Source organism: Apodemus sylvaticus, chromosome 10 (assembly GCF_947179515.1).
Source record: "Apodemus sylvaticus chromosome 10, mApoSyl1.1, whole genome shotgun sequence".
In the NCBI taxonomy this organism is placed as follows: Eukaryota; Metazoa; Chordata; class Mammalia; order Rodentia; family Muridae; genus Apodemus; species Apodemus sylvaticus.
In genome coordinates this window covers 110,651,918-110,724,006 of record NC_067481.1, presented here as the reverse complement: position 1 = coordinate 110,724,006, position 72,089 = coordinate 110,651,918, and positions in this window count along the sequence as shown.

Here is a 72,089-nt window from a genome sequence, read left to right as displayed (position 1 = left end):
CCTGTGCATTCTCTTTTGAGGCCACACACTTGCACATACACCCAACACCAAAGCTTTTAGAGTTACAATGTTTTGTTTTTGAAAAACAAGATAATTGCGCACAATGCGGGATTTCCTTAAAACGTGGATTTCTGACAAATTCTGATGAAAGAAAATTCTCCTGTGGGTTCTCTTTTGAGGCTATATGTTTAGACGTACACGCCACAACAAATCTTTTCGAGTTTCAACGTGTTGTGTAGGAGATACAAGCTCATTTTGTACGATGCTTTATTTCATCTCGTAAAGTTTATGGGTTTCCAATACATACGTATTTGTCTTTATTCTGCAACACTGTATTTCCTTATAACGTGGTATCCTTACAAATTCTATCGAGAAAAAACTCTCCTGTGCATTCTCTTTTGAGGCTACACGCTTAGGCATACACGCAACACCAAAGCTTTCGAGTTACAACGTGTTGTTTAGGAAAAACAAGATAATTTCGCACGATACGGGATTTACTTAAAACGTGGTTTCTGAAAAATTTTGACGAAAGAAAATTCTCCTGTGGGTTCTCTTTTGAGGCTACACTTTTAGACGTACACGCCACACCAAATCTTTTCGAGTTACAACGTGTTGTTTAGGAGATACAAGCTAATTTTGTACGATGCGTTATTTCTTCTAGTAAAGTGTTTCCAATACGTACGTATTTGGCTTTAGTCTGCAACACTGTATTTCCTTATAACGTGGTATTCTTACATATTCTTTCGAGAAAAAACTCTCCTGTGCATCCTCTTTTGAGGCTACACGCTTAGACATACACGCAACACCAAAGCTTTTCGCGTTACAACGTGTTGTTTAGGAAGAACTAGATAATTTCTCACGATGCGTGATTTCCTTAAAAGGTGGTTTTCTGACATATTTTGACCAAAGAAAATTCTCCTATGGGTTCTCTTTTGAGACTGCACGTTTAGACGTACAGGCCACTCCAAATCTTTTTTAAGTTACAACGTGTTGTTTAGGCGATACAAGCTAATTTTGTACGATGCGTTATTTCTTCTTGTAAAGATTTTCCAATAAATAAGTATTTGTCTTTACTCTGCAACACTGTATTTCCTTATAACGTGTCATTCTTACATATTCTTTCGAGAGAAAACTCTCCTCTGCCTTCTCTTTTGGGGCTACACGCTTAGACATACACCCAACACCAAAGCTTTTCGAGTTAAAACGTGTTGTTTAGGAAGAACTAGATAATTTCTCACGATGCGTGATTTCCTTAAAACGTGGTTTTCTGACAAAATTTGATGAAAGAAAATTGTCCAGTGGGTTCTCTTTTGAGGCTACACGTTTAGACGTACATGCCACACCAAATCTTTTCGAGTTACAACGTGTTGTTTAGGAGATACAAGCTAATTTTTTACGATGCTTTATTTCATCTCGTAAAGTTTATGGGTTTCCAATACATACGTATTTGTCTTTACTCTGCAACACTGTATTCCCTTATAACGTGGTATTCTTACATATTCTTTCGAGAGAAAACTCTCCTGTGTGTTCTCTTTTGAGGCTACACGCTTAGACATACACGCAACACCAAAGCTTTTCGAGTTACAATGTGTTGTTTAGGAAAAACAAGATAATTTCGCAGGATGCGGGATTTCCTTAAAACGTGGATTTCTGAAAATTTTTGACGAAAGAAAATTGTCCTGTGGGTTCTCTTTTGAGGCTACACGTTTAGACGTACACGCCACACCAAATCCTTTCGAGTTACAACGTGTTGTTTAGGAGATACAAGCTAATTTTCTAAGAAGCATTATTTCTTCTCGTAAAGTGTTTCCAATACTTACGTATTTGCCTTTACTCTGCAACACTGTATTTCCTTATAACATGGTATTCTTACATATTCTTTCGAGAGAAAACTCTCCTGTGTGTTCCCCTTTGAGGCTACATGCTTAGACATACAGGCAACACCAAAGCTTTTCGCGTTACAACGTGTTGATTAGGAAAAACAATATAATTTCGCGCGATGCGGGATTTCCTTAATAAGTGGTTTTCTGACAAATTTTGACCAAGGAAAATTCTCCTATGGGTTCTCTTTTGAGGCTACACGTTTAGACGTACAGGCCACACCTAATCTTTTTAAGGTACAACGTGTTGTTTAGGAGATACAAGCTAATTTTTTACGATAGGTTATTTCTTCTCGTAAAGTTTTTCTAATAAGTAAGAATATGTCTTTACTCTGCAACACTGTATTTCCTCATAACGTGGTATTCTTACATATTCTTTCGAGAGAAAACTCTCCTGTGCGTTCTCATTTGAGGCTACATGCTTAGACATACACGCAACACCAAAGCTTTTCGAGTTACAATGTGTTGTTTAGGAAGAACAAGATAATTTCCCACGATGCGGGATTTCCTTAAAACGTGGTTTTCTGACAAATTTTGATGAAAGAAAATTCTCCTGTGGGTTCTCTATTGAGGCTACACGTTTAGACGTACACACCACACCAAATCTTTTTGAGTTACAACGTGTTGTTTAGGAGATACAAGCTAATTTTTGTATGATGCCTTATTACTTCTCGTAAAGTTTAAGTGTTTCCAATACGTATGTATTTGCCTTTACTCTGCAACACTGTATTTCCTTATTATGTGGTATTCTTACATATTCTTTCGACAGTAAACTCTCCTGTGCGTTCTCTTTGGAGGCTACACGCCTAGACATACACGCAACAGCAAAGCTTTTCGAGTTACAACGTGTTGTTTAGGAAAAACAAGATAATTTCGCATGATGCGGGATTTTCTTAAAACGTGGTTTTCTGACAAATTTTGAAGAAAGAAAATTCTCCTGTGGGTTCTCTTTTGAGGGTACACGTTTAGACGTACACGCCACACCAAATCCTTTCGAGTTATAACGTGTTGTTTAGGAGATACAAACTAATTTTTTACTATGTGTTATTTCTTCTCGTAAAGTTTAAGTGTTTCCAATAAGTATGTATTTGTCTTTATTCTGCAACACTGTATTTCCTTATAACGTGGTATTCTTACATATTCTTTCGGGAGAAAACTGTCCTGTGCGTTCTCTTTTGAGGCTACACGCTTAGACATACACGCAACACCAAAGCTTTTCGAGTTACAATGTGTTGTTTAGGAAAAACAAGATATTTTCGCACGATGCGGGATTTCCGTAAAACGTGGTTTTTGACAAATTTTGACCAAAGAAAACTCTCCTGTTGGTTCTCTTTTGAGGCTACACGTTTAGACGTACACACCACACCAAATCTTTTCCAGTTACAACGTGTTGTTTAGGAGATACAAGCTAATTTTGCATGATGCTTTATTTCTTCTCATAAAGTGTTTCCAATAAGTATGTATTTGTCTATACTCTGCAACACTGTTTTTCCTTATAACGTGGTATTCTTACATATTCTTTTGAGAGAAAACTCTCCTGGGCATTCCCCTTTGAGGCTACGCACTTAGACATATGCGCAACACCAAAGCTTTTCGAGTTACAACGTGTTGTTTAGGAAAAACAAGATAATTACGCACGATGCGGGATTTCATTAATAAGTGGTTTTCTGACAAATTTTGACCAAGGAAAATTCCTCTATGGGTTCTCTTTTGAGGGTACACGTTTAGACGTACAGGCCACACCAAATCTTTTTAAGGTACAACGTGTTGTTTAGGAGATACAAGCTAATTTTGTACGATGCGTTATTTCTTCTCCTAAAGTTTTTCCAATAAGTAAGTATATGTCTTTATTCTGCAACACTGTATTTCCTTATAACGTGGTATTCTTACATATTCTTTCAAGAGAAAACTCTCCTGTGCGTTCTCATTTGAGGCTACACGCTTAGACATATACGCAACACCAACGCTTTTCGAGTTACAACGTGTTGTTTAGGAAGAACAAGATAATTTCGCATGATGCGGGATTTCCTAAAAACGTGGTTATCTGTCAAATTTTGACGAAAGAAAATTCTCCTGTGGGTTCTCTTTTGAGGGTACACGTTTAGACGTACAAGCCACACCAAATCCTTTCGAGTTATAACGTGTTGTTTAGGAGATACAAGCTAATTTTGTACTATGTGTTATTTCTACTCGTAAAGTTTAAGTGTTTCCAATAAGTATGTATTTGTCTTTACTCTGCAACACTGTATTTCCTTATAACGTGGTATTCCTACATATTCTTTCGGGAAAAAAACTCTCCTGTGCGTTCTCTTTTAAGGCTACACGCTTAGACATACACGCAACACCAAAGCTTTTCGAGTTACAACATGTTGTTTAGGAAAAACAAGATAATTACGCACGATGCGGGATTTCCTTAAAACGTGGTTTTTGACAAATTTTGACGAAAGAAAATACTCCTGTGGGTTCTCTTTGAGACTACACGTTTAGACGTACACGCCACACCAAATCTTTTCGAGTTACAGCATGTTGTTTAGGAGATACAGGCTAATTTTGCATGATGCGTCATTTCTTCTCGTAAAGTGTTTCCAATAAGTACGTATTTGTCTTTACTCTGCAACACTGTATTTCCTTATCACGTGGTATTCTTACATATTCTTTCGAGAAAAAACTATCCTGTGCATTCTCTTTGGAGGCTACACGGTTAGACATATACGCAACACCAAAGCTTTTCGAGTTACAACGTGTTGATTAAGAAAAACAAGATAATTTCGCCCGATGCGGGATTTCCTTAAAACGTAGTTTTCTGACAAATTTTGACGTAAGAAAATTCTCCTGTGGGTTCTCTTTTGAGGCTACACGTTCAGACGTACACACCACAGCAAATCTTTTTGAGTTACCACGTGTTGTTTTGGAGATACAAGCTAATTTTGTACCATGCGTTATTTCTTCTCATAATGTGTTTCCAATAAGTACGTATATGTCTTTACTCTGCAGCAATATATTTCCTTCTAACGTGGTATTCTTACATATTCTTTCGAGAGAAAACTCTCCTGTGCTTTCTCTTTTGAGGCTGCACGCTTAGATATACACGCAACGCCAACGCTTTTCTAGTTACAATGTGTTGTTTAGGAAAAACAAGATAATTTCGCACGATGCGGGATTTCCATAAAACGTGGTTTTCTGACAAATTTTGACGAAAGAAAACTCTCCTGTGGGTTATCTTTTGAGGCTACACGTTTAGACGTACATGCCACACCAAATCCTTTTGAGTTACAACGTGTTGTTTAGGACATACAAGCTAATTTTGCAAGATGCGTTATTTCTCTCATAAAGTGCTTCCAATATGGACGTATTTGTCTTTACTCTGCCACACTGTATTTCCTTATAACGTGGTATTCTTACATATTCTTTCGAGAGAAAATTCTCCTGTGCGTTCTCTTTTGGGGCTACACGCTTAGACATACACCCTACACCAAAGATTTTCGAGTTAAAACATGTTGTTTAGGAAGAACAAGATAATTTCTCACGATGCGGAATTTCCTTAAAACATGGTTTTCTGAAAAATTTTGACGAAAGAAAATTGTCCTGTGGGTTCTCCTTTGAGGCTACACGTTTAGACGTACACGCCACACCAAATCTTTTCGAGTTACAACGTGTTTTTTAGGAGATACAAGCTAATTTTGTACGATGCTTTATTTCATCTCGTAAAGTTTATGGGTTTCCAATACATACGTATTTGTCTTTATTCTGCAACACTGTATTTCCTTATAACGTGGTATGCTTACAAATTCTATCGAGAAAAAACTCTCCTGTGCGTTCTCTTTTGAGGCTACACGCTTAAACATACACGCAACACCAAAGCTTTTCAAGTTACAACGTGTTGTTTAGGAAAAACAAGATAATTTCGCACGATGCAGGATTTCCTTAAAACGTGGTTTTCTGAAAAATTTTGACGAAAGAAAATTCTCCTGTGGGTTCTCTTTTGAGGCTACACGTTTAGACGTACACGCCACACCAAATCTTTTCGAGTTACAACGTGTTGTTTAGGAGATACAAGCTAATTTTGTACGATGCGTTATTTCTTCTAGTAAAGTGTTTCCAATACATACGTATTTGGCTTTAGTCTGCAACACTGTATTTCCTTATAACGTGGTATTCTTACATATTCTTTCGAGAAAAAACTCTCCTGTGCATCCTCTTTTGAGGCTACACGCTTAGACATACACGCAACACCAAAGCTTTTCGAGTTAAAACGTGTTGTTTAGGAAAAAGAAGATAATTGCGCACGATGCGGGATTTCCTTAAAACGTGGTTTTCTGAAAAATTTTGACGAAAGAAAATTCTCCTGTGGGTTCTCTTTTGAGGGTACACGTTTAGACGTACAAGCCACACCAAATCCTTTCGAGTTATAACGTGTGGTTTAGGAGATACAAGCTAATTTTGTACTATGTGTTATTTCTACTCGTAAAGTTTAAGTGTTTCCAATAAGTATGTATTTGTCTTTATTCTGCAACACTGTATTTTGAAGAAAATTCTCCTGTGTGTTCTCTTTTGAGGCTACACGTTTAGACGTACATGCCACACCAAATCTTTTCGAGTTATAACGTGTTGTTTAGGAGATACAAACTAATTTTGTACAATGACTTATTTCTTCTCGTAAAGTTTAAGTGTTTCCAATAAGTACGTATTTGTCTTTACTCTGCAACACTGTATTTCCTTATAACGTGGTATTCTTACATATTCTTTCGAGAGAAAACTCTCCTGTGTGTTCTCTTTTGAGGCTACACACTTTGACATACACGTAACACCAAAGCTTTTCGAGTTACAATGTGTTGTTTAGGAAAAACAAGATAATTTAGCATGATGCGGGATTTCCTTAAAACGTGGTTTTCTGACAAATTTTGACGAAAGAAAATACTCATGGCGGTTCTCTTTTGAGGCTACACGTTTAGACTTACACGCCACACCAAATCCTTTCGAGTTACAACGTGTTGGTTAGGAGATACAAGCTAATTTTTTAAGATGCGTTATTTCTTCTTGTAAAGTTTAAATGTTTCCAATATGTACGTATTTGCCTTTACTCTGCAACACTGTATTTCCTTATAACGTTGTAATCTTGCATATTCTTTCGAGAGAAAAACTCTCCTGTGCGTTCTCTTTAGAGGCTACATGCTTAGACATACACGCAACACCAAAGCTTTTCGAATTACAACCTGTTGTTTAGGAAAAACAAGATAATTTCGGGTGATGCGGGATTTCCTTAAAACGTGGTTTTCTGAAAAATTTTGACGAAAGAAAACTCTCCTGTGGGTTCTCTTTTTAGGCTACATGTTTAGTTGTAAACGCCACACCAAATCTTTTCGAGTTACAACGTGTTGTTTAGGAGATACAAGCTAATTTTGTACGACGCGTTATTTCTTCTCCTAAAGTGTTTCCAATAAGTACTTATTTGTCTTTACTCTGCAACACTGTATTTCCTTATAACGTGGTATTCTTACATATTCTTTCAAGAGAAAACTCTCCTGTGTGTTCTCTTTTGAGGCTACACGCTTAGACATACACGCAACACCAAAGCTTTTTGAGTTACAACGTGTTGTTTAGGAAGAACAAGATAATTTCTCACGATGTGGGATTTCCTTAAAACGTGGTTTTCTGACAAATTTTGACGAAAGAAAATTGTCCTGTGGTTCTCTTTTGAGGCTACACGTTTAGACGTACACGCCACACCAAATCTTTTCGAGTTACAACATGTTGTTTAGGAGATACAAGCTAATATTGTATGATGCTTTATTTCATCTCGCTAATTTTAAGGGTTTCCAATACGTAAGTATTTGTCTTTATTCTGCAACACTGTACTTCCTTATAACGTGGTATTCTTACTCGAAAAGCTTTGGTGTTGCGTGTATGTCTAAGCGTGTAGCCTCAAAAGAGAACGCACAGGAGAGATTTCTCTCGAAAGAATATGTAAGAATACAACGCTATTTGGAAATACAGTGTTGCAGAGTAAAGACCAATATGTATATATTGGAAACACTTTATGAAAAGAAATAACGTATGGAAAAAATTTGCTTGTATCTCCTAAAAAACACGTTGTAACTCGAAAAGGTTTGGTGTGGTGTTTACATCTAAACGTGTAGCCTCAAAAGAGAACCCACAGGAGAATTTTCTTTCGTCAAAATTTTTCAGAAAACCACGTTTTAAGGAAATCCCACATCGTGCAAAATTATCTTGTTTTTCCGAAACAACACGTTGTAACTCGAAAAGGTTTGGTATTAGGTGTATGTCTAAGATTGTAGCCTCAAAAGAGAACACACAGGATTGTTTTCTCTCGAAAGAATATGTAAGAATACCACGTTATATGGAAAAACAGTGTTGCAGAGTAAAGACAAATATGTACGTATTGGAAACACTTTACGAGAAGAAATAACGCATGGTAAAAAATTAGCTTGTATCTCCTAAACAACATGTTGTAACTCGAAAGCATTTGGTGTGGTGTTTACATCTAAAGGTGTAGCCTCAAAAGAGAACCCACAGGAGAATTTTCGTTCGTCAAAATTTTTTCAGAAAACCACGTTTTATGGAAATCCCGCATCATGCGAAATTATCTTGTTTTTCCTAAACAACACGTTGTAACTCGAAAAGCTTTGGTTTTGCATGTATGTCTAAGCGTGTAGCCTCAAAAGAGAACGCACAGGAGAGTATTCTCTCGAAAGAATATGTAAGAATACCACGTTATAAGGACATACAGTGTTGCAGAGTAAAGACAGATACATACATATTGGAAACACTTTACGAGAAGGAATAATACATCATACAAAATTAGCTTGTATTTCCTAAACAACACGTTGTAACGCGAAAAGATTTAGTGTGGCGTGTACGTTGAAACGTGTAGCCTCAAAAGAGAACCCACAGGAGAATTTTCTTTCGTCAAAATATGTCGGAAAACCACGTTTTAATCCCGCATCGTGCGAAATTATCTTGTTTTTCCTAAACAACACGTTGTAACTCGAAAAGCTTTGGTGTAAACAACACGTTGTAACTCGAAAATATTTGGTGTGGTGTTTACATCTAAATGCGTAGCCTCAAAAGAGAACCCGCAGGAGAATTTTCTTTGGTCAAAATTTTTTCAGAAAACCACGTTTTAAGGAAGTCCTGCATCGTGCGAAATTATCTTGTTTTTCCTAAACAACACGTTGTAACTCGAAAAACTTTGGTGTTGCGTGTTTGTCTAAGCATGTAGCCTCAAAAGAGAATGCACAGTAGAGTATTCTCTAGAAAGAATATGTAAGAATACCAGGTTATAAAGAAATACAGTGTTGCAGAGTAAAGAAAGATACTTACTTATTGGAAACACTTTACGAGAAGGAATAATACATCGTACAAAATTAGCTTGTATTTCCTAAACAACACGTTGTAACTCGAAGGATTTGGTGTGACGTGTAAGTTGAAACGTGTAGACTCAAAAGAGAACCCACAGGAGAAGTTTCTTTCGTCAAAATTTGTCAGAAAACCACGTTTTAAGGAAATCCCGCATTGTGCGAAATTATCTTGTTTTTCCTAAACAACACATTGTAACTCGAAAAGCTTTGGTGTTGCGTGTATGTCTAAACGTGTGGCCTCAAAAGAGAACGCACAGGAGAGTTTTCTCTCGAAAGAATATATAAGAATACCACGTTATAAGGAAATACAGTGTTGCAGAGTAAAGACAAATACGTATGTATTGGAAACACTTTACGAGAAGAAATAACGCATCTTACAAAATTAGCTTGTATCTCCTAAACAACACTATGTAACTCGAAAAGATTTGGTGTGGCGTGTAATTACAGGAGTATTTTCTTTCGTCAAAATTTGTCAGAAAACCACGTTTTATGGAAATCCCTCATAGTGGAAATTATCTTGTTTTTCCTAAACAACACGTTGTAACTCGAAAAGCTTTGGTGCTGCGTGTATGTCTAAGCGTGTAGCCTCAAAAGAGAACGCACAGGAGAGTTTTCTCTCGAAAGAATATGTAAGAATACCGCGTTATAAGGAAATACAGTGTTGCAGAGTAAAGACAAATAAGTAAGTATTGGACACACTTTATGAGAAGAAATAACGCATCGTAAAAAATTAGCTTGTATCTCCTAAACAACACGTTGTAACTCGAAAAGATTTGGTGTGACATGTACGTCTAAACGTGTAGCCTCAAAAGAGAACTCACAGGAGAATTTTCTTTCATCAAAATTTGTCAGAAAACACGTTTTAAGGAAATCTCGCATCGTGCAAAATTATCTTGTTTTTACTAAACAACACGGTGTAACTCGAAAAGCTTTGGTGTTGAGTGTTTGTCTAAGCGTGTAGCCTCAAAAGACAACGCACAGGAGAGTTTTCTCTCGAAAGAATATGTAAGAATACCACATCATAAGGAAATACAGTGTTGCAGAGTAAAGACAAATAAGTACATATTGGAAACACTTTAGGAGAAGAAATAACGCATCGTAAAATATTTGCTTGTATATCGTAAACAACACGTTGTAACTCGAAAAGATTTGGTGTGGCTCATACGTCTAAATGTGTAGCCTCAAAAGAGAACCCACAGGAGAACTTTCTTTCGTCAAAATTTGTCAGAAAACCACGTTTTAAGGATATCCCGCATCGTGCAAAATTATCTTGTTTTTCCTAAACAAGACGTTGTAACTCGAAAAGCTTTGGTGCTGCATGAATGTCTATGCGTGTAGCCACTTAAGAGAACGCACAGGAGATTTTTCTCTCGAAAGAACATGTAAGAATACAACGTTATAAGGAAATACAGTGTTGCAGAGTAAAGACAAATACGTACTTATTGGAAACACTTTACGAGAAGAAATAACGCATCGTAAAAAATTAGCTTGTATCTCCTAAACAACACGTGGTAACTCGAAAAGATTTGGTGTGGCGTGCACGTCTAAACGTGTAGCCTCAAAAGAGAACCAACAGGAGAATTTTCTTTCGTCAAAATTTGTCAGAACACCACGTTTTAAGGAAATCCCGCATCGTGCGAACTTATCTTGTTTTTCAAAAACAACACGTTGTAACTCGAAAGGTTTTGGTGTTGCCTGTATATCTAAGTGTGTAGCCTCAAAAGGGAACGCACAGGATAGTTTTCTCTCGACAGAATATGTAAGAATACCACGTTATAAGGAAATACAGTGTTGCAGAGTAAAGACAAATACGTACGTATTGGAAACACGTTATGAGAAGAAATAACGCATCGTACAAAATTAGCTTGTATCTCCTAAACAACACGTGGTAACTCGAAAGGATTTGGTGTGGCGTGCACGTGTAAACGTGAAGCCTCAAAAGAGAACCCACAGGAGAATTTTCTTTCGTCAAAATTTGTCAGAAAACCACGTTTTAAGGAAATCCCGCATAGTGCGAAATTATCTTGTTTTTCATAAACAACACGTTGTAACTCGAAAAGCTTTGTTGTTGCCTGTATGTCTAAGTGTGTAGCCTCAAAAGGGAATGCACAGGATAGTTTTCTCTTGAAAGAATATGTAAGAAAACCACGTTTTAAGAAATAAAATGTTGCAGAGTAAAGACAAATATATACGTATTGGAAACACTTTACGAGAAGAATGAACTCATTGTACAAAATTAGCTTGTATCTCCTAAACAACACGTTGTAATTCGAAAAGATTTGGTGTGGCGTGTACGTCTAAATATGTAGCCTCAAAAGAGAACACACAGGAGAATTTTCTTTCGTCAAAATTTGTCAGAATCCACGTATTAAGGAAATCCCGCATCGTGCGAAATTATCTTGTTTTCCTACACAACACTTCGTAACTCGAAAAGCTTTGGTGTTGTGTGTATGTCTAAACGTGTGGCCTCAAAAGAGAACGCACAGGAGAGATTTCTCTCGAAAGAATATATAAGAATACCACGTTATAAGGAAATACAGTGTTGCAGATTAAAGACAAATACGTATGTATTGGAAACACTTTACGAGAAGAAATAACGCATCGTACAAAATTAGCTTGTATCTCCTAAACAACACGATGTAACTCGAAAAGATTTGGTGTGGCGTGTACGTCTAAACGTGTAGCCTCAAAAGAGAACTCACAGGAGAATTTTCTTTCGTCAAAATTTGTCAGAAAACCACGTTTTATGGAAATCCCGCATCGTGGAAATTATCTTGTTTTTCCTAAACAACATGTTGTAACTCAGAAAGCTTTGGTGCTGCGTGTATGTCTAAGCATGTAGCCTCAAAAGAGAACGCACAGGAGAGTTTTCTCTCAAAAGAATATGTGAGAATACCACGTTATAAGGAAATACAGTGTTGCAGAGTAAAGACAAATAAGTACGTATTGGACACATTTTACGAGAAGAAATAACGCATCGTAAAAAATTAGCTTGTATCTCCTAAACAACACGTTGTAACTCGAAAAGATTTGGTGTGACGTGTACGTCTAAACGTGTAGCCTCAAAAGGGAACTCACAGGAGAATTTTCTTTCATCAAAATTTGTCAGAAAACACGTTTTAAGGAAATCTCGCATCGTGCAAAATTATCTTGTTTTTCCTAAACAACACGGTGTAACTCGAAAAGCTTTGGTGTTGAGTGTTTGTCTAAGCGTGTAGCCTCAAAAGAGAATGCACAGGAGAGTTTTCTCTCGAAAGAATATGTAAGAATACCACGTTATAAGGAAATACAGTGTTGCAGAGTAAAGACAAATAAGTACATATTGGAAACACTTTAGGAGAAGAAATAACGCATCGTAAAAAATTTGCTTGTATCTCCTAAACAACACGTTATAACTCGAAAAGATTTGGTGTGGCGTGTACGTCTAAACCTGTAGCCTCAAAAGACAACGCACAGGAGAACTTTCTTTCGTTAAAATTTGTCAGAAAACGACGTTTTAAGGATATCCCGCATCATGATAATTATCTTTTTTTTTCATAAACAACATGTTGTAACTGGGAAAGCTTTGGTATTGCGTGTATGTCTATGCGTGTAGCCACTTAAGAGAACACACAGGAAATTTTTCTCTCGAAAGAACATGTAAGAATACAACGTTATAAGGAAATACAGTGTTGCAGAGTAAAGACAAATACATACTTTTTGGAAACACTTTACTAGAAGAAATAATGCTTCGTAAAAAATTAGCTTGTATCTCCTAAACAACACGTGGTAACTGGAAAAGATTTGGTGTGGCGTGCACGTCTAAACGTGTAGCCTCAAAAGAGAACCAACAGGAGAATTTTCTTTCGTCAAAATTTGTCAGAACACCACTTTTTACGGAAATCCCGCATCGTGCGTAATTATCTTGTTTTTCATAAACAACACGTTGTAACTCGAAAAGTTTTGGTGTTGCCTGTATGTCTAAGTGTGTAGCCTCAAAAGGGAATGCACAGGATAGTTTTCTCGCGACAGAATATGTAAGAATACCACGTTATAAGGAAATACAGTGTTGCAGAGTAAAGACAAATACGTACGTATTGGAAACACTTTATGAGAAGAAATAACGCATCGTACAAAATTAGCTTGTATCTCCTAAACAACACGTGGTAACTCGAAAGGATTTGGTGTGGTGTGCACGTCTAAACGTGAAGCCTCAAAAGAGAACCCACAGGAGAATTTTCTTTCGTCAAAATTTGTCAGAAAACCACGTTTTAAGGAAATCCCGCATCGTGCGAAATTATCTTGTTTTTCATAAACAACACGTTGTAACTCGAAAAGCTTTGTTGTTGCCTGTATGTCTAAGTGTGTAGCCTCAAAAGGGAACGCACAGGATAGTTTTCTCTCCGAAGAATATGTAAGAAAACCACGTTTTAAGGAAATACAGTGTTGCAGAGTAAAGACAAATACATACGTATTGGAAACACTTTACGAGAAGAATTAACGCATTGTACAAAATTAGCTTGTATCTCCTAAACAACACGGTGTAATTCGAAAAGATTTGGTGTGGCATGTACGTCTAAATATGTAGCCTCAAAAGAGAAAGCACAGGAGAATTTTCTTTCGTCAAAATTTGTCAGAAAACCACGTTTTAAGTAAATCGCGCATCGTGGGAAATCATCTTCTTTTTCCTAAACAACATGTTGTAACTCGAAAAGCTTTGGTGTTGCGTGTATGTGTAAGGATGGAGCCTCAAAAGAGAAGGCACAGGAGAGTTTTCCCTCGAAAGAATATGTAATAATACCATGTTATAAGGAAATACAATTTTGCAGAGTAAAGACAAATAAGTACATATTGGAAACACTTTACGAGAAGTAATAACGCATCGTACAAAATTAACTTGTGTCTCCTAAACAACACGTTGTAACTCGAAAAGATTTGGAGTCAAGTGTATGTCTAAACGTGTAGCCTCAAAAGTGAACCCACAGGAGAATTTTCTTTCATTAAAATTTGTCAGAAACCACGTTTTAAGGAAATCTCGCATCGTGCGAAATTATCATGTTTTTCCTAAACAACACGTTGTAACTTGAAAAACTTTGGTGTTGCGTGTATGTCTAAGCTTGTAGCCTCAAATGAGATTGCACAGGAGAGTTTTCTCTCGAAAAAATATGTAAGAATACCACGTTATAAGCAAATATAGTGTTGCAGAGTAAAGACAAATAAGTACTTATTGGAAACACTTTAAGTGAAGAAATACCGCATCGTACTAAATTAGCTTGTATCTACTAAACAACAAGTTGTAACTCGAAAGGATTTGGTGTGGCGTGTACGTCTAAACCTGTAGCCTCAAAAGACAACGCAAAGGAGAACTTTCTTTCATTAAAATTTGTCAGAAAACCACGTTTTAAGGATATCCCGCATCCTGCAAAATTATCTTGTTTTTCCTAAACAACACGTTGTAACTCGAAAAGCTTTGGTGTTGCGTGTATATCTAAGCGTGTAGCCTCTAAAGAGAACGCACAAGAGAGTTTTCTCTCGAAAGAACATGTAAGAATACAATGTTATAAGGAAATACAGTGTTGCAGAGTAAAGACAAATACGTACATATTGGAAACACTTTACAAGAAGAAATAACGCATCGTACAAAATTAGCTTGTATCTCCTAAACAACACGTAAGAATTCGAAAGGATTTCATGTGGCGTGCACGTCTAAACATGTAGCCTCAAAAGAGAAGCCACAGGAGAATTTTCTTTCGTCAAAATTTGTCAGAACACCAAGTTTTAAGGAAATCCCGCATCGAGCGAAATTATCTTGTTTTTCATAAACAACACGTTGTAACTTGAAAAGCTTTGGTGTTGCCTGTATGTCTAAGTGTGTAGCCTCAAAAGGGAACGCACAAGATAGTTTTCTCTCGAAAGAATGTGTAAGAATACCACGTTATAAGGAAATACAGTGTTGCAGAGTAAAGACAAATACGTACGTATTGGACACACTTTACGAGAAGAAATAAAGAATCGTACAAAATTAGCTTGTATCTCCTAAACAACACGTGGTAACTCGAAAGGATTAGGTGTGGCGTGCACGTCTAAACGTGAAGCTTCAAAAGAGAACCAACAGAATAATTTTCTTTCGTCAAAATTTGTCAGAAAACCATGTTGTAAGGAAATCCAGCATCGTGCGAAATTATCTTGTTTTTTAAAAACAACACGTTGTAACTCAAAAAGCTTTGGTGTTGCCTCTTTGTCTAAGTGTTTAGCCTCAAATGGCAATGCACAGAATAGTTTTCTCATGAAAGAATATGTAAGAATACCACGTTATAAGGAAATACAGTGTTGCAGAGTAAAGACAAATACGTACGTATTGGAAACACTTTAGGAGAATTAACGCATTATAAAAAATTAGCTTGTATCTCCTAAACAACACGTTGTAACTCGAAAAGATTTGGTGTGACGTGTACGTCTAAATATGTAGCCTCAAAAGAGAACCCAAAGGAGAATTTTCTTTTGTCAAAAATTTTCAGAAAACCAGGTTTTTAGGAAATCCCTCATCATTCGAAATCATCTTCTTTTTCCTAAACAACATGTTGTAACTCGAAAAGCTTTGGTGTTGCGTGCTTGTCTAATCGTGTAGCCTCAAAAGAGAATGCACAGGAGAGTTTTCCCTCGAAAGAATATGTAAGAATACCATGTTATAAAGAAATACAGTGTTGCAGAGTAAAGACAAATATGTACGTATTGGAAACACTTTAGGAGAAGAAATAGCGCATCGTACAATATTTGCTTGTATCTCCTAAACAACACGTTGTAACTCAAAAATATTTGGTGTGGCTCGTACGGCTACACGTGTAGCCTCAAAGGAGAACCCACAGGAGAACTTTCTTTCGTCAAAATTTGTCAGAAAACCACGTTTTAAGGAAATCCCGCATCGTGCAAAATTATCTTGTTTTTCCTAAACAACACGTGGTAACTCGAAAAGCTTTGGTGTTGCATGTATGTCTGAGCATGTAGCCTCTAAAGAGAATGCACAGGAGAGTTTTCTCTCGAAAGAACATGTAAGAATACAACGTTATAAGGAAATACAGTGTTGCAGAGTAAAGACAAATACATACGTATTGGAACCACTTTACGAAAAGAAATAACGCATCATACAAAATTAGCTTGTATCTCTTAAACAACACGTGGTAACTCGAAAGGATTTGGTGTGGCGTGCAAGTCTAAACGTGTAGCCTCAAAAGAGAAGCCACAGGAGAATTTTCTTTAGTCAAAATTTGTCAGAAAACCACGTTTTAAGGAAATCCCGAATCGTGCAAAATTATCTTGTTTTCCATAAACAACACGTTGTAACTCGAAAAGCTTTGGTGTTGCCTGTATGTCTAAGCGTGGAGCCTCAAAAGAGAAGGCACAGGAGAGTTTTCTCTCGAAAGAATATGAAAGAATACCACGTTATAAGGAAATATAATGTTGCAGAGTACAGACAAATACTATTGGAAACACTTTAAGAGAAGAAATAATGCATCGTACAAAATTAGCTTGTATCTCCTAAACAACACGTTGTAACTCGAAAAGATTTTGTGTGGCTCGTACCTCTACACGTGTAGCCTCAAAAGAGAACCCACAGGAGAACTTTCTTTCGTCAAAATTTTTCAGACAACCACGTTTTATGGAAATTTCGCATCGTGCGAAATTATCTTGTTTTTCCTAAACGACACATTGTAACTCAAAAAGCTTTGGCATTGCGTGTATGTCTAAGCGTGTAGCCTGTAAAGAGAACGCACAGGAGAGTTTTCTCTCGAAAGAATATGTAAGAATACAACGTTATAAGGAAATACAGTGTTGCAGAGTAAAGACAAATAAGTACGTATTGGAAAACTTTACGAGCAGAAGTAACGCATCTTACAAAATTAGCTTGTATCTCCGAAACAACACGTTGTAACTCGAAAAGATTTGGTGTGCCCTGTACGTCTAAACGTGTAGCCTCAAAAGAGAACCCACAGGAGAATTTTCTTTCTTCAAAATTTTTCAGAAAACCACGTTTTAAGGAAATGCTGCATCGAGCGAAATCATCTTCTTTTTCCTAAGCAACATGTTGTAACTCGAAAAGCTTTGGTGTTGCGTGTATGTGTAAGCGTGGAGCCTCAAAAGAGAAGGCATAGGAGAGTTTTCTCTCGAAAGAATATGTAAGAATACCACGTTATAAGGAAATACAATTTAGCAGAGTAAAGACAAATAAGTACTTATTGGAAACACTTTATGAGAAGAAATAACGCATCGTAAAATATTAGCTTGTATCTCCTAAACAACACGTTGTAACTCAAAAAGATTTGGTGTGACGTGTACGTCTAAACATGTAGCCTCAAAAGAGAACCCACAGGAGAACTTTCTTTCGTCAAAATTTTTCAGACAACCACGTTTTATGGAAATCTCGCATCATGCGAAATTATCTTGTTTTTCCTAAACGACACATTGTAACTCAAAAAGCTTTGGCGTTGCGTGTATGTCTAAGCGTGTAGCCTGTAAAGAGAACGCACAGGAGAGTTTTCTCTCAAAAGAATATGTAAGAATACAAGGTTATAAGGAAATACAGTGTTGCAGAGTAAAGACAAATAAGTACGTATTGGAAAACTTTACGAGCAGAAGTAACGCATCTTACAAAATTAGCTTGTATCTCCGAAACAACACGTTGTAACTCGAAAAGATTTGGTGTGCCGTGTACGTCTAAACGTGTAGCCTCAAAAGAGAACCCACAGGAGAATTTTCTTTCTTCAAAATTTTTCAGAAAACCACGTTTTAAGGAAATGCTGCATCGAGCGAAATCATCTTCTTTTTCCTAAGCAACATGTTGTAACTCGAAAAGCTTTGGTGTTGCGTGTATGTGTAAGCGTGGAGCCTCAAAAGAGAAGGCATAGGAGAGTTTTCTCTCGAAAGAATATGTAAGAATACCACGTTATAAGGAAATACAATTTAGCAGAGTAAAGACAAATAAGTACTTATTGGAAACACTTTATGAGAAGAAATAACGCATCGTAAAATATTAGCTTGTATCTCCTAAACAACACGTTGTAACTCAAAAAGATTTGGTGTGACGTGTACGTCTAAACATGTAGCCTCAAAAGAGAACCCACAGGAGAACTTTCTTTCGTCAAAATTTTTCAGAAAACCACGTTTTATGGAAATCTCGCATCATGCGAAATTATCTTGTTTTTCCTAAACAACACGTTGTAACTCGAAAAGCTTTGGCGTTGCGTGTATGTCTAAGCGTGTAGCCCAAAAGAGAACGCACAGGAGACGTTTCCCTCGAAAAAATATGTAAGAATACCACGTTATAAGGAAATACAGTGTTGCAGAGTAAAGACAATTAAGTAGGTATTGGACACACTTTACAAGAAGAAATAACGCATCGAACAAAATTTGCTTGTATCTCCTAAACAACAAGTTATAACTCGAAAAGATTTGGTGTGGCGTGTACGTCTAAACCTGTAGCCTCAAAAGACAACGCACAGGAGAACTTTCTTTCGAAAATATTTGTCAGAAAACCACGTTTTAAGGATATCCCGCATCGTGCAAAATTATCTTGTTTTTCCTAAACAACACGTTGTAACTCGAAAAGCTTTGGTGTTGCGTGTATATCTAAGCGTGTAGCCTCTAAAGAGAACGCACAGGAGAGTTTTCTCTCGAAAGAACATATAAGAATACAATGTTATAAGGAAATACAGTGTTGCAGAGTAAAGACAAATACATACATATTGGAAACACTTTACGAGAAGAAATAACGCATCGTACAAAATTAGCTTGTATCTCCTAAACAACACGTGATAATTCGAAAGGATTTCGTGTGGCATGCACGGCTAAACATGTAGCCTCAAAAGAGAACCCACAGGAGAATTTTCTTTCGTCAAAATTTGTCAGAACACCAAGTTTTAAGGAAATCCCGCATCGTGCGAAATTATCTTGTTTTTCATAAACAACACGTTGTAACTTGAAAAGCTTTGGTGTTGCCTGTATGTCTAAGTGTGTAGCCTCAAAAGGGAACGCACAAGATAGTTTTCTCTCGAAAGAATGTGTAAGAATACCACGTTATAAGGAAATACAGTGTTGCAGAATAAAGACAAATACGTACGTATTGGACACACTTTACGAGAAGAAATAAAGCATCGTACAAAATTAGCTTGTATCTCCTAAACAACACGTGGTAACTCGAAAGTATTAGGTGTGGCGTGCACGTCTAAACATGAAGCTTCAAAAGAGAATCAACAGAATAATTTTCTTTTGTCAAAATTTGTCAGAAAACCATGTTGTAAGGAAATCCAGCATTGTGCGAAATTATCTTGTTTTTTAAAAACAACACATTGTAACTCAAAAAGTTTTGGTGTTGCCTGTATGTCTTAGTGTTTAGCCTCAAAAGGGAATGCACAGGATAGATTTCTCTCGAAAGAATATGTAAGAATACCACGTTATAAGGAAATACAGTGTTGCAGAGTAAAGACAAATACGTACATATTGGAAAAACTTTAGGAGAATTAACGCATTATAAAAAATTAGCTTGTATCTCCTAAACAACACGTTGTAACTCGAAAAGATTTGGTGTGACGTGTACGTCTAAATATGTAGCCTCAAAAGAGAACCCAAAGGAGAATTTTCTTTCGTCAAAATTTTTCAGAAAACCAGGTTTTTAGGAAATCCCTCATCGTGCGAAATCATCTTCTTTTTCCTAAACAACATGTTGTAACTCGAAAAGCTTTAGTGTTGCATGCTTGTCTAATCGTGTAGCCTCAAAAGAGAATGCACAGGAGAGTTTTCTCTCGAAAGAATATGTAAGAATACCATGTTATAAGGAAATACAGTGTTGCAGAGTAAAGACAAATATGTACATATTGGAAACACTTTACGAGAAGAAATAGCGCATCGTACAATATTTGCTTGTATCTCCTAAACAACACGTTGTAACTCAAAAATATTTGGTGTGGCTCGTACGGCTACACGTGTAGCCTCAAAAGAGAACCCACAGGAGAACTTTCTTTCGTCAAAATTTGTCAGAAAACCACGTTTTAAGGAAATCCCGCATCGTGCAAAATTATCTTGTTTTTCCTAAACAACACGTTGTAACTCGAAAAGCTTTGGTGTTGCGTGTATGTCTGAGCATGTAGCCTCTAAAGAGAATGCACAGGAGAGTTTTCTCTCGCAAGAACATGTAAGAATACAACGTTATAAGGAAATACAGTGTTGCAGAGTAAAGACTAATACATACGTATTGGAACCACTTTACGAAAAGAAATAACGCATCATACAAAATTAGCTTGTATCTCTTAAACAACACGTGGTAACTCGAAAGGATTTGGTGTGGCGTGCACGTCTAAACATGTAGCCTCAAAAAAGAAGCCACAGGAGAATTTTCTTTAGTCAAAATTTGTCAGAAAACCACGTTTTAAGGAAATCCCGCATCGTGCAAAATTATCTTGTTTTCCATAAACAACACGTTGTAACTTGAAAAGCTTTGGTGTTGCCTGTATGTCTATGCGTGGAGCCTCAAAAGAGAAGGCACAGGAGAGTTTTCTCTCGAAAGAATATGAAAGAATACCACGTTATAAGGAAATATAATGTTGCAGAGTACAGACAAATACTATTGGAAACACTTTAAGAGAAGAAATAATGCATCGTACAAATTAGCTTGTATCTCCTGAACAACACGTTGTAACTCGAAAAGATTTTGTGTGGCTCGTACCTCTACACGTGTAGCCTCAAAAGAGAACCCACAGGAGAACTTTCTTTCGTCAAAATTTTTCAGACAACCTCGTTTTAAGTAAATCTCGCATCGTGAGAAATTATCTTGTTTTTCCTAAACGACACATTGTAACTCAAAAAGCTTTGGCGTTGCGTGTATGTCTAAGCGTGTAGCCTGTAAAGAGAACACACAGGAGAGTTTTCTCTCGAAAGAATATGTAAGAATACAACGTTATAAGGAAATACAGTGTTGCAGAGTAAAGACAAATAAGTACGTATTGGAAAACTTTACGAGCAGAAGTAACGCATCTTACAAAATTAGCTTGTATCTCCGAAACAACACGTTGTAACTCCAAAAGATTTGGTGTGCCGTGTACGTCTAAATATGTAGCTTCAAAAGAGAACCCACAGGAGAATTTTCTTTCTTCAAAATTTTTCAGAAAACCACGTTTTAAGGAAATCCAGCATCGTGCAAAATCATCTTCTTTTTCCTAAGCAACATGTTGTAACTCGAAAAGCTTTGGTGTTGCGTGTTTGTGTAAGCGTGGAACCTCAAAAGAGAAGGCATAGGAGAGTTTTCTCTCGAAAGAATATGTAAGAATACCACGTTATAAGGAAATACAATTTAGCAGAGTAAAGACAAATAAGTACTTATTGGAAACACTTTATGAGAAGAAATAACGCATCGTAAAAAATTAGCTTGTATCTCCTAAACAACACGTTGTAACTCAAAAAGATTTGGTGTGACGTGTACGTCTAAACATGTAGCCTCAAAAGAGAACCCACAGGAAAACTTTCTTTCGTCAAAATTTTTCAGAAAACCACGTTTTATGGAAATCTCGCATCATGCGAAATTATCTTGTTTTTCCTAAACAACACGTTGTAACTCGAAAAGCTTTGGCGTTGCATGTATGTCTAAGCGTGTAGCCCAAAAGAGAACGCACAGGAGACGTTTCCCTCGAAAGAATATGTAAGAATACCACGTTATAAGGAAATACAGTGTTGCAGAGTAAAGACAATTAAGTACGTATTGGACACACTTTACAAGAAGAAATAACGCATCGAACAAAATTTGCTTGTATCTCCTAAACAACAAGTTGTAACTCGAAAAGATTTGGTGTGGCGTGTACGTCTAAACCTGTAGCCTCAAAAGACAACGCACAGGAGAACTTTCTTTCGTTAAAATTTGTCAGAAAACCACGTTTTAAGGATATCCCGCATCGTGCAAAATTATCTTGTTTTTCCTAAACAACACGTTGTAACTCGAAAAGCTTTGGTGTTGCGTGTATATCTAAGCGTGTAGCCTCTAAAGAAAACGCACAGGAGAGTTTTCTCTCGAAAGAACATGTAAGAATACAATGTTATAAGGAAATACAGTGTTGCAGAGTAAAGACAAATACATACATATTGGAAACACTTTACGAGAAGAAATCACGCATCGTACAAAATTAGCTTGTATCTCCTAAACAACACGTGATAATTCGAAAGGATTTCGTGTGGCGTGCACGGCTAAACATGTAGCCTCAAAAGAGAACCCACAGGAGAATTTTCTTTTGTCAAAATTTGTCAGAACACCAAGTTTTAAGGAAATCCCGCATCGTGTGAAATTATCTTGTTTTTCATAAGCAACACGTTGTAACTTGAAAAGCTTTGGTGTTGCCTGTATGTCTAAGTGTGTAGCCTCAAAAGGGAACGCACAAGATAGTTTTCTCTCGAAAGAATGTGTAAGAATACCACGTTATAAGGAAATACAGTGTTGCAGAGTAAAGACAAATACGTACGTATTGGACACACTTTACGAGAAGAAATAAAGCATCGTACAAAATTAGCTTGTATCTCCTAAACAACACGTGGTAACTCGAAAGGATTAGGTGTGGCGTGCACGTCTAAACATGAAGCTTCAAAAGGGAACCAACAGAATAATTTTCTTTCGTCAAAATTTGTCAGAAAACCATGTTGTAAGGTAATCCAGCATCGTGCAAAATTATTTTGTTTTTTAAAAACAACACTTTGTAACTCAAAAAGCTTTGGTGTTGCCTGTATGTCTAAGTGTTTAGCCTCAAAAGGGAATGCACAGGATAGATTTCTCTCGAAAGAATATGTAAGAATACCACGTTATAAGGAAATACAGTGTTGCAGAGTAAAGACAAATACGTACGTATTGGAAACACTTTAGGAGAATTAACGCATTATAAAAAATTAGCTTGTATCTCCTAAACAACACATTGTAACTCGAAAAGATTTGGTGTGACGTGTACGTCTAAATATGTAGCCTCAAAAGAGAACCCAAAGGAGAATTTTCTTTCGTCAAAATTTTTCAGAAAACCAGGTTTTTAGGAAATCCCTCATCGTGCGAAATCATCTTCTTTTCCTAAACAACATGTTGTAACTCGAAAAGCTTTGGTGTTGCGTGCTTGTCTAATCGTGTAGCCTCAAAAGAGAATGCACAGGAGAGTTTTCCCTCGAAAGAATATGTAAGAATACCATGTTATAAGGAAATACAGTGTTGCAGAGTAAAGACAAATATGTACGTATTGGAAACACTTTATGAGAAGAAATTGCGCATCGTACAATATTTGCTAGTATCTCCTAAACAACACGTTGTAACTCAAAAATATTTGGTGTGGCTCGTACGGCTACACGTGTAGCCTCAAAGGAGAACCCACAGGAGAACTTTCTTTCGTCAAAATTTGTCAGAAAACCACGTTTTAAGGAAATCCCGCATCGTGCAAAATTATCTTGTTTTTCCTAAACAACACGTTGTAACTCGAAAAGCTTTGGTGTTGCGTGTATGTCTGAGCATGTAGCCTCTAAAGAGAATGCACAGGAGAGTTTTCTCTCGAAAGAATATGAAAGAATACCACGTTATAAGGAAATATAATGTTGCAGAGTACAGACAAATACTATTGGAAACACTTTAAGAGAAGAAATAATGCATCGTACAAAATTAGCTTGTATCTCCTAAACAACACGTTGTAACTCGAAAAGATTTTGTGTGGCTCGTACCTCTACACGTGTAGCCTCAAAAGAGAACCCACAGGAGAACTTTCTTTCGTCAAAATTTTTCAGACAACCACGTTTTATGGAAATCTCGCATCGTGCGAAATTATCTTGTTTTTCCTAAACGACACATTGTAACTCAAAAAGCTTTGGCGTTGTGTGTATGTCTAAGCGTGTAGCCTGTAAAGAGAACGCACAGGAGAGTTTTCTGTCGAAAGAATATGTAAGAATACAACGTTATAAGGAAATACAGTGTTGCAGAGTAAAGACATATAAGTACGTATTGGAAAACTATACGAGCAGAAGTAACGCATGTTACAAAATTAGCTTGTATCTCCGAAACAACACGTTGTAACTCGAAAAGATTTGGTGTGCCGTGTACGTCTAAACATGTAGCCTCAAAAGAGAACCCACAGGAGAATTTTCTTTCTTCAAAAATTTTCAGAAAACCACGTTTTAAGGAAATCCCGCATCGTGCGAAATCATCTTCTTTTTCCTAAGCAACATGTTGTAACTCGAAAAGTTTTGGTGTTGCGTGTATGTGTAAGCGTGGAGCCTCAAAAGAGAAGGCACAGGAGAGTTTTCTCTCAAAAGAATATGTAAGAATACCACGTTATAAGGAAATACAATTTTGCAGGGTAAAGACAAATAAGTACATATTGGAAACACTTTACAAGAAGAAATAACGCATCGTAAAAAATTAGCTTGTATCTCCTAAACAACACGTTGTAACTCGAAAAGATTTGGTGTGACGTGTACGTCTAAGCGTGTAGCCTCAAAAGGGAACCCACAAGAGAATTTTCTTTTATCAAAATTTGTAAGAAACCACGTTTTAAGGAAATATCGCATCGTGCGAAATTATCTTGTTTTTCCTAAATAACACGTTATAACTCAAAAATCTTTGGTGTTGCGTGTATGTCTAAGTGTGTAACCTCAAAAGAGAACGCACAGGATAGTTTTATCTCGAAAGAATATGTTAGAATATTACGTTATAAGGAAATACAATGTTGCAGAGTAAAGACAAATATGTACGTATTGGAAACACTTTAAGGGAAGAATTAACGCACCGTAAATAATTAGCTTGTATCTCCTAAACAATACGTTGTAACTCGACAAGATTTGGTGTGGCATGAACGTCTAAACGTGTAGCCTCAAAAGAGAACCTACAGGAGAATTTCCTTTCTTCAAAAATTTTCAGAAAACCACGTTTTAAGGAAATCCCGCATCGTGCGAAATCATCTTCTTTTTCCTAAACAACATGTTGTAACTCGAAAAGCTTTGGTGTTGCGTGTATGTGTAAGCGTGAAGCCTCAAAAGAGAAGGCACAGGAGAGTTTTCTCTCGAAAGAATATGTAAGAATACCACGTTATAAGGAAATACAATTTTGCAGAGTAAAGACAAATAAGTACATATTGGAAACACTTTACGAGAAGAAATAACGCATCATACAAAATTAGCTTGTATCTCCTAAACAACACGTTGTAACTTGAAAAGATTTGGTGTGACGTGTACGTCTAAAAGTGTAGCCTCAAAAGAGAACCCACAGGAGAATTTTATTTCATCAAAATTTGTCAGAAACCACGTTTTAAGGAAATCTCGCATCGTGCGAAATTATCTTGTTTTTCCTAAACAACACGTTGTAACTCGAAAACCTTTGGTGTTGCATGGATGTCTAAGCATATAGCCTCAAAAGAGAACGCACAGGAGAGTTTTCTCTTGAAAGAATATGTAAGAATACCACGTTATAAGGAAATACAGTGTTGCAGAGTAAAGACAAATGCTATTGGAAACACTTTAAGAGAAGAAATAATGCATCGTACAAAATTAGCTTGTATCTCCTAAACAACACTTTGTAACTCGAAAAGATTTGGTGTGGCTCGTACCTCTACATGTGTAGCCTCAAAAGAGAACCCACAGGAGAACTTTCTTTTGTCAACATTTTTCAGACAACCACGTTTTATGGAAATCTCGCATCGTGCGAAATTATCTTGTTTTTCCTAAACAGCACATTGTAACTCGAAAAGCTTTGGCGTTGCGTGTATGGCTAAGCGTGTAGCCTCTAAAGAGATCGCACAGTAGAGTTTTCTCTCGAAAGAATATGTAAGAATACAACGTTATAAGGAAATAAAGTGTTGCAGAGTAAAGAAAAATACGTACATATTGGAAACACTTTATGAGAAGAAATAACGCATCATACAAAATTAGGTTGTATCTCCTAAACAACACGTGGTAACTTGAAAGGAATTGGTGTGGCGTGTACGTCTAAACATGTAGCCTCAAAAGAAAACCCACTGAAGAATTTTCTTTCGTCAAAATTTTTCAGAAAACTACGTTTTAAGGAAATGCTGCATCGTGCGAAATTATCTTGTTTTTCATAAACAACACGTTGTAACTCGAAAAGCTTTGGTGTTGCCTCTTTGTCTAAGTGTGTAGCCGCAAAAGGGAAAGCACGGGATAGTTTTCTCTCGAAAGAATATGTAAGAATACCACGTTATAAGGAAATGCAGTGTTGCAGAGTAAAGACAAATACGTACGTATTGGAAACACTTTACGAGAAGAATTAACACATCCTAAAAAATTAGCTTGTATCTCCGAAACAACACGCTGTAACTCGAAAAGATTTGGTGTGGCATGTTCGTCTAAACGTGTAGCCTCAAAGAGAACCCACAGGAGAATTTTCTTTCTTCAAAATTTTTCAGAAAACCACGTTTCAAGGAAATCCCGCATCGTGCGAAATCATCTACTTTTTCCTAAGCAACATGTTGTAACTCGAAAAGCTTTGGTGTTGCGTGTATGTGTATGCGTGTAGCCTCAAAAGAGAAGGCACAGGAGAGTTTTCTCTTGAAAGATTATGTAAGAATACCACGTTATAAGGAAATACAATTATGCAGAGTAAAGACAAATAAGTACATGTTGGAAAACCTTTAGGAGAAGAAATATCACATCGTACAAAATTAGCTTGTATCTCCTAAACAACACATTGTAACTCTAAAAGATTTGGTGTGACATGTACGTCTAAACGTGTAGCCTCAACAGAGAACCCACAAGAGAATTTTCTTTCATCAAAATTTGTCAGAAACCAGGTTTTAAGGAAATCTCGCATCGTGCGAAATTATCTTGTTTTTCCTAAACAACACGTTGTAACTCGAAAAGCTTTGGTGTTGCGTGTGTGTCTAAGGGTGTAACCTCAAAAGAGAATGCACAGGATAGCTTTATCTCGAAAGAATATGTAAGAATAGCACGTTATAAGGAAATACAATGTTGCAGAGTAAAGACAAATACTTACTGGAAACACTTTGCGAGAAGAATTAACGCATCGAAAAAAATTAGCTTGTATCTCCTAAACAACACGTTGTAACTCAAAAAGATTTGGTATGGCATGTACGTCTAAACGTGTAGCCTCGAAAGAGAACCCACAGGAGAATTTTCTTTCTTCAAAATTTTTCAGAAAACCACGTTTTAAGGAAATCCCGCATCATTTGAAATCATCTTCTTTTTCCTAAACAACATGTTGTAACTCGAAAAGCTTTGGTGTTGCGTGTATGTGTAAGTGTGGAGCCTCAAAAGAGAAGGCACAGGAGAGTTTTCTCTCGAAAGAATATGCAAGAATACCACGGTATAAGGAAATACAATTTTGCAGAGTAAAGACAAATAAGTACTTATTGGAAACACTATGAGAAGAAATAAGGCATCGTACAAAATTAGCTTGTATCTCCTAAACAACACGTTGTAACTTGAAAAGATTTGGTGTGACATGTATGTGTCAACGTGTAGCCTCAAAAGAGAACCCACAGAAGAACTTTCTTTCGTCAAAATTTTTCAGAAAACCACGTTTTATGGAAATCTCGCATCGTGCGAAATTATCTTGATTTTCCTAAACCAAACGTTTTAACTCGAAAAGCTTTGGCGTTGCGTGTATGTCTAAGCGTGTAGCCCAAAAGAGAACGCACAGGAGAGTTTTCTCTCGAAAGAATATGTAAGAATACCACGTTATAAGGAAATACAGTGTTGCAGAGTAAAGACAATTAAGTACATATTGGAAACACTTTACGACAAGAAATAACGCATCGTACAAAATTAACTTGTATCTCCTAAACAACACGTTGTAACTCGAAAAGCTTTGGTGTTGCGTGTATGTCTAAGCGTGTAGCCTCAAAAGAGTACTCACAGGAGAGTTTTCTCTTGAAAGAATATGTAAGAATACCACGTTATAAGGAAATACAGTGTTGTAGAATAAAGACAAATAATTACATATTGGAAACACTTTACAAGAAGAAATAACGCATCGTAAAAAATTTGCTTGTATCTCCTAAACAACAAGTTGTAACTCGAAAAGATTTGGTGTGGCATGTACGTCTAAACCTGTAGCCTCAAAAGACAATGCACAGGAGAACTTTCTTTCATCAAAATTTGTCAGAAAACCACGTTTTAAGGATATCTGCATCGTGCAAAATTATCTTGTTTTTCCTAAACAACACGTTGTAACTCGAAAAGCTTTGGTGTTGCGTGTATGTCTGAGCATGTCGCCTCTAAAGAGGATGCACAGGAAAGTTTTCTCTCGCAAGAACATGTAAGAATTCAACATTATAAGGAAATACAGTGTTGCAGAGTAAAGACAAATACGTAAGTTTGGAAACACTTTACGAGAAGAAATAAAGCATCGTACAAAATTAGCTTGTATCTCCTAAACAACACGTGGTAACTCGATAGGATTTGGTGTGGCGTGTACCTCTAAACGTGTAGCGTCAAAAGAGTACCCACAGGAGAATTTTCTTTCGTCAAAATTTGTAAGAATACCACGTTTTAAGGAAATCCCGCACCGTGCGAAATTATCTTGTTTTTCATAAACAACACGTTGTAACTCGAAAAGCTTTGGTGTTGCCTGTATGTCTAAGTGTGTAGCCTCAAAATGGAACGCACAGGATAGATTTCTATCGAAAGAATATGTAAGAATACCACGTTATGAGGATATACAATGTTGCAGAGTAAAGACAAATACGTATGTGTTGGAAACACTTTACGAGAAGAATAAACACATCGTAAAAAATTAGCTTGTATCTCCTAAACAACACGTTGTAACTCGACAAGATTTGGTGTGGCATGTACGTCTAAATGTGTAGCCTCAAAAGAGAACCCACAGGAAAATTTTCTTTTGTCAAAATTTTTCAGAAAACCACGTTTTAAGGAAATCCCGCATCATGCGAAATCATCTTCTTTTTCCTAAACAACATGTTGTAACTCGAAAAGCTTTGGTGTTGCGTGTATGTGTAAGTGTGGAGCCTCAAAAGAGAAGGCACAGGAGAGTTTTCTCTCGAAAGAATATGTAAGAATACCACGTTATAAGGAAATACATTTTTGCAGGGTAAAGACAAATAAGTACATATTGGAAACACTTTACGAGAAGAAATAACGCATCATACAAAATTAGCTTGTATCTCCTAAACAACACGTTGTAACTTGAAAAGATTTGGTGTGACGTGTACGTCTAAAAGTGTAGCCTCTAAAGAGAACCCACAGGAGAATTTTATTTCATCAAAATTTGTCAGAAACCACGTTTTAAGGAAATCTCGCATCGTGCGAAATTATCTTGTTTTTCCTAAACAACACGTTGTAACTCGAAAAGCTTTGGTGTTGCGTGTATGTCTAAGCGTGTAGCCTCAAAAGAGAACGCACAGGAGAGTTTTCTCTCGAAAGAATATGTAAGAATACCACGTTATATAGAAATACAGTGTTGCAGAGTAAAGACAAATGCTATTGGAAACACTTTAAGAGAAGAAATAATGCATCGTACAAAATTAGCTTGTATCTCCTAAACAACACGTTGTAACTCGAAAAGATTTGGTGTGGCTCGTACCTCTACATGTGTAGCCTTAAAAGAGAACCCACAGGAGAACTTTCTTTTGTCAACATTTTTCAGACAACCACGTTTTATGGAAATCTCGCATCGTGCGAAATTACCTTGTTTTTCCTAAACAGCACATTCTAACTCGAAAATCTTTGGCGTTGCGTGTATGTCTAAGCATGTAGCCTCTAAAGAGAACGCACAGTAGAGTTTTCTCTCGAAAGAATATGTAAGAATACAACGTTATAAAGAAATAAAGTGTTGCAGAGTAAAGAAAAATACGTACATATTGGAAACACTTCACGAGAAGAAATAACGCATCATACAAAATTAGGTTGTATCTCCTAAACAACACGTGGTAACTCGAAAGGAATTGGTGTGGCGTGTACGTCTAAACATGTAGCCTCAAAAGAAAACCCACTGAAGAATTTTCTTTCGTCAAAATTTTTCAGAAAACTACGTTTTAAGGAAATCCTGCATCGTGCGAAATTATCTTGTTTTTCATAAACAACACGTTGTAACTAGAATAGCTTTGGTGTTGCCTCTTTGTCTAAGTGTGTAGCCGCAAAAGGGAAACACGGGATAGTTTTCTCTTGAAAGAATATGTAAGAATACCACGTTATAAGGAAATGCAGTGTTGCAGAGTAAAGACAAATACGTAAGTCTTGGAAACACTTTACGAGAATAATTAACACATCCTAAAAAATTAGCTTGTATCTCCGAAACAACACGTTGTAACTCGAAAAGATTTGGTGTGGCATGTTCGTCTAAACGTGTAGCCTCAAAAGAGAACCCACAGGAGAATTTTCTTTCGTCAAAATTTTTCAGAAAACCACGTTTCAAGGAAATCCCGCATCGTGCGAAATCATCTACTTTTTCCTAAACAACATGTTGTAACTCGAAAAGCCTTGGTGTTGCATGTATGTGTACGCGTGTAGCCTCAAAAGAGAAGGCACAGGAGAGTTTTCTCTTGAAAGATTATGTAAGAATACCACGTTATATGGAAATACAATTATGCAGAGTAAAGACAAATAAGTTCATATTGGAAACCCTTTACGAGAAGAAATATCACATCGTACAAAATTAGCTTGTATCTCCTAAACAACACATTGTAACTCTAAAAGATTTGGTGTGACATGTACGTCTAAACGTGTAGCCTCAACAGAGAACCCACAAGAGAATTTTCTTTCATCAAAATTTGTCAGAAACCAGGTTTTAAGGAAATCTCGCATCGTGCGAAATTATCTTGTTTTTCTTAAACAACACGTTGTAACTCGAAAAGCTTTGGTGTTGCGTGTGTGTCTAAGCGTGTAACCTCAAAAGAGAATGCACAGGATAGCTTTATCTCGAAAGAATATGTAAGAATACCACGTTATAAGGAAATACAATGTTGCAGAGTAAAGACAAATACTTACGTACTGGAAACACTTTACGAGAAGAATTAACGCATCGAAAAAAATTAGCTTGTATCTCCTAAACAACACGTTGTAACTTGAAAAGACTTCGTATGGCATGTACGTCTAAACCTGTAGCCTCGAAAGAGCACACACAGGAGAATTTTCTTTCTTCAAAATTTTTCAGAAAACCACGTTTTAAGGAAATCCCGCATCATGCGAAATCATCTTCTTTTTCCTAAACAACATGTTGTAACTCGAAAAGCTTTGGTGTTGCGTGTATGTGTAAGTGTGGAGCCTCAAAAGAGAAGGCACAGGAGAGTTTTCTTTCGAAAGAATATGCAAGAATACCACGTTATAAGGAAATACAATTTTGCAGAGTAAAGACAAATAAGTACTTATTGGAAACACTTTATGAGAAGAAATAATGCATCGTACAAAATTAGCTTGTATCTCCTAAACAACACGTTGTAACTTGAAAAGATTTGGTGTGACGTGTATGTCTCAACGTGTAGCCTCAAAAGAGAACCCACAGGAGAACTTTCTTTAGTCAAAATTTTTCAGAAAACCACGTTTTATGGAAATCTCGCATCGTGCGAAATTATCTTGTTTTTCCTAAACAACACGTTGTAACTCGAAAAGCTTTGGCGTTGCGTGTATGTCTAAGCATGTAGCCCAAAAGAGAACGCACAGGAGAGTTTTCTCTCGAAAGAATATGTAAGAATACCACGTTATAAGGAAATACAGTGTTGCAGAGTAAAGACAATTAAGTACATATTGGAAACACTTTACGACAAGAAATAACGCATCGTACAAAATTAACTTGTATCTCCTAAACAACACGTTGTAACTCGAAAAGCTTTGGTGTTGCGTGTATGTCTAAGCGTGTAGCCTCAAAAGAGTACTCACAGGAGAGTTTTCTCTTGAAAGAATATGTAAGAATACCACGTTATAAGGAAATACAGTGTTGTAGAATAAAGACAAATAATTACATATTGGAAACACTTTACAAGAAGAAATAACGCATCGTAAAAAATTTGCTTGTATCTCCTAAACAACAAGTTGTAACTCGAAAAGATTTGGTGTGGTGTGTACGTCTAAACCTGTAGCCTCAAAAGACAATGCACAGGAGAACTTTCTTTCGTCAAAATTTGTCAGAAAACCACGTTTTAAGGATATCTGCATCGTGCAAAATTATCTTGTTTTTCCTAAACAACACGTTGTAACTCGAAAAGCTTTGGTGTTGCGTGTATGTCTGAGCATGTCGCCTCTAAAGAGGATGCACAGGAAAGTTTTCTCTCGCAAGAACATGTAAGAATTCAACATTATAAGGAAATACAGTGTTGCAGAGTAAAGACAAATACGTAAGTTTGGAAACACTTTACGAGAAGAAATAAAGCATCATACAAAATTAGCTTGTATCTCCTAAACAACACGTGGTAACTCGATAGGATTTGGTGTGGCGTGTACCTCTAAACGTGTAGCGTCAAAAGAGTACCCACAGGAGAATTTTCTTTCGTCAAAATTTGTAAGAATACCACGTTTTAAGGAAATCCCGCACCGTGCGAAATTATCTTGTTTTCATAAACAACACGTTGTTAACTCGAAAAGCTTTGGTGTTGCCTGTATGTCTAAGTGTGTAGCCTCAAAATGGAACGCACAGGATAGTTTTCTATCGAAAGAATATGTAAGAATACCACGTTATAAGGATATACAATGTTGCAGAGTAAAGACAAATACGTATGTGTTGGAAACACTTTACGAGAAGAATAAACACATCGTAAAAAATTAGCTTGTATCTCCTAAACAACACGTTGTAACTCGACAAGATTTGGTGTGGCATGTACGTCTAAATGTGTAGCCTCAAAAGAGAACCCACAGGAGAATTTTCTTTTGTCAAAATTTTTCAGAAAACCACGTTTTAAGGAAATCCCGCATCATGCGAAATCATCTTCTTTTTCCTAAACAACATGTTGTAACTCGAAAAGCTTTGGTGTTGCGTGTATGTGTAAGTGTGGAGCCTCAAAAGAGAAGGCACAGGAGAGTTTTCTCTCGAAAGAATATGTAAGAATACCACGTTATAAGGAAATACAATTTTGCAGGGTAAAGAAAAATAAGTACTTATTGGAAACACTTTATGAGAAGAAATAACGCATCGTACAAATTTAGCTTGTATCTCCTAAACAACACGTTGTAACTCGAAAAGATTTGGTGTGACGTGTACGTCTAAACATGTAGCCTCAAAAGAGAACCCACAGGAGAACTTTCTTTAGTCAAAATTTTTCAGAAAACCACGTTTTATGGATATCTCGCATCGTTTAAAATTATCTTGTTTTTCCTAAACAACACATTGTAACTCGAAAAGCTTTGGTGTTGCGTGTATATCTTAGCGTGTAGCCTCTAAAGAGAACGCACAGGAGAGTTTTCTCTCGAAAGAACATGTAAGAATACAATGTTATAAGGAAGTACAGTGTTGCAGAGTAAAGACAAATACGTACATATTGGAAACACTTTACAAGAAGAAATAACGCACCCTAAAATATTAGCTTGTATCTCCTAAACAACACATTGTAACTCGAAAAGATTTGGTGTGGCATGTACGTCTAAAAGTGTAGCCTCAAACGAGAACCCACAGGAGAATTTTCTTTCATCAAAATTTGTCAGAAACCATGTTTTAAGGAAATATCGCATCGTGCGAAATTATCTTGTTTTCCTAAACAACATGTTGTAACTCGAAAAGCTTTGGTGTGCGTGTATGTCTATGCGTGTAGTCTCAAAAGAGAACGCACAGGAGAGTTTTCTCTCGAAAGAATATGTAAGAATACCACGTTATAAGAAAATACAGTGTTGCAGAGTAAAGACAACTACGTACCTATTGGAAACACTTTAAGAGAAGAAATAACGCATCGTAAAAAATTAGCTTGTATCTCGTAAACAACACGTTGTAACTCGAAAAGATTTGGTGTGGCTCGTACCGCTACACGTGTAGCTTCAAAAGAGAACCCACAGGAGAACTTTCTTTCGTCAAAATTTTTCAGAAAACCACGTATTATGGAAATCTCGCATCGTGCGAAATTATCTTGTTTTTCCTAAAGAACACATTGTAACTCGAAAATCTTTGGCGTTGTGTGTTTGTCTATGCGTTTAGCCTCAAAAGAGAACGCACAGGAGAGTTTTCCCTCGAAATAATATGTAAGAATACCACGTTATAAGGAAATACAGTGTTGCAGAGTAAAGACAAATAAGTACGTATTGGAAGCACTTTACGAGAAGAAATAATGCATCCTTAAAAATTAGCTTGTATCTCCTAAACAACACGTTGTAACTCGAAAAGATTTGGTGTGGCGTGTACGTCTAAACGTGTAGCCTCAAAAAGAGAACCCACAGGAGAATTTTCTTTGGTCTTATTTGTCAGAAAACCACGTATTAAGGAAATCCTGCATCGTGCGAAATTATCTTGTTTTTCCTAAACAACACGTTGTAACTCGAAAAGCTTTGGTGTTGCGTGTATGTCTCACCGTGTAGCCTCAAAAGAGAACACACAGGAGAGTTTTCTCTCAAAAGAATATGTAAGAATACCACATTATAAGGAAATACAGTGTTTCAGAGTAAAGACAAATACGTACGTATTGGAAACCCTTAAACTTTACGAGATGAAATAAAGCATCTTACAAAATTAGCTCGTATCTCCTAAACAACACGTTGTAACTCGAAAAGATTTGGTGTGGCCTGTATGTCTAAACGTGTAGCCTCAAAGGAGAACCCATAGGAGAATTTTCTTTCGTCAAAATTTTCAGAAAACCACGTTTTAAGGAAATCCCGCATCGTGCGAAATTATCTTGTTTTTCTTAAACAACACGTTGTAACTCGAAAAGCTTTTGTGTTGCGTGTATTTCTCAGCGTGTAGCCTCAAAAGAGAACACACAGGAGAGTTTTCTTTCGAAAGAATATGTAAGAATACCATGTTATAAGGAAATACAGTGTTGCAGATTAAAGACAAATACGTATGTATTGGAAACCCTTAAACTTTATGAGATGAAATAAAGCATCGTACAAAATTAGCTCGTATCTCCTAAAAAACACGTTCTAACTCGAAAAGATTTGGTGTGGCGTGTACGTCTAAACCTGTAGCCTCAAAAGGGAACCCATAGGAGAATTTTCTTTCGTCAAAATTTTCAGAAAACCACGTTTTAAGGAAATCCAGCATCGTTCGAAATTATCTTGTTTTTCCTAAACAATACGTAGTAACTCGAAAATCTTTGGTGTTGCGTGGATGTCTAAGCGTGTAGCCTCAAAAGAGAACATACAGGAGAGTTTTCTCTTGAAAGAATATGTAAGAATACCCCGTTATAAGGAAGTACAGTGTTGTAGAATAAAGACAAATACTTACGTATTGGAAACCCTTAAACTTTATGAGATGAAATAAAGCATTGTACAAAATTAGCTTGTATCTCCTAAACAACACGTTGTAACTCGAAAAGATTTGGTGTGGCGTGTACGTCTAAATGTGTAGCCTCAAAAGAGAACCACAGGACAATTTTCTTTCGTCAAAATTTGTCAGAAAACCACGTTTTAAGGAAATCCCACATCGTGAGAAATTATCTTGTTCTTCATAAACAATACATTGTAACTCGAAAAGCGTTGGTGTTGCGTGTATGTCTAAGCATGTAGCCTCAAAAGAGAAGGCACAGGAGAGTATTCTCTCAAAAGAATATGTAAGGATACAACGTTGTAAGGAAATACAGTGTTGCAGAGTAAAGACAAATATGTACTTATTGGAAACACTTTACGAGAAGAAATAACGCATCGTAAAAAATTATCTTGTATCTCCTAAACAACAGGTTTTAACTCGAAAAGACTTGGTGTGGCGTGTACGTCTAAACGTGTAGCCTCAAAAGAGAACCCACAGGAGAATTTTCTTTGGTCAAAATTTGTCAGAAAACCATGTATTAAGGAAATCCCGCATCGTGCGAAATTATCTTGTTTATCCTAAACAACACGTTGTAACTCGAAAAGCTTTGGTGTTGCATGTATGTCTAAGCATGTAGCCTCAAAAGAGAACACACAGGAGAGTTTTCTCTCGAAAGAATAGGTAAGAATACCACTTTATAAGTAAGTACAGTGCTGCTGAGTAAAGACAAAAATGTACATATTGGAAACCCTTAAACTTTACGAGATGAAATAAAGCATCGTACAAAATTAGCTTGTAACTCCTAAACAACACGTTGTTACTCGAAAGGATTTGGTGTGGCCTGTACGTCTAAACGTGTAGCCTCAAAAGAGAACCCACAGGACAATTTTCTTTATTCAAAATTTGTCAGAAAACCAAATTTTAAGGAAATCCCGCATTGTGAGAAATTATCTTGTTCTTTCTAAACAACACGTTTTAACTCGAAAAGCTTATGTGTTGTATGTATATCTAAGCGTATAGCCTCAAAAGAGAACGCACAGGAGAGTTTTCTCTCGAAAGAATAAGTAAGAATACCACGTTATAAGGAAATACAGGGTTGCAAAGCAAAGACAAATACATATGTATTGGAAACACTTTATGAGAGAAATAACGCATCATGCAAAATTAGCTTGTATGTCCTAAACCACACGTTGTAACTTGAGAACATTTGGTGTGCCGTGTATGTCTAAACGTGTAGCCTCCAAAGAGAACCCCCAGTAGAATTTTCTTTCGTCAAAATTTTTCAGAAAACCACGTTTTAAGGAAATCCCGCATCGTGCGAAATTATCTTGTTTTCATAAACAACACATTGTAACTCGAAAAGTTTTGGTGTTGCATGTATGTCTAAGCGTTTAGCCTCAAAAGAGAACACACAGGAGAGGTTTCTCTCGAAAGAATATGTAAGAATACCACGTTATAAGGAAACACAGTGCTGCAGAGTAAAGACAAATACGTAAGTAAGGGAAAAACTTTACGAGAAGAAATAATGCATGGTACAAAATTAGCTTGTATCTCCTAAATAACACGATATAACTCAAAAAGATTTGGTGTGGCGTGTATGTCTAAACGTTTTGCCTCAAAGGAGAACACACAGGAGAATTTTCTTTCGTCAAAATTTTTCAGAAAACCACGTTTTAAGGAAATCCCGCATCGTGCTAAATTATCTTGTTTTTCCTAAACAACACGTTGTAACTCGAAAAGCTTTGGTGTTGCGTGTATGTCTAAGCGTGTAGCCTCAAAAGAGAATGCACAGGAGAGTTTTCTCTCGAAAGAATATGTAAGGATACCACGTTATAAGGAAATACAGTGTTGCAGAGTAAAGACAAATACGTACATATTGGAAACACTTTATGAGAGAAATAACGCATCTTGCAAAATTAGCTTGTATGTCCTAAAGAACAAGTTGTAACTAGAAAAGATTTGGTGTGGCGTGTACGTCTAAACGTGTAGCCTCAAAAGAGGACCCACAGGAGAGTTTTATTTCGTCGAAATTTTTCAGAAAACCACGTTTTAAGGAAATCCCGCATCGTGCGAAATTATGTTGTTTTTCATAAACAACACGTTGTAACTCGAAAAGCTTTGATTTTGCGTGTATGTCTAAGCATGTAGCCTCAAAAAAGAATGCACAGGAGAGTTTTCTATCGAAAGAATATGCAAGAATACCACGTTATAAGGAAATACAGTGTTGCAGAGTAAGGGCAAATATGTACGTAATGGAAACACTTAAACTTTATGAGAAGAAATAACGCATCGTAAAAAATTAGCTCCTAAAGTGTTTCCAATACGTACATATTTGTCTTTACAACACTGTATTTCCTTATAACATGGTATTCGTACATATTCTTTCGAGAGAAAACTCTCCTGTGCATTCTCTTTTGAGGCTACACGCTTAGACATACACGCCACACCAAAAGCATTTCGAGTTAGAACGTGTTGTTTAGGAAAAACAAGATAATTTCGCACGATGCGGGAATTCCTTAAAACGTGGTTTTCTGACAAATTTTGACGAAAGAAAATTCTCCTGTGGGTTTTCATTTGAGGCTAAACGTTTAGACGTACACGCCACACCAAATGTTTTCGAGTTACAACGTGTTGTTTAGGAGATACAAGCTAATTTTTTACGATGCTTTATATCTTCTTGTAAAGTTTAAGTGTTTCCAAAAGGAACGTATTTATCTTTAATTTGCCACAATGTATTTCCTTATAACGTGGTATTCTTACATACTCGTTCGAGAGAAATCTCTCCTGTGCGTTCTTTTTTGAGGCTACATGCTTAGACATACACGCAACACCAAAGATTTTCGAGTTACAATGTGTTGTTTAGGAAAAACAAGATAGTTCCGCACGAAGCGGGATTTCCTTAATAAGTCGTTTTCTGACAAATTTTGACGAAAGAAAATTCTCCTGTGGGTTCTCTTTTGAGGCTACACGTTTAGACGTACATGCCACACCAAATCTTTCGAGTTACAACGTGTTGTTTAGGAGATACAAACTAATTTTTTGCGATGCGTTATTTCTTCTCATAGAGTGTTTCAAATACATACGTATATGTCTTTAATCTGCAAAACTGTATTTCCTTATAATCTGTTATTCTTACATGTTCTTTCGAGAGAAAACTCTCCTGTGCATTCTCTTTTGAGGCTACACACTTAGACATACACGCAACATCAAAGCTTTTCGAGTTACAACGTGTTGTTTAGGAAAAACAAGATAATTTCGCACGATGAGTGATTTCCTTAAAACATGGATTTCTGACAAATTTTAACGAACAAAAATTCTCCTGTGGGTTCTATTTTGAGGCTACACGTTTAGACATACATGCCACACCAAATCTTTTCGAGTTACAATGTGTTGTTTAGGAGATACAAGCTAATTTTATAAGATGCGTTATTTCTTCTCGTAAAGTGTTTCCAATACGTACGTATTTGCCTTTAGTCTGCAACACTGTATTTCCTTATAACGTGGTATTCTTACATATTCTTTCGAGAGAAAACTCTCCTGTGCGTCCTCTTTTGAGGCTACACGCTTAGACATACACGCAACACCAAAGCTTTTCGCGTTACAACGTGTTGTTTAGGAAAAACAAGATAATTTCGCACGATGAGGGATTTCCTTAATACGTGGTTTTCTGACAAATTTTGACAAAAGAAATTTCTCCTGTTGGTTCTCTTTTGAGACTAGACGTTTAGACGTACAGGCCACACCAAATCTTTTTAAGTTTCAACGTGTTGTTTAGGAGATACAAGCTAATTTTGTACCATGCGTTATTTCTTCTCATAAAGTTTTCCAATAAGTAAGTATTTGTCTTTACTCTGCAACACTGTATTTCCATATAACGTGGTATTCTTACATATTTTTTCGAGAGAAAACTCTCCTGTGCGTTCTCATTTGAGGCTACACGCTGAGACATACACGCAACAGCAAAGATTTTCAAGTTACAACGTGTTGTTTAGGAAAAACAAGATAATTTCTCACGAAGCGGGATTTCCTTAAAACGTGGTTTTCTGACAAATTTTGACGAAAGAAAATTCTCCTGTGGGTTCTCTTTTGAGGCTAAACGTTTAGACGTACACGCCACACCAAATCTTTTTGAGTTACAACTTGTTGTTTAGGAGAATCAAGCTAATTTTTTTACGATGAATTATTTCTTCTCGTAAAGTTTAAGTGTTTCCAATACATATGTACTTGCCTCTACTCTGCAACACTGTATTTCCTTATAACGTGGTATTCTTACATATTCTTTCGAGAGAAAACTCTCCTGTGCGTGCTCTTTGGAGGCTACACACTTAGACATTCACGCAACACCAAAGCTTTTCGAGTTACAACGTGTTGTTTAGGAAAAACAAGATAATTTCCCATGATGCGGGATTTCCTTAAAACGTGGTTTTCTGACAAATTGTGACGAAAGAAAATTCTACTGTGGGTTCTCTTTTGAGGCTTCACGTTTAGATGTACACGCCACACCAAATCCTTTCGAGTTATAACGTGTTGTTTAGGATATACAAGCTAATTTTGTACTATGTGTTTTTTCTTCTCGTAAAGCTTAAGTGTTTCCAATAAGTATGTATTTGTCTTTACTCTGCAACACTGTATTTCCTTATAACGTAGTATTCCTACATATTCTTTCAGGAGAAAACTCTCCTGTGCGTTCTCTTTTGAGGCTACACGTTTAGACGTACATGCCACACCAAATCTTTTTGAGTTACAACTTGTTGTTTAGCAGATACAAGCTAATTTTTTAACGATGAATTATTTCTTCTCGTAAAGTTTAAGTGTTTCCAAAATGTATATATTTGCCTCTACTCTGCAACACTGTATTTCCATATAACGTGGTATTCTTACATATTCTTTCGAGAGAAAACTCTCCTGTGCATTCTCTTTGGAAGCTACATGCTTAGACATTCACGCAACACCAAAGCTTTTCGAGTTACAACGTGTTGTTTAGGAAAAACAAGATAATTTCGCATGATGCGGGATTTCCTTAAAACGTGGTTTTCTGACAAATTTTGATGAAACAAAATTCTCCTGTGGGTTCTCTTTTGAGGCTACACATGTAGACGAACACGCCACACCAAATCCTTTCGAGTTATAACGTGTTGTTTAGGATATACAAACTAATTTTTACTCTGTGTTATTTCTTCTCGTAAAGCTTAAGTGTTTCCAATAAGTATGCATTTGTCTTTACTCTGCAACACTGTATTTCCTTATAACGTGGTATTCCTACATATTCTTTCGGAAGAAAACTCTCCTGTGCGTTCTCCTTTGAGGCTACACGCTTAGACATACACGCAACACCAAAGCTTTTCGAGTTCCAACATGTTGTTTAGGAAAAACAAGATAATTTCGCACGATGCGGTATTTCCTTAAAATGTGGTTTTCTGACAAATTTTGACGAAAGAACACTCTCCTGTGGGTTCTCTTTTGAGGCTACACGTTTAGACATACACGCCACACCAAATCTTGTCGAGTTACAACGTGTTGTTTAGGAGATACAAGCTAATTTTGCATGATGCGTTATTTCTTCTCCTAAAGTGTTTCCAATAAGTACGTATTTGTCTAAACTCTACAACACTGTATTTCCTTATAACGTGGTATTCTTACATATTCTTTCGAGAGAAAACTATCCTGTGCTTTCTGTTTGGAGGCTACACGCTTAGACATACACGCAACACCAAAGCTTTTCGAGTTACAACGTGTTGATTAGGAAAAACAAGATAATTTCGCACGATGCGGGATTTCCTAAAACCTGGTTTTCTGACAAATTTTGACGTAAGAAAATTCTCCTGTGGGTTCTCATTTGAGGCTACACGTTTAGACGTACACGCCACACCAAATCTTTTTGAGTTACCACGTGTTGTTTCAGAGATACAAGATAATTTTGTACCATGTGTTATTTCTTCTCATAATGTGTTTCCAATATGTACGTATTTGTCTTTACTCTGCAGCAATATATTTCCTTATAAAGTGGTATTCGTACGTATTCTTTGAGAGAAAACTCTCCTGTGCGTTTTCTTTTGAGGCTACACGCTTAGGCATACAATCAACACCAAAGCTTTTCTAGTTTCAACGTGTTGTTTAGGAAAAACAAGATAATTTCGCACGATGCGGGATTTCCTTAAAATGTGGTTTTCTGACAAATTTTGACGAAAGAAAACTCTCCTGTGCGTTCTCTTTTGAGGCTACACGCTTAGACATACACGCAACACCAAAGCTTTTCGAGTTACAACATGTTGTTTAGGAAAAACAAGATAATTTCGCACGATGCAGTATTTCCTTAAAACCTGGTTTTGTGACAAATTTTGACGAAAGAAAACTCTCTTGTGGGTTCTCTTTTGAGGCTACACGTTTAGACATACACACCACACCAAATCTTGTCGAATTACATCGTGTTGTTTAGGGAATACAAGCTATTTTTACATGATGCGTTATTTCTTCTCCTAAAGTGTTTCCAATAAGTACATATTTGTCTATACTCTGCAACACTGTAGTTCCTTATAACGTGGTATTCTTACATATTCTTTCGAGCGAAAACTATCCTGTGCGTTGTCTTTGGAGGCTACACGCTTAGGCATACACGTAACACCAATCCTTTTCGAGTTACAACGTGTTGATTAGGAAAAACAAGATAAATTCGCACGATGCGGGATTTCTTTAAAACGTTGTTTTCTGACAAATTTTGACGTAAGAAAATTCTCCTGTGGGTTCTCTTTTGAGGCTACACGTTTAGATGTACATGCCACACCAAATCATTTTGAGTTACCATGTGTTGTTTCGGAGATACAAGCTAATTTTTACCATGCGTTATTTCTTCTCATAATGTGTTTCCAATATGTACGTATTTGTCTTTACTCTGCAGCAATATATTTCCTTATAGCGTGGTATTCTTACATATTCTTTCGAGAGAAAACTCTCTTGTGCATTCTCTTTTGAGGCTACACGCTTAGGCATACACGTAACACCAAAGCTTTTCTAGTTTCAACGTGTTAATTAGGAAAAACAAGATAATTTCGCAGGATGCGGGATTTCCTTAAAACGTGGTTTTCTGACAAATTTTGAGGAAAGAAAACTCTCCTGTGGATTCTCTTTTGAGGCTACACGTATAGACGTACACGCCACACCAAATCTTTTAGAGTTACAACGTGTTGTTTAGGACATACAAGCTAATTTTGCAAGATGCGTTATTTCTCTCATAAAGTGCTTCCATTATGTACGTATTTGTCTTTACTCTGCCACACTGTATTTCCTTATAACGTGGTATTCTTACGTATTCTTTCGAGAGAAAACTCACCTGTGTGTTCTCTTTTGGGGCTACATGCTTACACATACACCCAACACCAAAGCTTTTCGAGTTAAAACGTGTTGTTTAGGAAGAACAAGATAATTTCTCACGATGCGGGATTTCCTTAAAACGTGGTTTTCTGAAAAATTTTGACGAAAGAAAATTGTCCTGTGGGTTCTCTTTGAGGCTACACGTTTAGACGTACAGGCCACACCAAATCCTTTCGAATTACAACGTGTTGTTTAGGAGATACAAGCTAATTTTGTACGATGCTTTATTTCATCTCTTAAAGTTTATGGGTTTCCAATACACACATATTTGTCTTAACTCTGCAACACAGTATTTCCTATAACGTGGTATTCTTACATATCCTTTCGAGAGAAAACTCTCCTGTGCGTTCTCTTTGGAGGCTACACGCTTAGATATACACGCAACACCAAAGCTTTTCGCGTTACAAAGTGTTGTTTAGGAAAAACAAGATAATTTCTCACGATGAGGGACTCCTTAATACGTGGTTTTCTGACGAATTTTGACCAAAGAAAATTCTCCCATGGGTTCTCTTTTGAGACTACACGTTTAGATGTACAGGCCACACCAAATCTTTTTAAGTTACAACGTGTTGTTTAAGAAATACAAGCTAATTTTGTACGATGCGTTATTTCTTCTCGTAAAGTTTTTCCAATAAATAAGTATTTGTCTTTACTCTGCAAAACTGTATTTCCTTATAACGTGGTATTCTTACATATTTTTCGAGAGAAAACTCTCCTGTGCGTTCTCATTTGAGGCTACACACTTGGACATACATGCAACAGCAAAGCTTTTCGAGTTACAACGTGTTGTTTTTAGGAAGAACAAGATAATTTCTCACGATGCGGGATTTCCTTAAAACGTGGTTTTCTGAAAAATTTTGACAAATAAAATTCCTCCTGTGGGTTCTCTTTTGAGGCTACACGTTTAGACATACACGCCACACCAAATCTTTCGAGTTACAACGTGTTGTTTAGGAGATACAAGCTAATATTTTACCATGCGTTATTTCTTCTTATAAAGTGTTTCCAATACATACATATTGGTCTTTACTCTGCAACATTGTATTTCTAAATAACGTGGTATTCTTACATATTCTTCGAGAGAAAACTCTCCTGTGCGTTCTCTTTTGAGGCTACACGCTTAGACATACACGAAACACCAATGCTTTTCGAGTTACAACGTGTTGTTTAGGAAAAACAAGATAATTCGCACGAAGCGGGATTTCCTTAAAACGTGGTTTTCTGACAAATTTTGACGAAAGAAAATTCTCCTGTGGTTTTCCCTTTTGAGGCTACACGTTAGACGTACATGCCACACCCAAATCTTTACGAGTTACAACGTGTTGTTTAGGAGATACAAGCTAAATTTTGTACGATACATTATTTCTTCTCTTAAAGTGTTTCCAATAAGTACCTATTTGTCTTTACTCTGCAACACTGTATTTCCTTATAACGTGGTATTCTTACATATTCTTTCGAGAGAAAACTCTCCTGTGCGTTCTCTTTTGAGGGCAACACGCTTAGACATACACGCAGCACCAAAGCTTTTCGAGTCACAACGTGTTGTTTAGGAAAAATAAGATAATTTCGCACGATGCGGATTTCCTTAATACGTGGTTTTCTGACAAATTTTGACCAAAAATAATTCTCCTGTGGGTTCTCTTTTGAGGCTACATGTATAGACGTACACGCCACACCAAATCATTAGGAGTTACAAAGTGTTGTTTAGGAGATACAAGCTAATTTTTTTATGATGCGTTACTTCTTTTCATAAAGTGTTTCCAATACGTACGTATTTGTCTTTACTCTGCAACACTGTATTTCCTTATAATGTGGTATTCTTATATATTCTTTCTAGAGAAAACTCTCCTGTGCGTTCTCTTTGAGGCCACACGTTTAGACATACACGCAACACCAAAGCTTTTCGAGTTAAAACGTGTTGTTTAGGAAAAACAAGATAATTTCGCTCGATGCGGGATTTCCTTAAAATGTGGTTTTCTGACAAATTTTGACGAAAGAAAATTCTCCTGTGGGTTCTCTTTTGAGGCTACACGTTTCAACGTACACGCCACACCAAATCTTTTCGAGTTACAACGTGTTGTTTAGGAAATACAAGCTAATTTTGTACGATGTATTATTCCTTCTCGTAAAGTGTTTCCAATACGTATGTATCTGTCTTTACTCTGCAACACTGTATTTCCTTATAACGTGATATTCTTACATATTCGTTCGAGAGAATACTCTACTGTGCATTCTCTTTTCAGTCTACACGCTTAGACATACACGCAACACAAAAGCTTTTCGAGTTACAATGTGTTGTTTAGGAAAAACAAAATAATTTCGCACGATGATGGATTTCCTTAAAACGTGGTTTTCTGAAAAAATTTTGACAAAAGAAAATACTCCTGTGGGTTCTCTTTTGAGGCTACATGTTTAGATGTAATCACCACATCAAATCCTTTTGAGTCACAACGTGTTGTTTAGGAGATACAGGCTAATTTTGTACCATGCGTTATTTCTTCTTGTAAAGTGTTTCCAATATGTACATATTTGTCTTTACTCTGCAACACTGTATTTCCATATAACGTGGTATTCTTAAATATTCTTTCAAGAGAAACCTCTCCTGTGCGTTCCCTTTTGAGGACACACGTTTAGACATACACGCAACCCCAAAGCTTTTCGAGTTACAACGTGTTGTTTAGGAAAAACTAGATAATTTCGGATGATGCGGGATTTCCTCAAAATGTGGTTTTCTGAAAAAATTTTGACGAACGAAAATTCTACTGTGTGTTCTCTTTTGAGGCTACACGTTTAGATGTAAACACCACACCAAACCTTTTCGAGTTGCAACGTGTTGTTTAGGAGATACAAGCTAATATTTTACCATGCGTTATTTCTTCTCATAAAGTGTTTCCAATACATACATATTGGTCTTTACTCTGCAACACTGTATTTCCAAATAACGTGGTATTCTTACATATTCTTTCGAGAGACAACTCTCCTGTGCGTTCTCTTTTGAGGCTACATGCTCAGACATACACGCAACACCAAAGCTTTTCAAGTTACAACGTGTGGTTTAGGAAAAACAAGATAATTTCGCACGAAGCGGGATTTTCTTAAAACTTGGTTTTCTGACAAATTTTGACGAAAGAAAATTCTTCCGTGGGTTCCCTTTTGAGGCTCCACGTTTAGATGTACACGCCACACCGAATCTTTTCGAGTTACAACTGTTGTTTAGGAGATACAAGCTAATTTTGTACGATACATTATTTCTTCTCGTAAAGTGTTTCCAATAAGTACCTATTTGTCTTTACTCTGCAACACTGCATTCCCTTATAACGTGGTATTCTTACATATTTTTTCGAGAGAAAATTCTCCTGTGCGTTCTCTTTTGAGGCTACACGTTTAGACATACATGCAGCACCAAAGCTTTTCAAGTCACAACTTGTTGTTTAGGAAAAACAAGATAATTTCGCACGATGCAGGATTTCCTTAATACGTGCTTTTCTGACAAATTTTGACCAAAGAAAATTCTCCTGTGGGTTCTCTTTTGAGGCTACACATTTAGACGTACACGCCACACCAAATCTTTTCGAGTTACAACGTGTTGCTTAGGAGATACAAGCTAATTTTTTACGATGCGATATTTCTTCTCGTAAAGTGTTTCCAATACGTACATATTTGTCTTTTCTCTGCAACACTGTATTTCCTTATAACGTGGTATTCTTATATATTCTTTCGAGAGAAAACTCCCCTGTGCATTCTCTTTGAGGCCACACGTTTAGACATACACGCAACACCAAAGCTTTTCGAGTTAAAACGTGTTGTTTAGGAAAAACAAGATAATTTCGCACGATGCGGGATTTCCTTAAAACATGGTTTTCTGACAAATTTTGACGAAAGAAAATTCTCCTGTGGGTTCTCTTTTGAGGCTACACGTTTCAACGTACATGCCACACCAAATCTTTTCGAGTTACAATTTTTTGTTTAGGAAATACAAGCTAATTTTGTACGATGTATTATTCCTTCTCGTAAAGTGTTTCCAATATAAATGTACCTGTCTTTACTCTGCAACACTGTATTTCCTTATAACGTGGTATTCTTACATATTCTTTCGAGAGAAAATTCTCCTGTGCCTTCCCTTTTGAGGCTACACGCTTAGACATACACGCAACACCAAATCTTTTCGAGTTACAACGTGTTGTTTAGGAAAAACAAAATAATTTCGCACGATGCGGTATTTCCTTAAAACGTGGTTTTCTGAAAAAATTTTGACGAATGAAAATACTCCTGTGGGTTCTCTTTTGAGGCTACATGTTTAGATGTAAACACCACCTCAAATCCTTTTGAGTCACAACGGGTTGTTTAGGAGATACAAGCTAATTTTGTACCATGCGTTATTTCTTCTCGTAAAGTGTTTCCAATACGTACATATTTGTCTTTACTCTGCAACACTGTATTTCCATATAACGTGGTATTCTTACATATTCTTTCGAGAGAAACCTCTCCTGTGTGTACTCTTTTGAGGCTACATGCTTAGACATACACGCAACACCAAAGCTTTTCGAGTTACAACGTGTTGTTTTGGAAAAACCAAATAATTTCGCACGATGCGGGATTTCCTTAAAACGTGGTTTTCTGACAAATTTTGACGGAAGAATATTCTCCTGTGGGTTCTCTTTTGAGGTTACACGTTTAGACGTACACGTCACACCAAATCTTTTCGAGTTACAACGTGTTGTTTAGGAGATACAAGCTAATTTTGTAGATGCGTTATTTCTTCTCGTAAAGTGTTTCCAATATGTACGTATTTGTCTTTACTCTGCAACACTGTATTTCCTTATAACGTGGTATTCTTACATATTCTTTCGAGAGAAAACTCTCCTGTGCGTTCTCTTTAGAGGCCACACGTTTAGACATACACGCAACCCCAAAGCTTTTGGAGTTACAACGTGTTGTTTAGGAAAAACGAGATAATTTCGCATGATGAGGGATTTCCTTAAAACGTGGTTTTCTGAAAAAATTTTGACGAAAGAAAATTCTCCTGTGGATTCTCTTTTGAGGCTACACGTTTTGATGTAAACACCACACCAAACCTTTTCGAGTTACAACGTGTTGTTTAGGAGATACAAGCTAATTTTTTACCATGCGTTATTTCTTTTCATAAAGTGTTTACAATATATACATATTGTTCTTTACTCTGCAACACTGTATTTCCAAATAACGTGTTATTCTTACATATTCGTTCGAGAGAAAACTCTCCTGTGCGTTCTCTTTTGAGGCTACACGCTTAGACATACACGCAACACCAAAGCTTTTCGAGTTAAAACGTGTTGTTTAGGAAAAACAAGATAATTTCGCACGATGAGGGATTTCCTTAAAACGTGGTTTTCTGAGAAATTTTGACGAAAAAAAATTCTCCTGTCGGTTCTCCTTTGAGGCTACACGTTTCAACGTACACGCCACACCAAATCTTTTCGAGTTACAACGTGTTGTTTAGGAAATACAAGCTAATTTTGTACGATGTATTATTCCTTCTCGTAAAGTGTTTCCAATATGTTTGTATCTGTCTTTACTCTGCAACACTGTATTTCCTTATAAGGTGGTATTCTTACATATTCGTTCGAGAGAATACTCTACTGTGCCTTCTCTTTTGAGTCTACACGCTTAGACATACACGCTACACCAAAGCTTTTCGAGTTACAACGTGTTGTTTAGGAAAAACAAAATAATTTCGCACGATGATGGATTTCCTTAAAACGTGGTTTTCTGAAAAAAAAATTGACGAAAGAAAATACTCCTGTGGGTTCTTCTTGAGGCTACATGTTTAGATGTAATGACCACATCAAAACCTTTTGAGTCACAACGTGTTGTTTAGGAGATACAGGCTAATTTTGTACCATGCATTATTTCTTCTTATAAAGTGTTTCCAATATGTACATATTTGTCTTTAATCTGCAACACTGTATTTCCATATAACGTGGTATTCTTAAATATTCTTTCTAGAGAAACCTCTCCTGTGCGTTGTCTTTTGAGGCTACACGCTTAGACATACAAGAAACACCAAAGCTTTTCGAGTTACAACGTGTTGTTTTGGAAAAACAAAATAATTTCGCACCATGCGGGATTTCCTTAAAACCTGGTTTTCTGAAAAATTTTGACGAAAGAAAATACTCCTGTGGGTTCTCTTTTGAGGCTACACGTTTAGACGTACATGCCACACCAAATCTTTTCGAGTTACAACGTGTTGTTTAGGAGATACAAGCTAATTTTGTAGACGCGTTATTTCTTCTCATAAAGTGTTTACAATACTTACTTATTTGTCTTTACTCTGCAACACTGTATTTCCTTATAACGTGGTATTCTTACATATTCTTTCGAGAGAAAACTCTCCTGTGCATTCTCTTTAGAGGCCACATGTTTAGACGTACACGCAACCCCAAAGCTTTTCAAGTTACAACGTGTTGTTTAGGAAAAACAACATAATTTCGCATGATGCAGGATTTCCTTAAAACGTGGTTTTCTGAAAAAATTTTGACGAAAGAAAATTCTCCTGTGTGTTCTCTTTTGAGGCTACACGTTTAGATGTAAACACCACACCAAACCTTTTCGAGTTGCAACGTGTTGTTTAGGAGATACAAGCTAATTTTTTACCATGCGTTATTTCTTCTCATAAAGTGTTTCCAATACATACATATTGGTCTTTACTCTGCAACACTGTATTTCCAAATAACGTGGTATTCTTACATATTTTTTCGAGAGACAACTCCCCTGTGCGTTCTCTTTTGAGGCTACACGATTAGACATACACGCAACACCAAAGCTTTTCAAGTTACAACGTGTTGTTTAGGAAAAACAAGATAATTTCGCACTTGCGGGATTTCCTTAAAACGTGGTTTTCTGACAAATTTTGACGAAAGAACATTCTCCTGTGGGTTCCCTTTTGAGGCTCCACGTTTAGACGTACATGCCACACCAAATCTTTTCGAGTTACAACGTGTTGTTTACGAGATACAAGCTAATTTTGTACGATACATTATTTCTTCTCTTAAAGTGTTTCCAATAAGTACCTATTTGTCTTTACTCTGCATCACTGTATTTCCTTATAACGTGGTATTCTTACATATTCTTTCGAGAGAAAACTCTCCTGTGCATTCTCTTTTGAGGCAACACGCTTAGACATACACGCAGCACCAAAGCTTTTCGAGTCACAACGTGTTGTTTAGGAAAAACAAGATAATTTCGCACGATGCGGGATTTCCTTAATACGTGGTTTTCTGACAAATTTTGACCAAAAATAATTCTCCTGTGGGTTCTCTTTTGAGGCTACATGTTTAGACGTACACGCCACACCAAATCATTACGAGTTACAAAGTGTTGTTTAGTAGATACAAGCTAATTTTTTACGATGCGTTACTTCTTTTCATAAAGTGTTTCCAATATGTACGTATTTGTCTTTACTCTGCAACACTGTATTTCCTTATAATGTGGTATTCTTATATATTCTTTCGAGAGAAAACTCTCCTGTGCGTTCTCTTTGAGGCCACACGTTTAGACATACACGCAACACCAAAGCTTTTCGAGTTAAAACGTGTTGTTTAGGAAAAACAAGATAATTTCGCATGATGCGGGATTTCCTTAAAATGTGGTTTTCTGACAAATTTTGACGAAAGAAAATTCTCCTGTGGGTTCTCTTTTGAGGCTACACGTTTCAACGTACACGCCACACCAAATCTTTTCGAGTTACAACGTGGTGTTTAGGAAATACAAGCTAATTTTGTACGATGTATTATTCCTTCTCGTAAAGTGTTTCCAATAAGTATGTATCTGTTTTTACTCTGCAACACTGTATTTCCTTATAACGTGGTATTCTTACATATTCGTTCGAGAGAATACTCTACTGTGCATTCTCTTTTGAGTCTACACGCTTAGACATACACGCAACACAAAAGCTTTTCGAGTTACAACGTGTTGTTTAGGAAAAACAAAATAATTTCGCACGATGATGGATTTCCTTAAAACGCGGTTTTCTGAAAAAATTTTGACGAAAGAAAATACTCCTGTGGGTTCTCTTTTGAGGCTACATGTTTAGATATAATCACCACATCAAATCCTTTTGAGTCACAACGTGTTGTTTTGGAGATACAGGCTAATTTTGTACCATGCGTTATTTCTTCTTGTAAAGTGTTTCCAATATGTACATATTTGTCTTTACTCTGCAACACTGTATTTCCATATAACGTGGTATTCTTAAATATTCTTTCAAGAGAACCCTCTCCTGTGCGTTCCCTTTTGAGGCTACATGCTTAGACATACACGCAACACCAAAGCTTTTCGAGTTACAACGTGTTGTTTTGGAAAAACAAAATAATTTCGCACGATGCGGGATTTCCTTAAAACCTGGTTTTCTGAAAAATTTTGACGAACGAAAATTCTCCTGTGGGTTCTCTTTTGAGGCTACACGTTTAGACGTTCACGCCACACCAAATCCTTTCGAGTTACAACGTGTTGTTTAGGAGATACAAGCTAATTTTGTAGATGCGTTATTTCTTCTCGTAAAGTGTTTACAATATGTACGTATTTGTCTTTACTCTGCAACACTGTATTTTCTAATAACGTGGTATTCTTACATATTCTTTCGAGAGAAAACTCTCCTGTGCGTTCTCTTTAGAGGCCACACGTTTAGACATACACGCAACCCCAAAGCTTTTCGAGTTACAACGTGTTGTTTAGGAAAAACAAGATAATTTCGGATGATGCAGGATTTCCTCAAAACGTGGTTTTCTGAAAAAATTTTGACGAAAGAAAATTCTCCTGTGTGTTCTCTTTTGAGGCTACACGTTTAGATGTAAACACCACACCAAACCTTTTCGAGTTGCAACGTGTTGTTTAGGAGATACAAGCTAATATTTTACCATGCGTTATTTCTTCTCATAAAGTGTTTCCAATACATACATATTGGTCTTTACTCTGCAACACTGTATTTCCAAATAACGTGGTATTCTTACATATTCTTTCGAGAGAAAACTCTCCTGTGCGTTCTCTTTTGAGGCTACACGCTTAGACATACACGCAACACCAAAGCTTTTCAAGTTACAACGTGTTGTTTAGGAAAAACAAGATAATTTCGCAGGAAGCTGGATTTTCTTAAAACGTGGTTTTCTGACAAATTTTGACGAAAGAAAATTCTTCTGTGGGTTCCCTTTTGAGGCTCCACGTTTAGATGTACACGCCACACCGAATCTTTTCGAGTTACAACTGTTTTTTATGAGATACAAGCTAATTTTTTACGATACTTTATTTCTTCTCATAAAGTGTTTCCAATAAGTACCTATTTGTCTTTACTCTGCAACACTGTATTTCCTTATAACGTGGTATCCTTACATATTCTTTCGAGAGAAATTTCTCCTGTGCGTTCTCTTTTGAAGCTACACGCTTAGACATACACGCAGCACCAAAGCTTTTCAAGTCACAACGTGTTGTTTAGGAAAAACAAGATAATTTCTCACGATGCAGGATTTCCTTAATACGTGCTTTTCTGACAAATTTTGACCAAGGAAAATTCTCCTGTGGGTTCTCTTTTGAGGCTACACGTTTAGACGTACACGCCACACCAAATCCTTTCGAGTTACAACGTGTTGTTTAGGAGATACAAGCTAATTTTGTACGATGCGTTATTTGTTTTCGTAAAGTGTTTCCAATACGTACATATTAGTCTTTTCTCTGCAACACTGTATTTCCTTATAACGTGGTATTCTCATATATTCTTTCGAGAGAAAACTCCCCTGTGCATTCTCTTTGAGGCCACACGTTTAGACATACACGCAACACCAAAGCTTTACGAGTTAAAACGTATTGTTTAGGAAAAACAAGATAATTTCGCACGATGCGGGATTTCCTTAAAACGTGGTTTTCTGACAAATTTTGACGAAAGAAAATTCTCCTGTGGGTTCTCTTTTGAGGCTACAAGTTTCAACGTACACGCCACACCAAATCTTTTCGAGTTACAACGTGTTGTTTAGGAAATACAAGCTAATTTTGTACCATGTATTATTCCTTCTCGTAAAGTGTTTCCAATATGTATGTATCTGTCTTTACTCTGCAACACTGTATTTCCTTAAAACGTGGTATTCTTACATATTCTTTCGAGAGAAAATTCTCCTGTGCCTTCCCTTTTGAGGCTACACGCTTAGACATACACGCAACACCAAATCTTTTCGAGTTACGATGTGTTGTTTAGGCAAAACAAAATAATTTCGCACGATGCGGGATTTCCTTAAAACGTGGTTTTCTGAAAAAATTTTGACGAAAGAAAATACTCCTGTGGGTTCTCTTTTGAGGCTACATGTTTAGATGTAAACACTACCTCAAATCCTTTTGAGTCACAACGGGTTGTTTAGGAGATACAAGCTAATTTTGTACCATGCATTATTTCTTCTCGTAAAGTGTTTCCATTACATAAATATTTGTCTTTACTCTGCAACACTGTATTTCCATATAACGTGGTATTCTTACATATTCTTTCGAGAGAAACCTCTCCTGTGTGTACTCTCTTGAGGCTACATGCTTAGACATACACGAAACACCAAAGCTTTTCGAGTTACAACGTGTTGTTTTGGAAAAACCAAATAATTTCGCACGATGCGGGATTTCCTTAAAACGTGGTTTTCTGACAAATTTTGACGAAAGAAAATTCTCTTGTGGGTTCTCTTTTGAGGCTACACGTTTAGACGTACACGCCACACCAAATCTTTTCGAGTTACAACGTGTTGTTTAGGAGATAAAAGCTAATTTTGTAGATGCGTTATTTCTTCTCGTAAAGTGTTTCCAATACGTACCTATTTGTCTTTACTCTGCAACACTGTATTTCCTTATAACATGGTATTCTTACATATTCTTTCGAGAGAAAACTCTCCTGTGCATTCTCTTTAGAGGCCACACGTTTAGACATACACGCAACCCCAAAGCTTTTGGAGTTACAATGTGTTGTTTAGGAAAAACGAGATAATTTCCCATGATGAGGGATTTATTTAAAACGTGGTTTTCTGAACAAATTTTGACGAAAGAAAATTCTCCTGTGGATTCTCTTTTGAGGCTACACGTTTTGATGTAAACAGCACACCAAACCTTTTCGAGTTACAACGTGTTGTTTAGGAGATACAAGCTAATTTTTTACCATGCGTTATTTCTTCTCATAAAGTGTTTACAATATATACATATTGTTCTTTACTCTGCAACACTGTATTTCCAAATAACGTGTTATTCTTACATATTCTTTCGAGAGAAAACTCTCCTGTGCGTTCTCTTTTGAGGCTACACGCTTAGACATACACGCAACACCAAAGCTTTTCGAGTTAAAACGTGTTGTTTAGGAAAAACAAGATAATTTCGCACGATGCGGGATTTCCTTAAAACGTGGTTTTCTGAGAAATTTTGTCGAAAGAAAATTCTCCTGTCGGTTCTCCTTTGAGGCTACACGTTTTAACGTACACGCCACATCAAATCTTTTCGAGTTACAACGTGTTGTTTAGGAAATACAAGCTAATTTTGCACGATGAATTATTCCTTCTCGTAAAGTGTTTCCAATACGTTTGAATCTGTCTTTACTCTGCAACACTGTATTTCCTTATAACGTGGTATTCTTACATATTCGTTCGAGAGAATACTCTACTGTGCCTTCTCTTTTGAGTCTACACGCTTAGACATACACGCAACACCAAAGCTTTTCGAGTTACAACGTGTTGTTTAGGAAAAACAAGATAATTTCGCACGATGATGGATTTCCTTAAAACGTGGTTTTCTGAAAAAAAATTGACGAAAGAAAATACTCCTGTGGGTTCTTTTTGAGGCTACATGTTTAGATGTAATGACCACATCAAATCCTTTTGAGTCACAACGTGTTGTTTAGGAGATATAGGCTAATTTTGTACCATGCGTTATTTCTTCTTGTAAAGTGTTTCCAATATGTACATATTTGTCTTTACTCTGCAACACTGTATTTCCATATAACGTGGTATTCTTAAATATTCTTTCGAGAGAAACCTCTCCTGTGCGCTGTCTTTTGAGGCAACACGCTTAGACATACAAGAAACACCAAAGCTTTTCGAGTTACAACGTGTTGTTTTGGAAAAACAAAATAATTTCGCACCATGCGGGATTTCCTTAAAACCTGGTTTTCTGAAAAATTTTGACGAACGAAAATTCTCCTGTGGATTCTCTTTTGAGGCTACACGTTTAGACGTACATGCCACACCATATATTTTCGAGTTACAACGTGTTGTTTAGGAGATACAAGCTAATTTTGTAGACGCGTTATTTCTTCTCGTAAAGTGTTTGCAATATGTACATATTTGTCTTTACTCTGCAACACTGTATTTCCTTATAACGTGGTATTCTTACATATTCTTTCGAGAGAAAACTCTCCTGTGCGTTCTCTTTAGAGGCCACACATTTAGACATACACGCAACCCCAAAGCTTTTCGAGTTACAATGTGTTGTTTAGGAAAAACAACATAATTTCGCATGATGCAGGATTTCCTTAAAACGTGGTTTTCTGAAAAAATTTTGACGAAAGAAAATTCTCCTGTGTGTTCTCTTTTGAGGCTACACGTTTAGATGTAAACACCACACCAAACTTTTTCGAGTTACAACGTGTTGTTTAGGAGATACAAGATAATTTTTTACCATGCGTTATTTCTTCTCATAAAGTGTTTCCAATACATACATATTGGTCTTTACTCTGCAACACTATATTTCCAAATAACGTAGTATTCTTACATATTCTTTCGAGAGAAAACTCCCCTGTGCGTTCTCTTTTGAGGCTACACGTTTAGACATACACGCAACACCAAAGCTTTTCAAGTTACAACGTGTTGTTTAGGAAAAACAAGATAATTTCGCACGAAGCGGGATTTCCTTAAAACGTGGTTTTCTGACAAATTTTGAGGAAAGAAAATTCTCCTGTGGGTTCCCTTTTGAGGCTCCACGTTTAGATGTACATGCCACACCAAATCTTTTCGAGTTACAACGTGTTGTTTAGGAGATACAAGTTAATTTTGTATGATACATTATTTCTTCTCTTAAAGTGTTTCCAATAAGTACCTATTTGTCTTTACTCGGCAACACTGTATTTCCTTATAACGTGGTATTCTTACATATTCTTTCGAGAGAAAACTCTCCTGTGCATTCTATTTTGAGGCTACACGCTTAGACATACACGCAGCACCAAAGCTTTTCGAGTCACAACGTGTTGTTTAGGAAAAACAAGATAATTTCGCACGATGCGGGATTTCCTTAATACGTGGTTTTCTGACAAATTTTGACCAAAAATAATTCTCCTGTGGGTTCTCTTTTGAGGCTACATGTTTAGACGTACACGCCACACCAAATCATTTCGAGTTACAAAGTGTTGTTTAGGAGATACAAGCTAATTTTTTACGATGTGTTACTTCTTTTCATAAAGTGTTTCCAATACGTACGTATTTGTCTTTACTCTGCAACACTGTATTTCCTTATACTGTGGTATTCTTATATATTCTTTCGAGAGAAAACTCTCCTGTGCGTTCTCTTTGAGGCCACACGTTTAGACATACACGCAACACCAAAGCTTTTCGAGTTAAAACGTGTTGTTTAGGAAAAACAAGATAATTTCGCACGATGCGGGATTTCCTTAAAATGTGGTTTTCTGACAAATTTTGACGAAAAAAAATTCTCCTGTCGGTTCTCTTTTGAGGCTACACGTTTCAACGTACACGCCACACCAAATCTTTTCGAGTTAGAACATGTTGTTTAGGAAATACAAGCTAATTTTGTACGATGTATTATTCCTTCTCGTAAAGTGTTTCCAATACGTATGTATCTGTCTTTACTCTGCAACACTGTATTTCCTTATAACGTGGTATTCTTACATATTCGTTCGAGAGAATACTCTACTGTGCATTATCTTTTGAGTCTACACGCTTAGACATACACGCAACACAAAAGCTTTTCGAGTTACAACGTGTTGTTTAGGAAAAACAAAATAATTTCGCACGATGATGGATTTCCTTAAAACGTGGTTTTCTGAAAAAATTTTGACGAAAGAAAATATTCCTGTGGGTTCTCTTTTGAGGCTACATGTTTAGATGTAATCACCACATCAAATCCTTTTCAGTCACAACTGTTGTTTAGGAGATACAGGCTAATATTGTACCATGCGTTATTTCTTCTTGTAAAGTGTTTCCAATATGTACATATTTGTCTTTACTCTGCAACACTGTATTTCCATATAACGTGGTATTCTTAAATATTCTTTCAAGAGAAACCTCTCCTGTGTGTTCTCTTTTGAGGCTACACGCTTAGACATACACGCAACACCAAAGCTTTTCGAGTTACAATGTGTTGTTTTGGAAAAACAAAATAATTTCGCACGATGCGGGATTTCCTTAAAACGTGGTTTTCTGAAAAATTTTGACGAACGAAAATTCTCCTGTGGGTTCTCTTTTGAGGTTACACGTTTAGACGTTCACGCCACACCAAATCCTTTCGAGTTACAACGTGTTGTTTAGGAGATATAAGCTAATTTTGTAGATGCATTATTTCTTCTCGTAAAGTGTTTACAATGTGTACGTATTTGTCTTTACTCTGCAACACTGTATTTCCTTATAACGTGGTATTCTTACATATTCTTTTGAGAGAAAACTCTCCTGTGCATTCTCTTTAGAGGCCACAAGTTTAGACATACACGCAATTCCAAAGCTTTTCGAGTTACAACGTGTTGTTTAGGAAAAACAAGATAATTTCGGATGATGCGGGATTTCCTAAAAACGTGGTTTTCTGAAAAAATTTTGACGAAAGAAAATTCTCCTGGGTGTTCTCTTTTGAGGCTACACGTTTAGATGTAAACACCACACCAAACCTTTTCGAGTTGCAACGTGTTGTTTAGGAGATACAAGCTAATATTTTACCATGCGTTATTTCTACTCATAAAGTGTTTCCAATACATACATATTGGTCTTTACCCTGCAACACTGTATTTCCAAATAACGTGTTATTCTTACATATTCTTTCGAGAGAAAACTCTCCTGTGCATTCTCTTTTGAGGCTACACGCTTAGACATACACGCAACACCAAAGCTTTTCAAGTTACAACGTGTTGTTTAGGAAAAACAAGATAATTTCGCACAAAGCAGGATTTTCTTAAAACGTGGTTTTCTGACAAATTTTGACGAAAGAAAATTCTTCCGTGGGTTCCCTTTTGAGGCTCCACGTTTAGATGTACACGCCACACCGAATCTTTTCGAGTTACAACTGTTGTTTAGGAGATACAAGCTAATTTTTTACGATACATTATTTCTTCTCATAAAGTGTTTCCAATAAGTACCTATTTGTCTTTACTCTGCAACACTGTATTTCCTTATAACGTGGTATTCTTACATATTCTTTCGAGAGAAAATTCTCCTGTGCGTTCTCTTTTGAGGCTACACGCTTAGACATACACGCAGCACCAAAGCTTTTCAAGTCACAACGTGTTGTTTAGGAAAAACAAGATAATTTCGCAAGATGCAGGATTTCCTTAATACGTGCTTTTCTGACAAATTTGGACCAAAGAAAATTCTCCTGTGGGTTCTCTTTTGAGGCTACATGTTTAGACATACACGCCACACCAAATCTTTTCGAGTTACAACGTGTTGTTTAGGAGATACAAGCTAATTTTATACAATGCGTTATTTCTTCTCGTAAAGTGTTTCCAATATGTACATATTAGTCTTTTCTCTGCAACACTGTATTTCCTTATAACGTGGTATTCTTATATATTCTTTCGAGAGAAAACTCCCCTGTGCATTCTCTTTGAGGCCACACGTTTAGACATACACACAACACCAAAGCTTTTCGAGTTAAAACGTGTTGTTTAGGAAAAACAAGATAATTTCGCACGATGCGGGATTTCCTTAAAATGTGGTTTTCTGACAAAATTTGACAAAAGAAAATTCTCCTGTGGGTTCTCTTTTGAGGCTACACGTTTCAACGTACACGCCACACCAAATCTTTTCGAGTTACAACGTGGTGTTTAGGAAATACAAGCTAATTTTGTACGATGTATTATTCCTTCTCGTAAAGTGTTTCCAATATGTATGTATCTGTCTTTACTCTGCAACACTGTATTTCCTTATAACGTGGTATTCTTACATATTCGTTCGAGAGAATACTCTACTGTGAATTCTCTTTTGAGTCTACACGCTTAGACATACACGCAACACAAAAGCTTTTCGAGTTACAACGTGTTGTTTAGGAAAAACAAAATAATTACGCACGATGATGGATTTCCTTAAAACGTGGTTTTCTGAAAAAATTTTGACGAAAGAAAATACTCCTGTGGGTTTTCTTTTGAGGCTACATGTTTAGATGTAATTACCACATCAAATCCTTTTGAGTCACAACGTGTTGTTTAGGAGATACAGGCTAATTTTGTACCATGCGTTCTTTCTTCTTGTAAAGTGTTTCCAATATGTACATATTTGTCTTTACTCTGAAACACTGTATTTCCATATAACGTGGTATTCTGAAATATTCTTTCAAGAGAAACCTCTCCTGTGTGTTCTCTTTTGAGGCTACACGCTTAGACATACACGCAACACCAAAGCTTTTCGAGTTACAACGTGTTGTTTTGGAAAAACAAAATAATTTCGCACGCTGCGGGATTTCCTTAAAACCTGGTTTTCTGAAAAATTTTGACGAACGAAAATTCTCCTGTGGGTTCTCTTTTGAGGCTACACGTTTAGACGTTCACGCCACACCAAATCCTTTCGAGTTACAACGTGTTGTTTAGGAGATACAAGCTAATTTTGTAGATGCGTTATTTCTTCTCGTAAAGTGTTTACAATATATACGTATTTGTCTTTACTCTGCAACACTGTATTTCCCAATAACGTGGTATTCTTACATATTCTTTCGAGAGAAAACTCTCCTGTGCGTTCTCTTTAGAGGCCACACGTTTAGACATACACGCAACCCCAAAGCTTTTCGAGTTACAACGTGTTGTTTAGGAAAAACAAGATAATTTCGGATGATGCGGGATTTCCTCAAAACGTGGTTTTCTGAAAAACGTTTGACGAAAGAAAATTCTCCTGTGTGTTCTCTTTTGAGGCTACACGTTTAGATGTAAACACCACACCAAACCTTTTCGAGTTGCAACGTGTTGTTTAGGAGATACAAGCTAATATTTTACCATGCGTTATTTCTTCTCATAAAGTGTTTCCAATACATACATATTGGTCTTTACTCTGCAACACTGTATTTCCAAATAACGTGGTATTCTTACATATTCTTTCGAGAGAAAACTCTCCTGTGTGTTCTCTTTTGAGGCTACACACTTAGACATACACGCAACACCAAAGCTTTTCAAGTTACAACGTGTTGTTTAGGAAAAACAAGATAATTTCGCACGAAGCGGGATTTTCTTAAAACGTGGTTTTCTGACAAATTTTGACGAAAGAAAATTCTTCTGTGGGTTCCCTTTTGAGGCTCCACGTTTAGATGTACACGCCACACCGAATCTTTTCGAGTTACAACTGTTGTTTAGGAGATACAAGCTAATTTTGTACGATACTTTATTTCTTCTTGTAAAGTGTTTCCAATAAGTACCTATTTGTCTTTACTCTGCAACACTGTATTTCCTTATAACGTGGTATTCTTACATATTCTTTCGAGAGAAAATTCTCCTGTGCGTTCTCTTTTGAGGCTACACGCTTAGACATACACGCAGCACCAAAGCTTTTCAAATCACAACGTGTTTGTTTAGGAAAAACAAAATAATTTCGCACCATGCAGGATTTCCTTAATACGTGCTTTTCTGACAAATTTTGACCAAAGAAAATTCTCCTGTGGGTTCTCTTTTGAGGCTACACGTTTAGACGTACACGCCACACCAAATCTTTTCGAGTTACAACGTGTTGTTTAGGTGATACAAGCTAATTTTGTACGATGCGTTATTTCTTCTCGTAAAGTGTTTCCAATACGTACATATTAGTCTTTTCTCTGCAACACTGTATTTCCTTATAACGTGGTATTCTTATATATTCTTTCGAGAGAAAACTCCCCTGTGCATTCTCTTTGAGGCCACACGTTTAGACATACACGCAACACCAAAGCTTTTCGAGTTAAAACGTGTTGTTTAGGAAAAACAAGATAATTTCGCACGATGCGGGATTTCCTTAAAACGTGGTTTTCTGACAAATTTTGACGAAAGAAAATTCTCCTGTGGGTTCTCTTTTGAGGCTACACGTTTCAACGTACATGCCACACCAAATCTTTTCGAGTTAAAACGTGTTGTTTAGGAAATACAAGCTAATTTTGTACGATGTATTATTCCTTCTTGTAAAGTGTTTCCAATAAGTATGTACGTTCCTTATAACGTGGTATTCTTACATATTCGTTCGAGAGAAAACTCTACTGTGCCTTCCCTTTTGAGGCTACACGCTTAGACATGCACGCAACACCAAATCTTTTCGAGTTACAACGTGTTGTTTAGGAAAAACAAATAATTACGCACGATGCGGGATTTCCTTAAAACGTGGTTTTCTGAAAAAAATTTGACGAAAGAAAATACTCCTGTGGGTTCTCTTTTGAGGCTACATGTTTAGATGTAAACACTACCTCAAATCCTTTTGAGTCACAACGTGTTGTTTAGGAGATACAAGCTAATTTTGTACCATGCGTTATTTCTTCTCGTAAAGTGTTTCCAATACATACATATTTGTCTTTACTCTGCAACACTGTATTTCCATATAACGTGGTATTCTTACATATTCTTTCGAGAGAAACCTCTACTGTGTGTACTCTTTTGAGGGTACATGCTTAGACATACACGCAACACCAAAGCTTTTCGAGTTACAACGTGTTGTTTTGGAAAAACCAAATAATTTCGCACGATGCGGGATTTCCTTAAAACGTGGTTTTCTGACAAATTTTGACGAAAGAAAATTCTCCTATGGGTTCTCTTTTGAGGCTACACGTTTAGACGTACACGCCACACCAAATCTTTTCAAGTTACAACGTGTTGTTAAGGAGATACAAGCTAATTTTGTAGATGCGTTATTTCTTCTCGTAAAGTGTTTCCAATATGTACGTATTTGTCTTTACTCTGCAACACTGTATTTCCTTATAACGTGGTATTCTTACATATTCTTTCGAGAGTAAACTCTCCTGTGCGTTCTCTTTAGAGGCCACACGTTTAGACATACACGCAACCCCAAAGCTTTTGGAGTTACAATGTGTTGTTTAGGAAAAACGAGATAATTTCGCATGATGAGGGATTTCCTCAAATCGTGGTTTTCTGAAAAAATTTTGACGAAAGAAAGTTCTCCTGTAGATTCTCTTTTGAGGCTACACGTTTTGATGTAAACAGCACACCAAACCTTTTCCAGTTACAACGTGTTGTTTAGGAGATACAAGCTATTTTTTTACCATGCGTTATTTCTTCTCATAAAGTGTTTACAATATATACATATTGTTCTTTCTCTGCAACACTGTATTTCCAAATAACGTGTTATTCTTACATATTCTTTCGAGAGAAAACTCTCCTGTGCATTCTCTTTTGAGGCTACATGCTTAGACATACACGCAACACCAAAGCTTTTCGAGTTAAAACGTGTTGTTTAGGAAAAACAAGATAATTTCGCACGATGCGGGATTTCCTTAAAACGTGGTTTTCTGAGAAATATTGACGAAAAAAAAATTCTCCTGTCGGTTCTCCTTTGAGGCTACACGTTTCAACGTACACCCCACACCAAATCTTTTCGAGTTACAACGTGTTGTTTAGGAAAAACAAGCTAATTTTGTACGATGTATTATTCCTTCTCGTAAAGTGTTTCCAATACATATGTATCTGTCTTTACTCTGCAACACTGTATTTCCTTATAACGTGGTATTCTTACATATTCGTTCGAGAGAATACTCTACTGTGCATTCTCTTTTGAGTCTACATGCTTAGACATACACACAACACCAAAGCTTTTCGAGTTACAACGTGTTGTTTAGGAAAAATCAAATAATTTCGCACGATGATGGATTTCCTTAAAACGTGGTTTTCTGAAAAAAAAAATTGACGAAAGAAAATACTCCTGTGGGTTCTTTTTGAGGCTACATGTTTAGATGTAATGACCACATCAAATCCTTTTGAGTTACAACGTGTTGTTTAGGAGATACAGGCTAATTTTGTACCATGCGTTATTTCTTCTTGTAAAGTGTTTCCAATATGTACATATTTGTCTTTACTCTGCAACACTGTATTTTCATATAACGTGGTATTCTTAAATATTCTTTCGAGAGAAACCTCTCCTGTGCATTGTCTTTTGAGGCTATACGCTTAGACATACACGCAACACCAAAGCTTTTCGAGTTGCAACGTGTTGTTTAGGAGATACAAGCTAATTTTTTACCATGCGTTATTTCTTCTCATAAAGTGTTTCCAATACATACATATTGGTCTTTACTCTGCAACACTGTATTTCCAAATAACGTGGTATTCTTACATATTCTTTCGAGAGAAAACTCCCCTGTGCGTTCTCTTTTGAGGATACACGCTTAGACATACACGCAACACCAAAGCTTTTCAAGTTACAACGTGTTGTTTAGGAAAAACAGGATAATTTCGCACGAAGCGGGATTTCGTTAAAACGTGGTTTTCTGACAAATTTTGACGAAAGAAAATTCTCCTGTGGGTTCCCTTTTGAGGCTCCACGTTTAGATGTACACGCCACACCGAATCTTTTCGAGTTACAAGGTGTTGTTTAGGAGAACAAGCTAATTTTGTACGATACATTATTTCTTCTCGTAAATTTTTTCCAATAAGTACCTTTTTGTCTTTACTCTGCAACACTGTATTTTCTTATAACGTGGTATTCTTACATATTCTTTCAAGAGAAAATTCTCCTGTGCGTTCTCTTTTGAGGCTACATGCTTAGACATACACGCAGCACCAAAGCTTTTCAAGTCACAACGTGTTGTTTAGGTAAAACAACATAATTTTGCACGATGCAGGATTTCCTTAATACGTGGTTTTCTGATAAATTTTGACCAAAGAAAATTCTCCTGTGGGTTCTCTTTTGAGGCTACGCGTTTAGACGTACACGCCACACCAAATCTTTTTGAGTTACAACCTGTTGTTTAGTAGATACAAGCTAATTTTGTACGATGCGTTTTTTCTTCTCGAAAAGTGTTTGCAATACGTACATATTTGCCTTTACTCTGCAACACTGTATTTCCTTATAACGTGGTATTCTTATAAATTCTTTTGAGAGAAAACTCCCCTGTGGGTTCTCTTTGAGGCCATACGTTTAGACATACACGCCACACCAAATCTTTTCAAGTTACAACGTGTTGTTTAGGAGATACAAGCTAATTTTGTACGATGCGTTATTTCTTCTCGTAAAGTTTTTCCAATACGTAAATATTTGTCTTTACTCTGCAACACAGTATTTCCTTATAACGTGGTATTCTTATATATTCTTTCGAGAGAAAACTCTCCTGTGCATTCTCTTTGAGGCCACACGTTTAGACATACACGAAACACCAAAGCATTTCGAGTTAAAACGTGTTGTTAGGGAAACACAAGATAATTTCGCACGATGCGGGATTTGCTTAAAACGTGGTTTACTGACAAATTTTGACAAAAGAAAATTCTCCTGTGGGTTCTCTTTTGAGGCTACACGTTTCAACGTACATGCCACACCAAATCTTTTCGAGTTACAACGTGTTGTTTAGGAAATACAAGCTAATTTTGTACAATGTATTATTCCTTCTCGTAAAGTGTTTCCAATACGTATGTATCTGTCTTTACTCTGCAAGACTGTATTTCGAGTAAGAATACCACGTTAAAAGGAAGTACAGTGTTGCAGAATAAAGACAAATACTTACGTATTAAAAACCCTTAAAATTAGCGAGATGAAATAAAGCATCATACAAAATTAGCTTGTATCTCCTAAAAAACACGTTGTAACTCGAAATGATTTGGTGTGGTGTGTACGTCTAAACGTGTAGCCTCAAAAGAGAACCACAGGACAATTTTCTTTCGTCAAAATTTGTCAGAAAACCACGTTTTAAGGAAATCCCGCATCGTGAGAAATTATCTTGTTCTTCCTAAACAACACGTTGTAACTCAAAAAGCTTTGGTGTTGCGTGTATGTCTAAGCGTGTAGCCTCAAAAGAGAACACACAGGAGAGTTTTCTCTCGAAAGAATATGTAAGAATACCACGTTATAAGGAAATACAGTGTTGCAGAGTAAAGACAAATACGTACTTATTGGAAACACTTTACGAGAAGTAATAACGCATCGTAAAAAATTAGCTTGTATCTCCTAAACAACACATTGTAACTCGAAAAGTTTTGATGTGGTGTTTACAACTAAACATGTAGCCTAAAAAGAGAACCCACAGGAGAATTTTCTTTCGTCAAAATTTTTCAGAAAACCACGTTTTAAGGAAATCCCGCATCATCCGTAATTATCTTGTTTTTCCTAAACAACAGGTTGTAATTCGAAAAGCTTTGGTGTTGCGTGTATGTCTAAGCATGTAGCCTCTAAAGAGAACGCACAGGAGAGTTTTTCTCTCGAAAGAATATGCAAGATTACAACGTTTTAAAGAAATACAGTGTTGCAGAGTAAAGGCAAATACGTACGTATTGGAAACATTTAAACTTTACGAGAAGAAATAACGCATCTTAAAAAATTAGCTTGTATCTCCTAAACAACACGTTGAAACTCAAAAAGATTCGGTGTGGCGTGTACATCTAAACGTGTAGCCTCAAAAGAGAACCCACAGGAGAATTTTCTTTTGTCAAAGTTTGTCAGAAAACCACGTTTTAAGGAAATCCCTCATCGTGGGAAATTATCTTGTTCTTCCTAAACAACACGTTGTAACTCGAAAAGCTTTGGTGTTGCGTATATGTCTAAGCGTGTAGCCTCAAATGAGAACGCACAGGAGAGTTTTCTCTTGAAAGAATATGTAAGAATACGACGTTATAAGGAAATACAGTGTTGCAGAATAATGACATATACTTACTTATTGGAAAAACTTTAGGAGAAGAAATAGCGCATCATACAAAATTAGCTTGTATCTCCTAAACAACACGTTGTAACTTAAAAAGATTTGGTGTGGCCTGTACGTCTAAACGGGTAGCCTCAAAAGAGAACCCATAGAGGAATTTTCCTTGGTCAAAATTTGCCAGAAACCACGTATTAAGGAAATCCCGCATCGTGCGTAATTATCTTGTTTTTCCTAAACAACACGTTGTAACTCGAAAAGCTTTGGTGTTGCGTGTATGTCTAAGTGCGTAGCCTCAAAGGGGAACGCCCAGGAGAGTTTTCTCTCGAAAGAATATGTAAGAATACCACGTTATAAGGAAATACAGTGTTGCAGAATATAGACAAATACGTACTTATTGGAAACACTTTACGAGAAGAAATAAAGCATCATGCAAAATTAGCTTGTATCTCCTAAACAACACGTTGTAACTGGAAAAGATTTGGTGTGGTGTGTACGTCTAAACGTGTAGCCTCAAAAGAGAACCCACAGGAGAGTTATCTTTGGTCAAAATTTGTCAAAAACCACGTTTTACGGAAATCCCGCATCGTGCGAAAATATCTTGTTTTTCCTAAACAACACGTTGTAACTCGAAAAGCTTTGGTGTTGCGTGTATTTCTAAGCGTGTAGCCTCAAAAGAGAACGCACAGGAGAGTTGTCTCCCGAAAGAATATGTAGGAATACCACGTTATAAGGAAATACAGTGTTGCAGAGTAAAGACAAATACATACTTATTGGAAACACTTAAACTTTACAAGAAGAAATAACACATAGTACAAAATTAGCTTGTATCTCCTAAACAACACGTTAAAACTCGAAAGTATTTGGTGTGGCGTGTACGTCTAAACATGTACCCTCAAAAGAGAACCCACAGGAGAATTTTCTTTCATCAAAATTTGTCAGAAAACCACGTTTTAACGAAATCCCGCATCGTGGGAAATTATCTTGTTTTTCCTAAGCAACACGTTGTAACTAGAAAAGCTTTGGTGTTGCTTGTATGTCTAAGCGTGCAGCCTCAAAAGAGAATGCACAGGAGAGTTTTCTCTCGAAAGAAAATGTAAGAATACCACGTTATAAGGAAATATATTGCTGCAGAGTAAAGACATATACGTACTTATTGGAAACACATTATGAGAAGAAATAACGCATGGTACAAATTTAGCTTGAATCTCCAAAACAACACGTGGTAACTCAAAAAGATTTGGTGTGGCATGTACGTCTGAACGTGTAGCCTCAAAAGAGAACCCACAGGAGAATTTTCTTTGGTCAAATTTGTCAGAAAACCACGTATTAAGGAAATCCCGCATCGGGCGAAATTATCTTGTTTTTCCTAATCAACACGTTGTAACTTGAAAAGCTTTGGTGTTGCGTGTATGTCTAAGCGTGTAGCCTCCAAAGATAATGCACAGGATAGTTTTCTCTTGAAAGAATATGTAAGAATACCATGTGATAAGGAAATACAGTGTTGCAGAGTAAAGACAAATACGTACATATTGGAAACACTTTACGAGAAGAAATAACGCATCACGCAAAATTAGCTTGTATCTCTTAAACAACACGCTGTAACTCAAAAAGATTTGGTGTGGCGTGTACGTCTAAACGTGTAGCCTCAAAGAGAACCCACAGGAGATTTTTCTTTCGTCAAATTTTGTCAAAAACCACGTTTTAAGGAAATCCCGCATCGTGCATAATTATCCTGTTTTTCCTAAACAACATGTTGTAACTCGAAAAGCTTTGGTGTTGCGTGTATGTCTAAGCGTGTAGCCTTAAAAGAGAAAGCACAGGAGAGTTTTTTCCCGAAAGAATATGTAGGAATACCACGTTATAAGGAAATACAGTGTTGCAGAGTAAAGACAAATACATACTTATTGGAAACACTTAAACTTTACGAGTAGAAATAACACATAGTACAAAATTAGCTTGTATCTCCTAAACAACACGTTATAACTCGAAAGGATTTGGTGTGGCTTGTACGTCTAAACGTGTACCCTCAAAAGAGAACCCACAGGAGAATTTTCTTTCGTCAAAATTTGTCAGATAACCACGTTTTAAGGAAATCCCGCATCATGCGAAATTATCTTGTTTTTCCTAAACAACACGTTGTCACTCGAAAAGCTTTGGTTTTGCGTGTATGTCTAAGCATGTAGCCTCCAAAGAGAACGCACAGGAGAGTTTTCTCTCGAAAGAATATGTAAGAATACCACGTTATAAGGAAATACAGTGTTGCAGAGTAAAGGCAAATACATGCGTATTGGAAACACTTAAACTTTACGAGAAGAAATAACGCATCGTAAAAAAATTAGCTTATATCTCCTAAACAACACGTTGAAACTCAAAAAGATTTGGTGTGGCATGTACATCTAAATGTGTAGCCTCAAAAGAGAACCCACAGGAGAATTTTCAATCGTCAAAATTTGTCAGAAAACCACGTTTTAAGGAAATCCTGCATCGTGGGAAATTATCTTGCTCTTCCTAAACAACACGTTGTAACTCGAAAAGCTTTGGTGTTGCGTATATATCTAAGCGTGTAGCCTCAAATGAGAACGCACAGGAGAGTTTTCTCTTGAAAGAATATGTAAGAATACCACGTTAAAAGGAAATACAGTGTTGCAGAATAAAGACATATACTTACTTATTGGAAAAACTTTAGGAGAAGAAATAATGCATCGTACAAAATTAGCTTGTATCTCCTAAACAACACGTTGTAACTTAAAAAGATTTGGTGTGGCCTGTACGTCTAAACGTGTAGCCTCAAAAGAGAACCCATAGAGGAATTTTCCTTGGTCAAAATTTGTCAGAAAACCACTTATTAAGGAAATCCCGCATCGTGTGTAATTATCTTGTTTTTCCTAAACAACACGTTGTAACTCGAAAAGCTTTGGTGTTGCGTGTATGTCTAAGTGCGTAGCCTCAAAGGGGAACGCCCAGGAGAGTTTTCTCTCGAAAGAATATGTAAGAATGCCACGTTATAAGGAAATACAGAGTTGCAGAGTATAGACAAATACGTACTTATTGGAAACACTTTACGAGAAGAAATAAAGCATCATGCAAAATTAGCTTGTATCTCCTAAACAACACGTTGAAACTGGAAAAGATTTGGTGTGGTGTGTACGTCTAAACGTGTAGCCTCAAACGAGAACCCACAGGAGAGTTATCTTTGGTCAAAATTTGTCAAAAACCACGTTTTACGGAAATCCCGCATCGTGCGAAAATGTCTTGTTTTTCCTAAACAACACGTTGTAACTCGAAAAGCTTTGGTGTTGCGTGTATTTCTAAGCGTGTAGCCTCAAAAGAGAACGCACAGGAGAGTTTTCTCCTGAAAGAATATGTAGGAATACCACGTTATAAGGAAATACAGTGTTGCAGAGTAAAGACAAATACATACTTATTGGAAACACTTAAACTTTACAAGAAAAAATAACACATAGTACAAAATTAGCTTGTATCTCCTAAACAACGCGTTATAACTCGAAAGTATTTGGTGTGGCGTGTACGTCTAAACGTGTGCCCTCAAAAGAGAACCCACGGGAGAATTTTCTTCCATCAAAATTTGTCAGAAAACCACGTTTTGAAAAAATCCCGCATCATGCGAAATTATCTTGTTTTTCCTAAACAACACGTTGTAACTCGAAAAGCTTTGGTGTTGCGTGTATGTCTAAGCGTGTAGCCTCGAAAGAGAATGCACAGGAGAGTTTACTGTCGAAAGAATATGTAAGAATACCACGTAATAAGGAAATACTGTGTTGCAGAGTAAAGACAAATACATACGTATTGGAAACACTTAAACTTTACGAGAAGAAATAAGGCATTATAAAAAAATTAGCTTGTATCTCCTAAACAACACGTTGTAACTCAAAAAGATTTGGTGTGGCGTGTACGTCTAAACGTGTAGCCTCAAAAGAGAACCCACAGGAGAATTTTCTTTCGTCAAAATTTGTCAGAAAACCACGTTTTAAGGAAATCCCGCATCATGAGAAATTATCTTGTTCTTCCTAAACAACACGTTGTAACTCGAAAAGCTTTGCTGTTGCGTGTATGTCTAAGCGTGTAGCCTCAAATGAGAACGCACAGGAGAGTTTTCTCTCGAAAAAATATGTAAGAATACCACGTTGTAAGGAAATACATTTTTGCAGAGTAAAGACAAATACTTACTTATTGGAAAAACTTTACGAGAAAAAATAACGCATCGTACAAAATTAGCTTGTATCTCCTAAACAACACGTTGTAACTTAAAAAGATTTGATGTGGCCTGTACGTCTAAACGTGTAGTCTCAAAAGAGAACCCATAGGAGAATTTTCTTTGGTCAAAATTCGTCAGAAAACCACGTATTAAGGAAATCCCTCATCGTGCGAAATTATCTTGTTTTTCCTAAACAACACATTGTAACGCGAAAAGCTTTGGTGTTGCGTGTATGTCTAAGCGTGTAGCCTCAAAAGAGAACGCACAGGAGAGTTTTCTCTCGAAAGAATATGTAAGAATACCACGTTATAAGGAAATACAGTGTTGCAGAGTAAAGACAAATATGTATGTATTGGAAACACATAAACTTTAAGAGATGAAATAAAGCATCGTACAAAATTAGCTTGTATCTCCTAAACAACACGTTGTAACTCGAAAAGATTTGGTGTGGCGTGTACGTCTAAACGTGTAGCCACAAAAGAGAACCCACAGGACAATTTTCTTTCGTCAAAATTTTTCTGAAAACCACGTTTTAAGGAAATCCCACATCGTGAGAAATTATCTTGTTCTTCCTAAACAACACGTTTTAACTCGAAAAGCTTTGGTGTTGGGTGTATGTCTAAGCATTTAGCACCAAAAGAGAACGCACAGGAGAGTTTTCTCTCGAAAGAATATGTAAGAATTCCACGTTATAAGGAAATTCAGTGTGGCAGAGTAAGACAAATATGTATGTATTGGAAGCACTTTATGAGAGAAATAACGCATCTTGCAAAATTAGCTTGTATGTCCTAAACAACACGTTGTAACTCGAAAAGATTTGGTGTGGCGTGTATGTCTATACGTGTAGCCTCAAAAGAGAACCCACAGGAGAGTTTTCTTTTGTCAAAATTTGTCAAAAAACCACGTTTTAAGGAAATCCCTCATCGTGCGAAATTATCTTGTTTTTCCTAAACAACACGTTGTAACTAGAAAAGATTTGCTGTTGCGTGTATGTCTAAGCGTGTAGCCTCAAAAGAGAATGCACAGGAGAGTTTTCTCTCGAAAGAATATGTAAGAATACCACGTTATAAGGAAATACATGGCTGCAGAGTAAAGACAAATACGTACGTATAGGAAACACATTATGAGAAGAAATGATGCATGGTACAAAATTAGCTTGTATCTCCAAAACAACACGTGGTAATTCAAAAAGATTTGGTGCTGCATGTATGTCTAAACGTGTAGCCTCAAAAGAGAACCCACAGGAGAATTTTCTTACGTCAAAATTTGTCAGAGAACCACGTTTTAAGGAAATCCTGCATCGTGCGAAATTATCTTTTTTTCCTAATCAACACGTTGTAACTCGAAAAGCTTTGGTGTTGCGTGTATGTCTAAGAGTGTAGCCTCCAAAGGGAACGCACAGGATAGTTTTCTCTCGAAAGAATATGTAAGAATACCACGTTATAAGGAAATACAGTGTTGCAGAGTATAGACAAATATGTACTTATTGGAAAAACTTTAGAAGAAATAACGCATCATGCAAAATTAGCTTGTATCTCCTAAACAACAAGTTGTAACTCAAAAAGATTTGGTGTGGCGTGTACGTCTAAACGTGTAGCCTCAAAAGAGAACCCACAGGAGAATTTTCTTTCGTCAAAATTTGTCAGAAAACCACGTTTTAAGGAAATCCCGCATCGTGAGAAAATATCTTGTTCTTCCTAAACAACACGTTGTAACTCGAAAAGCTTTGCTGTTGCGTGTATGTCTAAGCGTGTAGCCTCAAATGAGAACGCACAGGAGAGTTTTCTCTCGAAAAAATATGTAAGAATACCACGTTGTAAGGAAATACATTTTTGCAGAGTAAAGACAAATACTTACTTTTTGGAAAAACTTACGAGAAGAAATAACGCAACGTACAAAATTAG